Raw genomic sequence first — 72,089 nt, forward strand, 5'->3', positions numbered from 1 at the left:
TCTCAGGAACACGTTTGTGTCCTTCACTATGGCAGGTGCTTGTTTCAATAAAGGTCTCAACAGCCAGTCCAAGTACTTAGACAACTGTTCAGACAATGACCCTATGGACGACACTAGTGAGCGCCCGAGGGTTGGTAGTATGTTTTTATGCAATTTTGGAATATTGTACCAGATAGGGTTTTCTACATATTCTGGTATTCGTTAATTGGCTCTAGTCTGTGACAATATCCCTTTTTCAACATATTTTCTTAACCCCTTAAGGACAGAGCCAATTTCCATTTTTGCGCTTTCGTTTTTTCCTCCTTGTGCTTAAAAGGCCATAGCAGTTGCAGTTTTTCACCTAGAGACCCACATGAGCCCTTATTTTTTGCGCCACTAATTGTACTTTGCAATGACAGGTTTAATTTTTGCATAAAGTATGCTGCGAAACCAGAAAAAATTAAATGTGTCATAAAATTAAAAAAAAATATATTTTTTTTTATTTGGGGAGGTTTCGTGTTTCGCCCTAGGGTAAAAATGACTTGTTATACATGTTCCTCAAGTTAGTATGATTACAACGATATGTAACTCGTGTAACTTTTATTTTATTTGATAGCTTTTAAAAAATTAAAACCTTTTTAACCCCTTAACGACATCGGGCGTAAGTATACGCCCCCGCAGGGTGGGCTTTAACGCAAACGGGCGCATACTTACGCCCGATGTTTCACTGATCGCTGTGTGTTCACACACAGCTGTCGGGGAAGATGGCCTGCTATAATGTATAGCAGGCCATCTCTGCTCGTCGGCACGGGGGGTGATTAACCCCTCCCGTGCCGACGATCGCTGCTATATGCTGATCAATACAGATCAGCATATAGCAGCTAAAAACAGCTTTCCGGGTCATCGGTGACCCGGTGACCCGGAAAGCAATGGCGATTGATGCTGTCCGAGATAGCACCAATCGCCATTAGTGTACTGGGGAAAGATGGTGCCGATGCCACCCCCACAATCGCCGTGATAGGCCGGCCAGTACCTGCCGGCCCATCATGGCGATCAAACTGTAAAAAAACTGTTTTGTCGGATTCTACACCCCTCAGCTAGGTAGCTGAGGGGTGCAGAACAGGTGTGTGTGGTGCAGGTGTACCATACTCACCTGATCTGGGCGTCCGGAGCGAAGATCTGCAGTCCGCGCCGTCCTCGCGTCTTTTTCGCTTCACTTCCGGGTTCGGTCGTCCAGCGTCGGAAATCTTCGGAAACGTTCAGGTCCTCGGGTTCGGCGGGTCTCGGCAATCTCCGGCAGCGTCGCTCTACTGCCCCCTAGCGGCTGATCAGTGAATATCATTCACTGATCAGTTGCTTTGGGTTAAAAAGATTTTTTTTTTTTTTCCCCATTTTGTTTTTTCTTTTTTTGCGCCCTAACGCCGCTGAGTGCTGATCACCATCGCACGTAAGTGCGCCGCTGATCAGCAACTCCTCCTTTTTGGCGTAGGGGCGTTTTTCCCTGCTATATCCTACCGCCACTGTCTGCTGATAAGTGCCGCACATAAGTGCGGCATTTATCAGCAGCTCCTTTCTTGGCGTAGGGATATTTTTTCTTACTGTCAAAAAAAAACGTAAAAAACACTACACTACACCACACTACATGGAATAAAGTTTTACACTACACTACATTACACATTTACATACCCCATATACTAATCCCCGTATAAAGATGGCCCCCAGGGTGTTTTTGGCGTTGGACGCATACGCTATTATTGCCTCCAACACCGAAACAGCCAGTGAGGATGAATGGGGGGATCCTTCTTTCCTCCATTCATCCTCATCATCCTCATCATCCAGTGACGTGTCTGGGGGGTAGCGTAGCGTACGCTGCCCCCCAGACACATCTTTTCCGCCAGTACCGTCCCAATAAGAGATACCTCAGGGTACACTTACAGATCCAGGGTACGTGCACACTGCGGAATGGCAAAGGATAACCCTTTGTGCATTCCGCAGCTGGCACCCGCCGGCGGACTGATGCAGGTGCGTGTCTCCACCCGTGTCATAGACTCCATTCTATGCACGGGCAGATTCCGTCGTCCATCCAAAGAATGAACACGTTCATTCTTTTGACAGAGGGCGGAATCCGCCCGTGCATATAATGGAGTGTGACACGAGCGGAGACGCGCGCCTCCATCAGTCCGCCGGCGGGTGCCAGCTGCGGAATGCACAAAGGGTTATCCTTCGCCATTCCGCAGTGTGCACGTACCCTTAGAGTATATGAAGGAAGGGACACCCGAATCCAGCCCCCAGATGCCCCCCCCCATCCTCCGAGTTAGTGGGGAGATTGTTCGGGAACTAATCTTCCGTCTGCTGGATAAAGGTTACCACCCGTACGGGGATAACTTTTATACCAGCACCCCCTCTTCCGGTCCCTCGCTGCCCGAGCTACTGTAGCTTGCGGCACGATCCGAAAATATCAGAAGCAGTAATAAAGCCCTAATATTTAGCAGCCATGGAGCAGACTTAGCGCTTCTGGATATGAAGGACCCCGTATCGCACCAGGACAACATTTTCCAGGTGACGTCCCCCCAGAAGAAGTGCAGAGTGTGGCGTAACAGGGGGATCAGGAAGGACACCATTTTCCAGTGTGACACCTGTCCTGATCCCCCCGACCTCTGCATACTGGATCGCTTCAAGGCGCACCACACGTCATCGGAGTTCTACATTATCTAAATTCTGTCCCTATTCCTATTCCTATTCCTATTTCAGGGGTCACGTTGATCCGGGGATTATTCTAATTGCCATTATGGAGTCAGGAAGGAATTTTTTCCCTGTGATGAGGCTACTGTCGTCTGCCTCACAAGGGTTTTTTGCCTTCCTCTGGATCAACACAGGTTGAATTTGATGGACACCTGTCATTTTCAACCTTATAAACTAATAATTGGCCTAATACCCCCAAATAAATTAATAATTGTCCCTTTTCCCCAGCTAAATAGGTATGGCCGCCATTCCCATTAGAGGATACCATGATGCAATTACAAAGCCTCTGTGCGGCCAGGACAGTAGAAACCCCCCACAAGTGACCCCATTCTGGAAACTACACCCCATAAGGAATCTAACGAGGGGGCAGTGGGGATATGGCCCCTTGGTGACGGCCACATTTGGGCCGTGAAAATGAAAAAATTTTATTTTTTATTTTCATGGCACATGTTCCACTTATGTGCCCGTCACCAGTGGGGTCCATATGCTCACTGTACCCCTTTTTGGATTCCTTATGGGGTGTAGTTTCCATAATGGGGTCACTTGTGGGGGGTTTCTACTGTCCCGGCAGCACAGGAGCTTTTTAATTGCGACATGGCCTCCATCCTCCATTCCAGCCCCTAAATGGCGCTCTGTCCCTTTGGTGGCTTGCCCTCTGGGCATATGGCACATTATATCCACATGTGGGGTATTTTCGTACTCGTACCCTACACGTTTTGTGTTCACTTTCTTTTTTAACCCCTTGTGGAAAAGGAAAAAATCAAGGCTAGACCAACATTTAGTGTAAAAAATGTTTAATTTTTACACTAAATCATTGATCTTGTCTTATTTTTTTAATTTTCACAAGGGGTTAAAAGATGAAAAAAACACTAAATGGGTAGAGCAATTTCCCCTTAGTACGGAAATACCCCACATGTGGACATAAAGCGCCATGCGGTTGAAGGGTAAGCCTCCAAAGGGAAGGAGCGCCATTTGGCTTTTTGAGGCTGGATTTGGCTGGAATGGATTTCAAGGGGCCATGTTGCATTTAAAAGGCCCCTGTGTTGCCAAGACAGTTGAACCCTCCACAAGTGACCCCATTATGGAAACTACACCCCTCAGGGAATGTAACTCCATAAATACCCCACATGTGGACATAAAGCGCCATGTGGGCGCAGGGCAAGCCTCCGAAGGGAAAGAGCGCCATTTGGATTTTGCAGGCTGGATTTGGCCAGAATGGATGATGAACGCCGTGTCGCATTTACAAAGCCCTCGTGCTGCCAAAACACTGGAAACCCCCCACAAGTGACCCCATTCTGGAAACTACACCCCTCAAGGAATCTAACAAGGGGTGCAGTGAGGATATGGACCCCTTGATGACGGCCACATTTGTGCCGTGAAAGTGAAAAAATGAAATTTTTCCCTTTCACGTCACATTGTTCCACATTTGTGCCCGTCACCAGTGGGGTCCATATGCTTACTGAACCCCTTGTTAGATTCCTTGAGGGGTGTAGTTTCCAGAATGGGGTCACTTGTGGGGGGTTTCCAGTGTTTTGGCAGCACGAGGGCTCTGTAAATGCGACATGACCCTTGAAATCCATTCCAGTAAAATCCAGCTTGCAATCCAGCAAGGCCAATTGGCGCTCCTTCCCTTTGGAGGCTCGTCCTGCGCCCGCTTGGCACTTTATGTCCATGTGTGGGGTATTTCTGTACTTGGGAGAAACTGCGCTACATGTTTTGTGTTTTTTTTTTTTTTATTTTTTATCCCCTTGTAAATAATGAAAATGAAGGCTAGAACAACATTTTAGTGTAAAAAATAGAATTTTTCCTTTTTTACACCACATTGTTCTGAAAATCTGTGAAGCACCTGTGGGGTCCAAATGCTCACCGCACTCCTTGTTACATTCCTTGAGGGGTGCAGTTTTCTAAATGGTGTCACTTTAGGGGTGTTTTTTAGGTTTTGGCACCCCAGAGCCTCTGCCAACCTGAAGTGGTACGGTCAAAAATCACCAAATATAACGGAGGCGTTGAAATTCACTAGGCGCTCCCTTATATCTGAGGCTTGTGGTTGCGTCAAATTATTTTCTATAAACTGCAGAAACGGGACAATAATTATTGGGGTGCATTTCTCTGGTAATAGGTTTATCATTATGAAAGATATTCGATTACAATAAAATCTCTGCAAATTTAAATTTTAAAATTTCTTACACACTTCGCTTTTATTTCTGTGACTCCCCTAAAGGGTTAAAAAACTTTCTGGATGTGCTTTTGCAGAGTTTGGGGGGTGCAGTTTCTGAAATGGGGTGCTTTGTGGGGCTTTCTAACATACAGGCCCCTCAAATACACTTTGAACCTGAACAGGTCCCTAAAAATATCTGATTTTGAAATTTTACAGAAAATTTGGAAAATTGCTGCTAATGTTTTAAGCTTCCTATTGTCTAAAAAAAAATGAAACATAGTTTAATAAATACATAACATAAAGTAGATATAATATAATTTATGTGGCATAACCATTTTCTGTATAAGCAGAAAGGTTTCAAAGTTGGAAAAATGCATTTTTTCACAATTTTTCACGTTATTTTGGTGTTTTTCATAAAGATTTGTTATGAGTATCGACTCCATTTTACCAGAAATGTAAAGTACAATATGTCACGAGAAAACAGTCTCAGAATCAGCCGGATAGGTAAAAGCATCCCGAAGTTATTAATGAATAAAGTGACACTGGTCATATTCATAAAATTTGTCTCCGTCCTTAAGGCTCTGTCCTTAAGGGGTTAAAAATTAAATCTTCTTTAAAATGACTCTATTACCAGGCTTATAGCGCTTTTACCCTTTGGTCTATGAGGCCGTGTGAGGTGTCATTTTTTTGTGCCATGATCTGATCTTTATATCGGTACCTTGTTTGCATATATCTGACTTTTTGATCATTTTTTATTACAATTTTTCTGGATTTGATGCGACCGAAAATGCACAATTTGGCACTTTGGAATTTTTTTGGTGCTTACGTCGTTTACCGCGCGAGATCAGGAATGAAATAAATTAATAGCTCGGGTGATTACACATGCAGAGATATCAAATATGTTTATTTATTTATTTTTATTTATAAAATGGGGAAAGGGGATGATTCAGACTTATTAGGGGAGGGGATTTTTTAGTAATATAAATTTTTTTTTTTTTTTTTTTACACACATACTAGAAGCCCTCCTGGGGGACTTCTAGTGTCACTACTCTGATCTCTCATTGAGATCTATGCAGTTGAAGATGTGAGGCAAATGATTTTATTGTATTTATTGTATGATAATAGATCAATGAGATAGGCATTCATAGATCAATGAGATAGGCATTCATAGATCAATGAGATAGGCATTCTTTTGCTTTCGGCTGTATTATAATAGATCAATAAGATATTCATTCAGCTGCTGCAGCTGAGGGCAATAGAATGCCGAGCCGGGATAAGCGCCATTACGGTGCACACCCCGGCCCGGACCAGATGCGGAGATCATTTCATGGGGGGGGGGGTGATCCCCCCACTAGACCACCATGGGGGGGTGATCCCCCCACTAGAACACCATGGACCACAAAAAGAAAACTTTTAAATGCAGCTGCATTTAGAAGGTTAATTAGCGGGCACGGAGATCGGACCATGCCCACTAATTACCACGGTTCCAGGCTACAGATAGCACCCGGGATGGCGGCATTTCATAGGGGGGTCGCCGTGCACCCCGCCTCTTCACACCCTTAATGACGCCACATACATTTACGCCCTGTGTTGTTAAGGGGTTAATTATGAAATTTAATTTTAATTTTCATAATAGGGTTATTTTTTGGTAGGTTTTAGTGTTATTAAAGGACAAGTGCCATGAAAACCTTTTTCCCAGTAATTGAAGCACATTACAAAGTTATATAACTCTGTAATGTGCTTCAATCACCTATCTGCCTCCCTTCCCTGTCTTTTCCCCCCTCCACCCCCCACCAGGAAGTGTCCTGACTCACACAGACCTAATTACTGTTGTCACCAGGCAGCTCCTTCTTGTGAGGATGAGTCATCAGCAGGAGGGCTGCTCTAGGTCCTGTTACACAAGCCTCCCCCTCCCCAGTCCAAGTGATGGCTTGCAGTTGTTCAGCCAATGGGAGCTGAGCAAGCTGAGTCACCTGACAAGGCAGGGTAAGGGGGGGGGGGGGGCTGCTGTAACAGGTGACGCTGACTACAGTAATTAGGTCTGTGTGAGTTAGAACACTTCCTGGTGGGGGGTGGAGGGGGGAAAAGACAGGGAAGGGAGGCAGATAGATGATTGAAGCACATTATGGTGTGTTTACACGAAACGATAATTGACTTGATCGTACAATTAACAATGTTGGTGTAACCATTTTTTTTTCATAACGATCAGCGTTTATACGGTACGATATATCGTACGGAAAATTCGTTTTGCGATCGTTTTGCGATCCTTAAGCCTATCTCACACATTGGTTAAATCGGCAAACGACTGTTCACACGGAACGATCTGCAAATTTTTTGCGAACGACGAATGTCGATTTGATAACATGTTGAAAGATCAAAATGAACGATTTCTCGTTCGTCGTTACACGTACAATTATCGTTCGAATTTGATCGTTATCGCGCAAATTCGCACGATAATCGTTACGTGTAAACGCACCATTACAGAGTTATATAACTTTGTAATGTGCTTCAATTACTAGGAAAAAGTTTTTCATGGCACTTATTCCCCCCATCGACTCTTGTTATAATAAGATCCTTTCTGGATTCCAGCCACGCCAAAGCTTTTTTCTCCCTCTCTGTTAAATTGAACTGTGCTGTCGGATACAAAAGAGCTTTTGCATCTTTTAAGATTTCTTTCTTAAAAACATCTGTACCGCTGGTGAAAAAGTGGATTTACCACCTCCTGTGAATATGTTCCGACTTTCCTTGTCTACAACTTCAATGTGAGGACAGAAGCAATTTCTGCACTGTTTTCAGCCCCTGCAAGAAAGAAAACTAGTTTTTCAGGAACCGCAGGTGTGTCACCTTCCAGAGGGTTCAGAATCCGATTCTGTAGTCCAGAAGTTGGTAGAATGTTTCTTTTTGCCTTGTTTATTTTGATAATATTTTAAACCTGTTTCCTTTCTTTGGAATTTTTTATGGTAATTATTTGTGTAGGAAAAAGCTTTTCCTGTTTCATAGTCCTGTTTATCTCTTAAAAATTTGCTTTTTTTAATAGTCCTTTACTTCATTCTGCAGTCTTCTTAAAGGGGTTGGCCATTTTATAGTAAAATTGCTCAGTGTTCAGTATTAGTAACTGTACTCACGGTATATACTGACAGCAGCTCCCTGTGTACCTCATAGAGCTAATATCAGACTCCCCTCCTCCAGGCTGAGCTGCACTGCTCTGTCGTGTTTTGGTCCATAAGATTGCTTACATGGAGAAGCATGTGACCATGCCCCGCCCCCCCAGTATGCACCACTGAGCCTGTATATGTCTATGGAGGACACAGGGGACAGGACATGGTCACATGCTCCTCCATGGCGGCCATTTTATGGACAGAAACAAAACAGAGCAGGGAAGCCCAGCCTGGAGGAGGGGAGTCTGATTATAGCTCTATGAGGTACACAGGGAGCTGCTGTCAGTATATACAGTGTGTACACTTACTAATACTTTGTACTGACCTATTTTACTATAAAGTGGCCAACCCCTTTAATTTATTGTCAAGTTTCTTTTGGATTTTATAAAACTGCTGTTCCGTCATCCTTGTACGCAGTTCAGTTTTGGATTTACAGAGTTCCTCATACTTGAGTTTGTTTTGTTTAAGTATCAGATCAATTAACCCCTTAAGGACAGAGCCTGAAATGGCCTTAATGACAGAGACAAATTTTATGAATATGACCAGTGTCACTTTATTCATTAATAACTTCGGGATGCTTTTACCTATCCGGCTGATTCTGAGATTGTTTTCTCGTGACATATTGTACTTTACATTTCTGGTAAATTGGAGTCGATACTCATAACGAATCTTTATGAAAAAACCCCAAATAATGTGAAAAAATGTGAAAAACTGCATTTTTCCAACTTTGAAACTTTTTTGCGTATACAGAAAATGGTTATACCACATAAATTATATATTAAAAAGCATTAGCAACATGTCTACTTTATGTTGGCGGCATTTATTAAACGATCTTTCATTTTTTTTAGACAATAGGAAGCTTAAAACATTAGCAGCAAATTTCCAAATTTTCAGTAAAATTTCAAAATCAGATATTTTTAGGGACCTGTTCAGGTTTAAAGTGTATTTGAGGGGCCTGTATGTTAGAAAGCCCCACAAAGCACCCCATTTCAGAAACTGCACCCCCCACACTCTGCAAAAGCATATCCAGAAAGTGTTTTAACCCTTTAGGGGAGTCACAGAAATAAAAGCTAAGTGTGTAAGAAATTTGAAAATTTTTATTTTCTGTGCAGAGATTTTATTGTAATCCAATATTTTTCATAATTATAAACCTATTACCAGAGAAATGCACCCCAATAATTATTGCCCCGTTTCTGCAGTTTATAGAAATACCCCATATGTGGCCCTATTGCGCTATTTGACGCAACCACAAGCCTCAGATACAAAGGTGCGCCTAGTGAATTTCAACGCCTCCGTTATATTTGGTCATTTCTGACTGTACCACTTCAGGTTGGCAGAGGCTCTGGGGTGCCAAAACCTAAAAAACACCCCTAAAGGGACACCATTTAGAAAACTACACCCCTCAAGGAATGTAACAAGGGGTGCGGTGAGCATCTGGACCCCACAGGTGCTTCACAGATTTTCCGAACAATATGGCGTGAAAAAAGAAAAATTTATTTTTTACACTAAAACGTTGTTCTAGCCTTTAATTTTTCATTTTCTTAAAGGGATAAGAGGAAAAAAAGACACAAAATGTGTAGCACAGTTTCTCCCGAGTACGGAAATACCCCACATGTGGTGATAAAGTGCCAAGGGGGCGCAGGACGAGCCTCCAAAGGGAAGGAGCGCCAATTGGCTTTTGGAAGCTGAATTTCACTGGAAAGGATTTCAAGGGCCATGTCGCATTTACAGAGCCCTCGTGCTGCCAAGACACTGGAAACCCCCCACAAGTGACCACATTCTGGAAACTACACCCCGCAAGGAATCTAACAAGGGGCACAGTGAGCATATGGAACCCACTGGTGACGGGCACAAATGTGGAACAATGTGACATAAAAGTAAAAAATTTCATTTTTTCACTTTCATGGCACAAATGTGCCCGTCATCAAGGGGTCCATATCCTCACTGCACCCCTTGTTAGATTCCTTGAGGGGTGCAGTTTCCAAAATGGGGTCACTTGTGGGGGGTTTCCAGTGTTTTGGCAGCACGAGGGCTCTGTAACCCCCCACATGGCGCTTTATGTCCACATGTGGGGTATTTACGGACTCGGGGGAAATTGCTCTACACATAGTGTTTTTTTCTCTTTTAACCCCTTGTGAAAATGATAAATTCAAGGCTAAACCAACATTATAGTGTAAAAAAGGTAATATTTCATTTTCACGCCACATTGTTCCACATTTGTGCCCGTTACCAGTGGGGTCCATATGCTCACTACACCCCTTGTTACATTCCTTGAGGGGTGTAGTTTCCATAATGGGGTCACTTGTGGGGGGGTTCAACTGTCTTGGCAACACAGGGGCCTTTTAAATGCAACATGGCCCCTCGAAATCCATTCCATCCAAATCCAGCCTTCAAAAACCAAATGGCGCTCCTTCCCTTTGGAGGCTTACCCTGCACCCGCATGGCGCTTTATGTCCACATATGGGGTATTTCCGTACTCAGGGGAAATTGCTCTACACATTTATTGTTTTTTTTTTATCTTTTAACCCCTTGTGAAAATGAAAAAATCATGACAAGATTAATGATTTAGAGTAAAAATTTTTACAAAAATTACACTAAATGTTGGTCTAGCCTTGATTTTTTCCATTTCCACAAGGGGTTAAAAAAGAAAATGAACACAAAACGTGTAGGGTAGTTTCCTCTGAGTACGAAAATACCCCACATGTGGGTATAATGTGCCATATGGGTACAGGGCAAGCCACCAAAGGGACAGAGCGCCATTTAGAGGCTGGAATGGAGGATGGAGGCCATGTCGCAATTACAAAGCTCCCGTGCTGCCAGGTCAGTAGAAGCCCCCCACAAGTGACCCCATTATGGAAACTACACCCCATAAGGAATCTAACAAGGGGTGCAGTGAGCATATGGACCCCACTGGTGACAGTCACTTACGTAGAACATGTGCCGAGAAAATAAAAAATACAATTTTTTTCATTTTCACGTCCTAAATGTGGCCGTCACCAGGGGGCCATATCCCCGCTTCCCCCCCTGGTTAGATTCCTTATCGGGTGTAGTTTCCAGAATGGGGTCACTTGTGGGGGTTTTCTTCTGTCCCGGCAGCACAGAGGCTCTGTAATTGCATCATGGCATCCTCTAATGGGAATGGCGGCCATACCTACTTAGCTGGGAAAAGGGACAATTCTAATTTATTTGGGGGTATTAGGCCAATTATTAGTTTATAAGGTTGGAAATGACAGGTGTCCATCAAATTCAACCTGTGTTGATCCAAAGAAAGGCAAAAAACCCTCGTGAGGCAGACGACAGTAGCCTCATCACAGGGGAAAAATTCCTTCCCGACTCCATAATGGCGATCAGAATAATCCCTGGATCAATGTGACCCCTGAAATAGGAATAAGGGACAGAATTTAGAAAATGTAGAACCCCAATGACGTGTGGTGCGCCTTGAAGCGATCCAGTATGCAGAGGTCGGGGGGATCAGGACAGGCATCACACTGGAAAATGGTGTCCTTCCTGATCCCCCTGTTACCCCACACTCTGCACTTCTTCTGGGGTCTCCCTTTCTCCAGTGTGGGGGACGTCACCTGGAAAATGTTGTCCTGGTGCAATACGGGGTCCTTCATATCCAGAAGCGCTGGGTCCGCTCCATGGCTGCTAAATATTAGGGCTTTATTACTGCTTCTAATATGTTCGTATCGTGCCGCAAGCTACAGTAGCTCGGGCAGCGAGGGACCAGAAGAGGGGGTGCTGGTATAAAAGTTATCCCCGTACAGGTGGTAACCTTTATCCAGCAGTGGGAAGATCAGTTCCCGGACGATCTTTCCACTTGTTCCGAGGATGGGGGGGGGGGGGGGCATCTGGGGGCTGGATTCGGGTGTCCCTTCCTACATACACTCTAAGGGTACGTGCACACTGCGGAATCGCGACAGATAACCCTTCGTGCATTCCGCAGTTGGCATCCGCCGGCTGACTGATGCAGGCGCGCGTCTCCGTCCGTGTCATAGACTCCATTCTATGCACGGGCGGATTCCGCTCTCCGTCCAACGTGTTCATTCTTTGGATGGACAACGGAATCCGCCCGTGCATAGAATGGAGTCTATGACACGGGTAGCGACATGCACCCGCATCAGTCCGCCGGCGGGTGCCAGCTGCGGAATGCACAAAGGGTTATCCTTCGCCATTCCGCAGTGTGCACGTACCCTATATCTGTAAGAGTACCCTGAGGTACGCTCACACAGTTTGTAGAATTTCACACCATACCGTGATCTCTTATTGGGACGGTACTGGCGGAAAAGACGTGTCTGGGGGGCAGCGTACGCTACGCTACCCCCAGACACGTCACTGGATGATGAGGATGAAGATGAATGGAGGAAAGAAGGATCCCCCCATTCATCCTCACTGGCTGTTTCGGTGTTGGAGGCAATAATAACGTATCCCTCTGACGCCGAAAACACCCTGGGGGCCATCTTTATACGGGGATTGGTATATGGGGTATGTAGTGGTGTAGTGTCAAACTTTATTCAATGTAGTGTGGTGTAATGTAGTGTTTTTTACGTGTTTTTTTGACAGTAAGTATAAAAAAAAAAACTACGCCAACAAAGGAGTTGCTGATAAATGCCGCACTTATGTGCGGCACTTATAAGCAGACCGTGGCAGTAGAATATAGAAAAAAAACACTCTACGCCAAAAAGGAGGAGTTGCTGATTAGCAGCGCACTTTCGGTGATAGGGTGCGGAAAATAGAAAAAAAAAAAATTGGAAAAAAGAAAAACTTTTTCTACATTCTGAACATCCCTGTAGCTGCTGATAAGTGTATTACACATATCAGCCGCTAGGGGGCAGCAGAGCGCATAATCCGGAAAATGACGAGGCTGGAGCCGAAAATAGCCGAAAGAAGACGACGGGGACCGCCGTAAAGATCCGAAGACGCGCCGGAAAGACGGAGGACGCCGCGAACCCGGAAGACGCCGATCAGGACCCCGGGACAGGTGAGTAATGTACAAATACCTGCTCTGGACCCCTCGGCTACCTAGCTGAGGGGTCCAGGGCAGGTATTTTTTATTTTGTGGGACTCTGATCTCCGTGCCACCGGCCCGATCGCCGTGAACGGCCGGCCGCCCGTTCACGGTGATCGAGCCGGTGGCACGGTGACCACCATTACTTTTTACAGTAATGGCGGTCAGTGCCGTCCTCGGACAGCACCGACCGCCATTTTTTTTTCGGGTCATCGGGTCACTGATGACCCGGAAAGGTTCCGATCGCCGCTATTGGCTGATCTGAATTGATCAGCCTATAGTGGCGATCGTAAGCACGGGGGGTGTTAACCACCCCCCGTGCCGAGAAGCTAAGATGGCCTGCTATGATTTATAGCAGGCCATCTTCCCCGATCGCTGTGTGCGAACACACAGCGATCGGGGAAACATCGGGCGTAAATTTACGCCCTGATGCGCCAAGTACCAGGGCGCGAGGGCGTAAATGTTCGCCCAATGTCGTTAAGGGGTTAAATCCATAGAATGGCGTTGGTGCAGATCAATCTACTGCTTCATAAAATCGCCACTTTCTGTGACTTGTGCTGCTTCCTTGAAGCTTCTCAAACCTCTAGGAGTGCGGTTACATTGTGCATATGATTTCAATGAATTAATTGTCCAAAACATCTTTAATTCTTTATCCGCCTAAGTATGGATTTTATATTCTAAACTTTTTGTACTAAGTGCTTGTACAGTATCTTGTTTGTTGCAATGTATACAAAAGGTACTGGCGTCTACTCGCACTTCATTTAAAGCGACTCTGTACCCACAATTTGACCCCCCAAACCACTTGTAGCTGCTTCGGATAGCTGCTTTTAATTCAAGATCTGTCCCGCGGTCCGTTCGGCAGGTGATGCAGTTATTGTCCTAAAAAACTACTTTATAACTGGCAGCCCTGTTCCCAACAGCTGTGGCCTAGATTGTGTATACATTACGCTGGCACAACCTCTCTGTCCCTCCTCCCCACCCTCATCATCCTTAGGAATGCTCCAGGCAGATTGTCTCCTATTCTTCAGCTGTGTAAGCATGGCACATGGGCTGGATTGTTAAGGCACCTGTGCAATGTTCAGGGGGGGCGGCCGGGGCTGCGGGGGGGCGATCGGGCGGCCGGGGCTGCGGGCGGCTGGCTGGAGCATATACTTCACCTGGTCCCCGCTCCGGCTTGCTGAAGACATCGGGAACCGCCGGAGCCGGGATCAGGTGAAGTATCAGCTCCGGCGGCCGGGGGGTTAATGGGGAGGGCTGCAGACAAACTCGCAGCAGGGATGTACATCCCTGCTGCGTGTTTGTCTGCCATTAAAAGCATAGGGCCGGGATCTGCAGCGAGTCTTGCTGCAAAAACGCAGCATGGAGACTCGCTGCAGACCCGCCAAGTGGGTTTGTAACCTTAAACTCTCCTGTGAAAATTTTAACTCGCATGTAAAAATCGCACCAAACACGCATCAAAATTGCACCAAACACGCAGCGAGAATACTCATACATTGACCTTATAGCAATCAGTATCACTGTGGATTTATGTGCGAGAAACTCACAGCGATAAATACGGTACATGTGAAGGCACCCTAAAAGTTTTTTTTTTAGGACGATAACTGCATCACCTGCCAAACGGGGGGTGGGGGGGTGGGGGGGTCAGATTGTGGGTACAGAGTCGCTTTAAAGTGTCACTGAAATTTTAACTTTCAAATTCTAAATCAACAGTGGATGTGATATAAAGCAAGTTTGCAATATACATTCATTATTTTTGTGGTTGTTTTTTTGTTGTTATCATGCTGTAAATCAAAGCAGATCTTTACAAAAAAACTGACTAAACACAGGAATTCCGGCCAGTACAGAGAGTCACCGTGCAATGTGTCCATCTGTGAGTGGTTAGATGACCTAGGAAACACAGGACTTCCTTCTTCTGACTTTTTAAATAAAAACTGTCATAAAACAGGAAGTGCTGTGTTTTCCATGATAACTAAAAAAAACAAAACAAAAAAAAAACTTGCTTTATATCACATCTACTGTTGATTTATATCTTGAAAGTTATAACGACAGTGACACTTTAATGCAAACTCTGTTCTTTCCTCCTGTATTGGAGGTAAGTCTGTTAATTTTATGGGTCTCAGGAGCTCCGAAGCAGAATGTGAAATGTGGTAACTGTACTGGGTGTTTCCTTCTGGTTCCTTCCTGCCCGGCAAATCCATAGTTTTGGGAGGGACCACCTACAACATAAAAGAATTCATCTGTTGTCCCACACGTAATGTAGTGTATACAGTCACATGAGAATGTGGTGGCTACTACATAGGAAAAACTATCCATCCACTGAACAGACGTTTTTATGAACATATCTAGAACTGAAGAAGGAGCTCCAAGACTGATTGCCCATGTTAATAACACTGAAGAAACACCGGTGTTCGAAAATTTATAGGACTGAAGAAAATAAAGAAAAGTTCTGAGAGTAACACTAATTTCCTAGTTTACTGCAGGAAGAAGCCAAATGAAACCTCGCTACTAACGCCCATTATTGACTCTTTTTATTTAGTTGAAGATTATGAGGCAAATGATTTTATTGTATTTATTGTATTATAATAATTGTGTTCATGTCTTCCGCATGTGTGGCCGCAACGTGGATATTTAGCTTCGGACATGCATGCGTTAACAGCATCTGTAGATGTGCGCTGACGTGTGCAAAACAGCTGTCACGCTGCCTCGAGGTACTGGAAATGGCGCTTTCAGAACTTTCAATAAAGGATAGAGTTTTATGGTGAGTGCCCTCTAGGTTTTTTCTATTTTTCAACGCTTGAAGATATATACATTACTTAAAGGAGAAGTGAGCACCCCGTGTCAATTTTCATTACTAACGCCTATTCCAAAAAGTCATGGAAAAGAGACACTTGAGTTAAAATATCAGTAGTGCCGATCACTGTATCTTTTTATGAGTTATGAGTTATACGGAATAGTGATACTGGTATACAGCTAGTAATAGTCAGTATTCCAGTCCTCTCCTGTGCTTGGCTTCAATACTGTGTGTATGACTTTGGTCTAGATTAGGGCCACCCCCTCCTGTTTTATTATGGTGATGTCACTACCCGACTCCCAGAGCTGTGTGGGCTGTGGCTGCTGGAGAGGATGATGGCGGAGGGATGCTCAGTGTCCCTCCATTGCCCCTCAGTGTCCCTCAGTGTCCCCCTGCCATCATCCTCTCCAGCAGCCAAAGCCTGCACAGCTCTGGGAGTCGGGTCGTGACATCACCTTGTTATCCAGGAAGTGAAGCCTTGATGCAGTAATAAGTGCAGGGAAAAAAGCACTTTAAAAGCATTTCCCGTAATAAGTCTATATTGGTGATTTGTATAATTTTTGGGGGGCAACACAATACTTTAATAAAAATTTGATGGCCTGTAAAAAATTCAAACCATTGAATATTCATACAAACCATTCAAACCATACAAATATATGTTTGTTAAAATCACTCCATTCCCAGGCTTATAACGCTTTTATACTTTGGTCTATGGGGCGGTGTTAGGTGTCATTTTTTGCGCCATGATGTGTTCTTTCTATCGGTACCTTGATTGCACATATACGACTTTTTGATCGCTTTTTATTACATTTTTTCAGGATTTGATGCGACCAAAAATGCGCAATTTTGCACTTTGGGATTTTTTGTGCTTACGCCATTTACCGTGCGAGATCAGTAATGTGATTAATTAATAGTTCGGGCAATTACGCACAGGGCGATACCAAACATGTTTATTTATTTACTTTTATTAAAAACATGGCAAAAGGGGGGTGATTCTGACTTTTATTAGGGGAGGGGGCTTTTTACTAATAATAACATTTTTTTTTTTTTTTTAAATTTCTAGAAGCCCCCCTGGGGGACTTCTAGTAAATATACTTTGATCTCTCATTGAGATCTTTGCTGTATAGTTATACAGCAAAGATCAATAAGATTGGCACTCAGATGCTTTCAGCTGCTGCAGCCGAAAAAATCCGAGTGCCGAGCCGGGATCAGCGCCATTTTGGCAGAGACCCCCGCTGGCACCAGTCACAGAGCGATCTCTGCCACTAGACACCAGGGAAGTGCTGCGTCCCATAATCGGATGCAGCTGTCATCTTTGACAGCTGCATCTGATTGCTGTATTAGCGGGTACGGCGATCGGACAGTGCCCACTAATACCCGCGGTCCTGGACTACAAGCGGCACCCGGGACCGCAGCGGTTCAGATCGGGGTCGCCACGCGGCCCCGCTCTGAACACCTCTTGCGGGCACATGACGTACGGGTACGTCATGCGTCCTTAAGAGGTTAAACCAAGGTACCACTGTATATATACAAAAAGGATAGTGGAGCACTGCATCAGTCAGTGTTATAGTGCCAGCAGATTGCCCTCTTGCACCCGGGCCCAAGCGACATTAGCTGCGCCCCTGGTTGTAGGAGTAATGCCAGGAGATGTTGAATGAGTAATGCCAGGAGGTGCTGCAGGAGTAATACAAGGAGGTGTTGCAGGAGTATTGCCAGGAAGTGTTTAGGAGTATAAACATTAGTGATGAGGGAGCATGCTAGTCCAAGCTTGGTACTCGATCGAGTAATAGGGTACTCAATGGTACTCGTTACTCGGACGAGCATCTTGCGATACTCGAGAAAATCTCATCATCCGTTTCCTGTAAGTTTGGGCGCAATTTCTCAGCAAATAAACATGTAGGAGACTCTTTGGTGCATCCTACGATCACATAGGACTCATACATGTCGATAACAGCGATTGGTTGGCCAGATCAGATGACCCAGCCGGCAGTACTCACTTCAGCTGTGTGCTGGAAGAGATTAGGGACAGAGCTGCTGCTTCTCAGGGAGAGTGTCAGTGTAGGATTTAGCGTTCCAGTAGGCAGGGAATACTAGCAATACAAATAAACAAACAGCCCTTTTCAGGGCTTCAAATAGTTTTTTTAATAGTATTACTACAGACTGCTGGCTGGGACTTGCAGTGCTGCTACCACGATTTTAGCAGCACACTGTGGTGATCGGCTGCTGGCAGAAAGAGGACATTAAGTGTTGCATACAGACCCCTAAGAAGTGCTCAGTGTACTCTTTTGATTTTGTGTCTGGTGGTCTTGCTGTACTACATTTTATTGCTGGGATTTGTAGTACACCTGCATAGAACTTCACTGCTCATTGGACGGGGTGTCAGAGAGTGTGTATAGGTCCATCCACTACCAGATTGTATAGCACAGCCCTCCAAAACTAGTGGGTACTACATTGTATTGCTGGGATTTGTAGTACACCTGCATAGAACTTCACTGCTCATTGTAAGGGGGTGTATAGGTGCAGCCACTACTGGATTGTATCCCACAGACCCCCAAAACTAGTGGGACCCCAAGTATTTTTCCTGATTTCTGTATTTCATACACAAGGTCTATCTAAGTTCACAACTGCTTGCACAGAGTAAAGGTGGTGTCACGGAGTGTGTATAGGTGCAGCCACTACTGGATTGTATCCCACAGACTTACGGGGTCTAATGGTAGACCGATATTGAAACCGCAGCAGTGTGAACAGGTGATCACGTGGATAGCGGATAATGTGTCCAGTAACTTATCCACCACCCAGTCTTTCATGCAGTCCACCCACGTTACCCAAGGGAGTGGAACCCTTGCTCTATTAGCTCAGCCTCCTTCCCCACAGCCTGGCCCCTCCCAGGAAAAGAAGGGATACAGATCCACCACCACCACCATCATGCTCCCAGGAACTCTTTTCTGGGCCCTTCCCTGAGTCTGAGCAGATTTATTGCAAATTTATTACAAAATCGTAACAAAGACTGCACAGTGTTTTGCTCATTCTGGAAAGATGAAGCTCAGTGATAAACAACTCTGAAAATTGTCCGAAGGTTCCGGCAATATCTTTCTCCTTAAGGCTGGGTTCACACTACGTATATTTCAGTCAGTATTGTGGTCCTCATATAGCAACCAAAACCAGGAGTGGATTAAAAACACAGAAAGGCTCTGTTCACACAATGTTGAAATTGAGTGGATGGCCGCCATATAACAGTAAATAACGGCCATTATTTCAATATAACAGCCGTTGTTCTAAAATAACAGCAAATATTTGCCATTAAATGGCAGCCATCCACTCAATTTCAACATTGTGTGAACAGAGCCTTTCTGTGTTTTAATCCACTCCTGGTTTTGGTTGCAATATGAGGACCACAATACTGACTGAAATATACTGACTGAAATATACATATACTGACTGAAATATACGTAGTGTGAACGCAGCCTAAGAGTGGATTATTGGTTTTGTCTGCCCATTCCCTGCCACAGGGGCCTGCAGATCCTCGCACTGTAAGGAGATACATACTCCTCTGGCTGTGAAGGGGCAGAACATGGCAGAAAATTGCCTTTCAAAAACAGGGGAAATAAAATGAAGGAAGATGACCCATCTTTCCAAGTGAAATACGAGAAAGATCTTCAAAAATGCACAAACGTGTTTCTTTTATTACCAAATAGTGCTACAATGAATATTGCAAACTTTGCTGTCTAATGCTGTGTTTGTTTCTCTCACTCTTTTAAGAATTTCTTACAATTTTTAAATCGAGTGGTATACTTTGTCAGTATTCTGTTCTTAAAGTGACACTGTCACCCCCTTTGTGCATTCTGACATCTCTACACAGGTTTAAAGGGTAAATTTAGCGTTTTTCATACCTCATTTCATATTTTATCAACTGCAGACTGTATTTAGTGGGCGTGGCCTCGTGGCATTAGCACCACTTAGCACCGTTGCCCCACCCCCTTGACGCCCATTGGTTGGCCGACGTAAAGGGGGTGGAGTCTAGACCTTTCGGCCAGCCTGTTTCAATGGCTGTCGAGGGGGCGGGGCCAGCTGTGGTGTTGTGGGCGGAGCTAAGTGGCGCTAATGCTGCGAGGCCCCACCCAATTAACACAGTCTGCAGTTGATAAAAGATGACTTTTTACTTGAACAAGCACCATGACGTATGATATAAAATAAGGTATGAAAACCGCTAAATATATCCTTTACACCTGTGTAGAGATGTCAGAATGCAAAAAGGAGGTGAGAGTGTCACTTTAAGTGTGTGTCTGTATACAGACCTGTGTGTGTCTGCTGGCATGAAATGATAACAAAACAAAAGAGGAAAAAGGAAAAAAAAATCTGACCCTGCTCAAACTAAAGAAACAAATAACAATTCTAGTTTAGTACGGCAGGACCTCAAGTTATGATCCCTTTGCATAAGACAATTGCCAGATCCTCAAGGAATTAAAACCAGGATGCCAGAGCCACATCACTACAGTTAAAGTCAAATTAAAAATAAAAAAAGCGGTGGGGGGAGAGGTGCAGGGAATGTTACTCCAACTGCTACAGTCAAAATCAAATTGAAAATCAAAACAGCGGTGGGGGGAGTGGTGCAGGGCATGTTACTCCAACTGCTACAGTCAAAGTCAAATTGAAAATCAAAACAGTGGGCCTTCACTGGCATCCATGTTGACTACTGCTGCGCCTGCCCTTGCCTCCATGTTTGCTACTGCTGGGCCTTATCTGGCATCCATGTTGACTACTGCTGGGCCTTAACTGGCATCCATGTTGACTACTGCTGTACCTGCCCTTGTACTTTGTAATGGTGCCTTTTCATCTACCATAAAATGAATGACGTAACCCCCCAAATATCAATAGCCATTTATGGGGTGAAATTGGGGGGAAAGACTGCAATTCCTCAAATTTTGGGGGTTTCCGTGTTTACGTAATGGATGTAGACAAATGAAAAAATGAACAAAGAGGGGCGCTTATGGTGTAGTAAGTTAAGTTGATTGGTATCTATTTACAGAAAGCAAGACAACTCACCTTCTGATGTTGTGCGAGCGATAGGCACAACACTAGCAGAGCTTGAAATTGATATAGAGTCCGCAGCCTGGCATCCAGCATATGGAGGACAGATCCGTCACGATACCATCACTCCCAAATCATAGAGGAGAAGACTGAAAGCAAAACTCGGATAGCCTTGGCGCTGGACACGGACCACACTCTCCAGTTCTTTGTAGATTTACTTTATTTTGAGCAACGCGTTTCGGCGGCGTGCTGCCGCCTTTATCAAGCTCCTACCATATTAACAACAACAGTCCTTTTTATACTGGTGGTTTCTCCTAAACCACGCCCCAAAGAAAGGGGGCGGGGAAGGAGTCCGGTTTCCCTTGCAACAGGTTGGTCGTTACAAAGGCTTTAAACATATAAAATCCATTGCTTCTCGAACATACAGACAAATACAAATGTCAATACAAATAAATTTAGTCCACTTACAAACTCCAATAGTAGCCCTGGGTAACTGGACGCCAGCGATCAATGTGAGCCGCTGCACGCCGCGACGTCACGTCCGCCGACGTCAGAAGACGCGTCACCTGGCTGTTAACCCATCGTGCAGCGGCTCACATTGATCGCTGGCGTCCAGTTACCCAGGGCTACTATTGGAGTTTGTAAGTGGACTAAATTTATTTGTATTGACATTTGTATTTGTCTGTATGTTCGAGAAGCAATGGATTTTATATGTTTAAAGCCTTTGTAACGACCAACCTGTTGCAAGGGAAACCGGACTCCTTCCCCGCCCCCTTTCTTTGGGGCGTGGTTTAGGAGAAACCACCGGTATAAAAAGGACTGTTGTTGTTAATATGGTAGGAGCTTGATAAAGGCGGCAGCACGCCGCCGAAACGCGTTGCTCAAAATAAAGTAAATCTACAAAGAACTGGAGAGTGTGGTCCGTGTCCAGCGCCAAGGCTATCCGAGTTTTGCTTTCAGTCTTCTCCTCCGTGTTTACGTAATGCACTTTATGGTAAAAATGACATTTTAACTAAATACAGCGATATGCAGTTTATATAGCTTTTCTAATGTTTTACGGTTTTTATTAACAGTAAAGCTTATTTTTTGCAAATAGGTGTATGTAAAACGGTCCTATTGTGACTCTTCTAACGCTTTTATATTTTCACCTACGGGGCTGAATGGGCCATCATTTTTTGCGCCACAATCTCTTGTTTTTATTACTATCTCATTTGTTTCGATGGGATGTATTGATCACTTTTTATAAATTTTTTTAATATATAAAATGTAATAAAAAATCTGCAGTCCTGGCATTTTTTGTTCACGCTTATTTTTATAGATTGGACGATTACGCACATTACAATATATTATATGTTTGTTTATTTTATTATTTTTATGTGTATTATTTACAAAATGGGAAAGGGGGGGGTGATATTAACTTTTATTGGGGGAGGGGCTATGGTGTGTTTTTAAAAATATTTATTCATTTTTTTTTACACTTTTGATGCATTTAATTACTTACACTGATCCCTGCTATGCCATAGCATAGCAAGGATCAGCGTTATCGAGTGAAGACCTGACTGCAAGGAGGTAAGCTACAGCCACGCTGCGAGGGTCCCGATCGGTAAGTGACAGGAGCTGCTCCTGTAACTTACACTTAAACGAGCGGTTGCGGTGCAATTGCGGTGTTTAAGGGGTTAATGGCAGGCTGCTGATGATTGCAGACGGTCCATACCTGCCAGGAAGCGCACCCCCCCCCGCCCCGACAGAGTGTACTTTTATGCCCTTTTGAGTTAAGGCCCATGCTGCCGGGGACCTAAACGTACACCCCTGGGCATTAAGGGGTTAATGTAGGAACAGAAAATATTTATTTTGACAAGTCCTACAAGTATACTAGAAATATCACTTTAAGCATCAACTTCCTAGATTCCTAGCCTAAATTTAATAAGACCACAACTGCACCTGGCATTAAGCAACGTGTTAAATCTCTAAAGTTTCGTTTTTGCAGTATTATATATCATTGTGTCACTTACTTCGCAGTGTGCAAGCGGAAAGACTGATTTTTGGAACTGGAACACAGCTTTATGTCCTGCCAAGTAAGTGAAAATTTCAGTTATTTGTATTCATCATTTGCATTCAATTCATTTTCAATTTATATTTTTTTTTAGCCACGTGCAACAAATAAAGTGATGTTTAGCCGCTAATACTGCAGCATCGGTTGGGTGAACATGTCAGACACAGACGGCCGATGTTCATACACTGTGTGAACATGACCTAAGATAGTAAAATAGGTATAAAAAAACAGCTGTACAGTGGTACCTTGGTTTAAGAGTAACTTGGTTTAAGAGTGTTTTGGTTTAAGAGCTCACAGTTTTTTCAAAATTGTGACTTGGTTTAAGAGCATTGCTTTGGTTTAGGAGCTCCCTGTACTGGGTGGGAGCGCGAGTGGAGGAGGGGCATGGTCTGTATAGTGTGGTCTACAGCCCTGTACTCTGACCCAGGAAGTCTCCCTCACCTTCCAAATCATAGCAGATCCACTTCAGGCTGGGGCTTACATCAGGGGACAGGACTGTGGAGGTAATCTCTCCATAGCTGTAACCCTTCTCTCCCTGGACAGAGAGTGCTGCATGTATGTGCCCACATCTGCCCTGCTCATTCCTTCATGCTCCCTGCAGTCTCTGTCCGCCCTTGTGTTTCCCATCCTCTCCATTCCTGTACAGTAACTTATAATATCACATATTCTGCTGTTTCTGAATGTTTGTTTTATCTGTTTTACATGTTATTCAGAATAATATATTATTATTTTTGGGGTGTGGAACCAATTGTCTGCATTTCTATGATTTCTTATGGGAAAATTTGCTTTGGTATAAAAGTGGATTTGGATTACAAGCGCGGTCCGGGAACTAATTATGCTCGTAATCCAAGGCACCAGTGTATTTGTAATCTAATAATATGCATGTGTGTAAAGTATATAGACAAAAGCTTTCTATAAAGACCTCTGAAAATAATTGTCATGACGTAATGAATCTTACTCAATGATTGTCAGGCAGCAATTTGATGTCTGTCTCAAAAGACGTCCGTTATTCAATACACTGTGTGCAAATTACCTTTGTTAATCCATAGACTAAATGCTCCTACAACTTTTTTCTTTTAAAGGACAGACGCCTTTTTTTTTTTTTTTAACTTAGTGTGAACATAGCCAATGACATTTAAAATAGCCAATGACATTTAAAATAGCACCTGATTAGATTCCAAATACAGTTGTGTTTTTTACTTTTGCATTTTGCTGTGTGTGAACGTATCCCTACAATAAAAAAAAATGGAAAAACAGAACAAGATAAAGGCTATGTTCTCACTGGGGTATGTGCCATCCTGTATCAAGGACAGGAGGCAGCCATCTATTGATAATGACGGCCGCTAATTACGATCATGATCATTATTGACGGCCATCAATATTAAAAGACGGCTGCCTTTTCCCGCTATGATCCCGTAGTGGGAACACAGCCAAAGGGAAGTATACATACTTTTCATTAGAGGTTCTGTTTCATTAGAGTTACTGTTCTCATACTGTAAAATAAAAGCAAAATGTAAACGTAAAATTAGTAAAATAAAAAGCATCTTTAATTTTAGGCTATGTTCACACACAGTATTTCAGCCAGTATTTTGGTCAGTATTTTTTCAACCAAAACCAGAAGGTTAAAAACGCACAAACTGTACATATCTTTCCATTAAAATGTTACCCTCTCAACTCTACTCCTGGTTTTGAAATACTGACCGAAATATAACATAGCCTCAATGTGCTACAATAAAGTCTATGGAAAAATGTTAGTCTGTGTTCACATTTTAACAAATTTCTTTTTTTACAATGTGTGCAGATACACACCCAGCATTTTTATTAAAACAAAACAAAAAAAAGCCCAAAAAGAACATACTGGCTATGTTCACACAAGGTCAAAAAAACAGAAGAGGCGGCCCCCTTTGCTATTTAAAAAGACGTCCGTTTTTGCCGCAATTTAATTGACTTCAATGCAATGCATTTAAGTCAATGGGATGACGGACGTCATCCCATTGATGCACACAATGTTTTAAATAATGGACGTTGACTTCTCGGAAGTCAAAATAATGATCATGACAATTATTTTCAGACATCTTTTGCAAACAGCAGACGTTATTTTTTAGTTGTTCACTCACAGTTTTTCTTTTTTCACCGTCCTTTCTCTGTTTTTACTATTAAATTCAATGGACTTTTCAATCCAAAGGGCAATAAGTAACCCAAACGAGAATACTATACCAACAGCCGCAGAGGGGCGGCCAGACAGCTAAATGACATTCGTGATTTTAGACTCAAAATGACGAACGTCATATTAAATAGAGTGGAAAAAGCGTTGTGTGAAGATAGCCACTCACTTCATTGCATATGTTTACCATTTGGGGCATTTTTTATCCCTTTAGGCTATGTTCACACAGTGTTCTTTTTGAGTAAAGAGCAGATGCTGATTGCAATGGAATCAGCGTCCGTTCTTTACTGCAGGGGTGGCATTGCATTAAAGTCAATGTAATGCCGCCCGCAGTGTTTTTACACATCGTGTCCGTGGTATAGCAGTGGCATAGTAGGAACTAGAGATTAGCGAAGTCGAGCATGCTCGAGTCCATCCGAACCCGAACTTTCGGCATTTGATTAGCGGTGGCTGCTGAAGTTGGATAAAGCCCTAAGGATATGTGGAAAACATGGATATAGTCATTGGCTGTATCCATGTTTTCCAGACAACCTTAGAGCTTTATCCAACTTCAGCAGCCGCCACTAATCAAAACCCGAACCCGGTTCGTTCATCTCTAGTAGGGACAGGACATTGGAGGCTTCAGTAAGGCCTCTGGTGTCCATGGCAACCATCCAGACTTTAGCAAAGTTTGAGCAAAAATTATGAAACGTCATCGACGCCACTTCTGCAATGAACCTAGCAGCTGCAGACAAATCTATGAATTATTGAATTTGATCTAGGCACAATGGGTCAGAATTATTAACTGCGCCTCCTTGGCTTACACCACACAAGAAAGCTGCAGATTTTTGTGCAAACCACCTGGCGTAAGCCCGCTTGCCTGATGGACACGTCTGACATCAGCCAGCCAGTTGGTCTGTTTCTTCAGCTGGCTCCAGTAATATAAATGCTGGAATGTAAACTTTTAAAAAGTTTGGTTAGGCTGGTTTGTGAAATTTCAGATCGAAGATTCAGTTTGGCCCAATTAAATTCTAAACTAACCAGTGTTTTACAATTCAATATCCCCGCAACACACGTTTAGGTAGTTAAATACTGTTTCTAAGTACTCTGGAGCTCTTTTTGAGCAAAAGTTTATATGGCATTGAAAAAATGTAGGGGATATGTTGGTTTTGAAGAGAACTTGGAGGCCAGGTGTTGAGAGGACATCAGAGGCGGAGTAGGGGGAGGAGCCTAGCAGCTGCGCTGCTGAAGAAGAGCCAAGACGACCTAAGGGGGTGGGGCATAACATCATCTGTCAAATGGGCCAGGGGTTGGCCTGCTGCAAGAGGGGCAAACTCAGGTGGTGGTGTAATTCTATGAGGAGAAAAACAGACCTGCTAGTGGCTGTGCCCGATTCTGTCTTTTCCGGCAATATTTATTTACCTCCCCAGTGGTTCAAAACACGGCACGCTGCTGCATTTGTAACCATCACAATAAGGCCAAGTGGGAAGCTGTAAATAACCAAACACCATTTTTTTTGGAAAGGAAAACCATTCCAGCTGTCATGTCAGGGAGGTATAGTAACCGGTAACTGAGCCTGGTCCTCTGTCCCTGCCTACATGATGTACTGCCCTAGGAACAGACCGCAACTGGGGAACGGTCCCTACATTGCTATGTGCTGGGGCTGTCGGGGGAGAATAGTCCTCATCAGCAACAACTGGGAATGGAGTCACAGATTAGATTGAAAAGAGACATCAGATACAAACCAAAGGTCAAAACCAAGGGAGCAATATAATACAAAATCAGACCCAATAGACAGAATGGTATAAACAAGCCAAGGTCAGAAACACAGACAGGAGCAGAGTATCGCATCAAGAGACAAGCCGAGGAAATAGAAGCAGGGGGTCAGGTACACAGATATAGCAGATAACAGGGAACACTAGGGTACAACAGTAGTGTAAAACGGACAAACTATCACAGGCATCTACTGACTGCAGGTGCCTGTTTAAATATTCCGGCGTATTTTGGCTAACCCTCCCCCGTGATCGGCTGAACTGATCTGCCCCCGGCTGCTGATTGGCTTCCTGACTGCAGTGTCAGCAAACCAGGCAGGACTAGGAGACCTGCCCTGTCACCACAGCAAGAAAGTCATGGTCACCGCTGAAACACAGGCAGGTAAGTTCCTGACATCTGCTCTGTACGATTACGTGGAAGCGAATGTGTCAAGGTACACAGTAAGGTGCAGTGCCATGGCTGACATGCAGAGTAGCAACTACTGGCAGGGTCAATATATGAGTTTTACGACCCACTGTTCGGCCTTGCGACGATAGGCCGTCATGGAGAAGAAGAGCCGCAACTTGACCGGAAACCTTGACCTCCTAGCACATCTGTGCATGATATTTCTTGCCCTTTATGGGTTAGCTCCTAGGGAGGTTCTATTGCTGAATGGTCTACTTTGACTGTTTAATCTGATGTTTATTATTTTTCTGTCCCAGTAGGAAAAGAGGAAACTGATAACCCTTTGTGTGTTGCTGAAGGGACGCTATTGGAAAAGTAAGATTCCTTGGGTGATGATAGCTTTAAGGCTGTTCACTCAATGAGTCTAAAATAATGTTGTTTAGCATAGTTTGGCATTCCAATGGTGGCCGTTGGTTCATTATTTAAATTCAGGTTACAGATCGCTGCTTTTTAACACCCTTTTGGTTGTGGCTGTTTTTTGAAAAAGTTAAATTTAATTTTGCTTAAAAGGCATTGAAATGAAGGCCTGAAAATAAAACAGTGATTGAACAAGTCAAAATATTGGCTGCTGCACTCAAAATAACGGCCATGACTAATTGTCCTGAACATTGGGGTGGGGGTGGGTGGATTGTGTTTACGCCGTTCACCCTATTGTAAAACTGACTTTTTATCTATGTTCCTCAAGTTGGTGCAATTACAGCAATATGAAACTTGCATTAATTTTATTTTATTTGACGGCTTTTAAAAAATTCAAATCTTTTAAAAAAAACTAAAATTGCTTATAAAGCTTTTATTCTTTGGCCTATGGGGCTGTACTTTCTACCTTGCTTGCAAATATGCGACTTTTTGATCACTTTTTATTATAATTTTTCTGGATTTGATGCAACCACAAATACGCAATTTTTATATTTTTTTATTTATTTATTAAATCGGAAAAAGGAAGTGATTCAAACTTTTATTGGGGGAGGGGATTTTTTTTTAAATTAATATATACATTTTTTTAACATTCACGTTAATAAGAAGTCCCCTTCTAATACAACTACACTGATCCCTCATAGAGATCAGTGAAGCGCACTGATCCATTAGAGTCATTAGATCCATTAGATCAGTGCTCTATTACTCTGATCTGCAGCGGACCAGAGTAATCGATTTCCAAGCCAGGATCAGCGTTATTCCAGTGCTGAGTCCCGGCCTGGCCAGAACAACGGATGCCCCCTTCGCATCATGGGTGGGGTGATCCCTCGACTAGACCACTGCGGAGGTGCACTGAGGGGCATTTAAATGCAGCAGTCATATCTGACCGCTGCATTGAAATGTTATTAGCGGGCATGGCGATTACCCGCACCCACTTATAGCAGTGGTCCCGGGCTGCAGAAAGCAGTCGGGATTGCAGCGGTTCAGAGCGGGGTCGCGGCCCCTTTTTGAACTCCCCTTACGGCGCCATGACATACGAGGTATTTCATGGGTCGTTAAGTGGTTAAACAGACTGCAAAAACCCAGTGTGAACCCAGCCTAAAACCTTTTGGTGTATTTGTACCCCTGTCGCTTGTTTTTATTGTAAAATATGTCTCAAATTCCTCAAAAAACGGTGGCGTCTAAATGCTTATTGCACCTCTAGATAGAATCTTTCAGAGGTCCAGTTTCCCAAATGAGGTCACATCTGGGAAGGGGGGGGGGGGGTCCTCTCTACTAGTACAATGGGGGGCGCTGCAAACGCACATAGTCCCCAAAAATAGTTCCAACAAAATCTGTGGTAAATATAACAAAGGGCATCCTTTGTGCCCTGCTGTGAGCTGTGATGCTTTGTGATCCCTCCCTTCCCTCCCTGTGCTGTGTGATCTTCCTCCCAGCCCATCCCATGCTGCCAGGGGTCAGCGGTTCTTATCTGCCACCATGATGCACGCAAACTGGCAGCAGAGGGAGAGAGGGAGATCGCAAAGTACGGGGCAGCAGACAGATCACAGAGCACGGGGAAGAATGGAGGGAAGGAGAACGTAATGATTCCACTACATAGACTTCTACATATGCCCCTGCAGTTTTTCTAGAGAAATTGAAGACTGCCTGATCTACTAAATTGAAGGAAATAGCACTACATATTTGTGCTGTCAGTTGTCCTGTTTACACATTAAGATGTGCGGCCGATAAATTTTAAAGTTTGCTCAAAAGACACAATCAGCCGAGGATAAACGGCCCATGTAAAAAGCCCTTGCGTATCATTTCTGAATAGATCTTTTGCTTTTGTGTTTTTCTAGAAGAGAGACCGATCACAGCTCCTCAAGTATTTGGGATGAAGACCAAAGGAGACGTCTCCGCCATCGCCTGCCTGGCAAAAGATTTCTATCCTAAGGATGTGGAAATTTATCTGAGTAACATAAAACAAGAAAATGTTAGTACATTCTTGTCTAAGGAGGGATTGTACAGTGCGGTCAGTGTTCAGAACGTGGAGACAAATGATTTTACATGTGAAGTCAAGCATAAGCAGAGCAGGATTACAACTTCCAAAGGTGAAAAAAAATATATAATTTCTGATTTTCCAAAATAACTTATTGTTGTATTAATTCCTGTTCTGATAAACACTAGAGGAAGTTCAGGCCTAGTCAACATTTCAGCTTTAGGCTATGTTCACACAACGTCTTTCTATGCAAAACAATGGCCATTTTTTAAAAATTATAGCCGTTATTTTACAATGACGGTCATCAATAGTGTTCATGATCATTATTTACGGCTGCCATGATCAAACAATGGCTATTATTTTGCCTAAAAAAGACATTGGGTGAGATTTATCAAACATGGTGTAAAGTGAAACTGGCCCAGTTGCCCTAGCACCCAATCAGATTCCACCTTTCATTCCTCACAGACTCTTTGGAAAATGAAAAGTGGAATCTGGTTGGTTGCTAGGGGCAACTGAGACAGTTTCACTTTACACCATGTTTGATAAATCTCCCACTATGTTCTCAAACAGTAAAATAACAGCAAAATACATCAGTAAAACAGGTATAAAATGGGTCGTGTTTCGAATCGAATGTGCTACATCAATGTCTAAGGAAAAATGTCTGTTTACACATTGTAAAAAAAAAATAAAATTCCATAGATCAATTATCTAAATAGGAAACATCCGAACATTGATTAGCATTTCCATCGGCATTTGATTAGCGGTGGCTGCTGAAGTTGGATAATGCCCTAAGGCTAAGTGGGAAACATGGATATAGTCATTGGCTGTATCCATGTTTTCCAGACAACCTTAGAGCTTTATCCAAGTTCAGCAGCCCCAGCTAATCAAATGCCGAACGATCGGGTTTGGATGGACTCAAACCCGAACCCGGTTCGCTCATCTCTAGTTACAACCAACACTCTATCCCATCTGTCAAACAGTAGGAAGGTCTTGCTGCTCACTTGCGGTTCCACTTATTCCACTTCAGTGGTGCTCAGCATATACTGGTGGTATATGGTGGTATACTGGTGCTCAACTGTCCTCTAGTCTCCATTCCGTGACTGAGCTGATGAAATAAAGTTTTTTGGAATTGGAACTCAGTGAGTGGTGCATCTTTACACACTACATGTGTTTTTCCATAGATTTGACCTATTTTACAGTTGTATTTAGCTTTTATCTTACTGTGTGTGAACATAGCCCTAATGTTAACAACCATGTAAAGATGAGATATTATGCCACAATTCACATGTTGGAAAATAGAATGGGCACAAGAATAGGCCAAGTGCCCTGGAAACCTGAGGTGCAGTATCTGCTTTAACAGTTTTTACCAATTTGTTTTAAAATCAGCTGAAGAGGAAGAAGAATCTACAGACGACCAATGTGTGAGGACAGACAACACCGGAGGTCAGTGATTCATTATACATGGTAACAGGGCCGATTCTGGGGTTTCTGCCGCCTGAGGCAAACCTCAGGTGGCCGCCCCGAGTGATGGCCGGCATGCCGAGTGATGGCCGGGCACTCACCACAGCCTGGAGGTCCGTGACAGCTGCAGGGTGACATCGCGGGACCTGACGGGATGTGGAGAGCGCGGGCGACGGGACAGGTGAGCGGCCGCTGTCATTTTTGTTAAGTGATACTTAACAAAAATGACAGCAGGGGGGACATAGTGCCGCCCCTCTGCCGGACCGCAAAATCTGCCGCTTAAGGCGGAAGGCTCATTCCGCCTCATGACAGAAGCGGGCCTGCGTGGTAAGCTTAGTAAATAAAGCTGCCAAATTTTACTATTAAAGTACATACTAAATAGTCTAGCAGTTCTAACAGCCTGATGTTCTGACTGACGTCCTGCCTGACATTCTTACCTTCATCTCTTGCTAAAATCTGTTAAAGTGGAATGAAGTCATCAGGACGCCACAGATTCCACTTGGTAAAGCTTCACACATAGTATTTCTGTCAGTCTTTTTTTCAACCAATACCAGGAGAGGAACTGACAGGGCAAAATTATAATGGAAAGATTTGCACATTTTCTCTGTTTTCAACCCACTCCTGGTTTTGATTAAAGAAAAAAGTGCTGTTAATTCTATTTCTAGTATATTATGACAGGTACATTCGATATACAATATACAGCACAAAGTTTAACCAAGCAACAATAGCATACACAAAGCAAATACAGAACAAACCAATTTCAGCTTGAGGCTATGTTCCCACAACAAAAATGGCTGTTGTTTGATAATGACAGCCAATATTATTAATCATGATAATTATGTACGGCCATTATTTTACCTAAAAAGACGTAGTGGGAAGACAGGGTTTTCTGTGGCCGCTATTCATTGAATAGCGGCCACAGAAAACTGACATGTCAGTTTCTCGTGGCGCTGCTAGGGAACCCATCCGGAGTGTATACTATGTGTATACACTCTGGCCGGGATAACCTCAGCCTGCAGCACAACGTTAGTTCCGTTGTCATCACGGCTGTTGCAACAACGGCCCTGATTACCTCGGAACTTACGCTGTGTGAACATGGCCTTAGGCTTAGTATTTTGCAACCAAAACCAGAAGTGGATTGAAAACACAGAAAGGCTATGTTCACATACTGTTGAAATTGAGTCGATTGTCGTCATTTAATGGCAAATAAGTCATTGTTTTAAAATAACAGCAATTATTTACCGTTAAATGACGGCCATCGACTCAATTTCAACAGTGTGTGAACAGTGCCTTTCTGTGTTTTCAATCCATTCCTGGTTTTGGTTGCATAATACTGACCAAAATACTGACTGAAATACTGAGCAAAAATACTGTGTGTGAATACAGCCTAAACATAAAAATGAACATCTAAACTAAAAAGGTAACTTACTCCACTTTTTAACAAAGTAATGCCAGGTTTATATTGATCCTTCACAGTTCTTAAATTGTTCTTATATTCACTAAACACTTTTCTGTCTTTCAGCTCAGAGCACTGAACATATCAATCTGCTCTCTTTAAGTGTGCTGGGCATGAGGGCATTGTTTGCCAAAACCCTGGCATTCAACCTTCTGCTGAGTGCAAAGCTCTTCATAACGTAAGGTGAGAACCCCGTCATATGAGTAACAAACCATTTACATCAAGAAACAAACAGCAGTCCATGACCAGTTGCAGCAACTAGAGCAGTTTTATAAATGAGACGTGAAAAAAGTAGTAAAGTATCTAGAAAAATCTCTTATAGAAGACATATCAGAGTTTAAAAAATTGATGGCTTATCCAGCTCTGGGGCATAGACAATGAATGCCAGAAGAAGTTGTCTCCCTTCATTGTGTAATGTTGGTGCTGGGTTACTACCGCATTGCTTCTAATATGCAGTAAATGGATTTGAGCCACCCTTTGCCCCATCATCTCTAACAATAAGGACCCATTCTGGGTTGTGGATGACTAGTTGTTTAATTTTTTTTTTTACTTTAGCATCGTTCACATGCCATCTCAGAGGCCACACTGTCACGGGTGATAAACCAGATCATGGCTATATTACTTATAATTCATTTTATTATTTTGGGCATTTTGTGGAAACAGAACTGACTATAAAAATAGTTATCACTGTAATAACTAAACAATTATAATAAAAAACAATACCCGGGTCAGAAATATAGTAAATGGCAAATGTGATATCATTTGTAATTTCTATGTTATGTCCATGTAATATCAGATCACTGATTACTAAGGCACCTTTCACACTGTGTCTCATGTGTATATTCACATTTGTACTACGAAAGCACTATAGGCTCATAGGTTACCTCAATATAGTGCATACTGTATTCAGTATGTTCCGTTTCTACATCAGCCAAGACATATAAAGACATTATTGTCAAGCTGTTGTGGTGTCCCACGACGGGTGTTGCTAGTGTATAAACCCCTCGCAAAAGCCTGTACTCCAAGTAAAAGTGGTAATGAAGTAGTACCTAAGTTTTGCCACTAGATGTTGCTAGTATGTATGTCTTGTACCTATGTATTGCACAGCTGTAGTACTCAAGGGGTTATTGTTTTGTGATCTGTGCACCAATGAGAGCTCTTTTCTCTTCTTCACCTATCTCCATTCTCCTTCTTCGTCTTCTTCTGCACTCTCTTCTCCACCACTCACAGCAGGTATTACATACCCTGTAAGAGGTTGTCACATGGGGAGAGGAAGTGTAGTCAAACACTTAGTCTGGTTCCCGTGAGTCCAGTGTAGTCTAGTCTACAGACACACATGGGAAGCACAGACACTATTTTCTTGAAAGCAGCACTTCTACACACTGTGCAGTGCTAAACACTCTGAGAGAGGACAAAGTCAGTGATCATCCCAGCACACACTGTGAACAAGTCTAAAGGTGCAAGATAGTATTCTAAAGCAAGAGGAACTGATCTGGATAGAGGTGTAATCAGAAAACTCTAACCACTCTGCTCAACCCAGGTAACAGAGTCTGGGGCTTGTGTCACCCTCATAGGACGGGTCACCCGACACTAGGGGCAATAGGTGGTGCAAAGAACATGGGCACAAGTATTCTCTCTACTCTCAAGTATTTTACTTATTCTTATTCTAAAGTTTCGGCAGAGCACATTACTACTTTGGCTGGGACTCTCACAACATCCTCCTCTCTACTCCTCTGCACTTACTCTACTTCTAAGCACACAACCAAGCCAGCACGGCTATACTACTTTTTAAGCTCTCAGCACAAGTCTTGTCAGTCAAGTCCAAAGTATTTTGGACAAGTCACAAGTCTACTGTATACTACTGTATCAAGTCTTTCTAAAGTAAAGAGAAGTTTATTCATGGTAACAGGACTGAGTGATTATTACTTGAACACTGACACAGTAGTTACACCTTCTTTGGGTCATCTCCCCTTTCTGTGGGTGGAGGTAACAATAGTCTGGGTGGGTCACAACTCCACTCCAGACCACTTTGATAAGTACCCAAGGGACCTCCTCACAGCCCGGCAGGTCACAGACCACAGGGGAAAGGGTATAGCTCGCCACTTTGAAAGCAGGTGTGCCTCCCTACATGTGTGCCTACCTGGCACTGGCGTCACAACAGTACAACATTTGGCTGAGCTATACTTTGACCAACCACCACAGTAGTGGCGTCACACAGTACCACCTAGCAAGTGACCGGTTAAGCCTCACAGCGGTGCGCCACACTGGTACCATCCTGGATAATTTGGGAGCCCTATGCTCTTTTGATGGGTTCCTTTTATGCGTTTTATGTGGACGGACCACCATTCAACACCAAAAGACAGCCGTCTTTTCATAATTACAACAGCAAATAATGATCACGATCATTATTGGTGGCCATCTTTTGGTATTACATGATGGCTGTCCAAAAAATATCCGTCATTTCGACATTGTGAGAACATAGCCTTAAATAGAAATATAGATGTGCTATATATAACCTATAGGATACAACTTGAGAGTTTTGAGAATGCAGTTGTTGCGTTCACCATACTTTACATGATTTTCTCTTCTTACAGAAAGCAGCATGGCAAGTGGAGATTTATTGTACCTGGGCTGTAATCTCCATTACTATAACCATCTTCATTTTTGAGCTAACGGAGAAACAAAATAATCGGCTTCTTCTGGACTCTACTGAATGTTAAAAGCAGCTCCTCCTATATATTATATCTAGAATGATATTCAATGTGTCATTTATTTTGCTTAGGCCAAATTCACACACACCAGATCCACAGCGGATTTCACGCTGCAAATTCGCAGTAAAATTCACTGCGGATCCCTTGCCTGTCATTTTCAATGAGAATACATACTTGCAGCAGGATTGACATCCCTCTGCGAGTATGTAAGTGACAGTGCCCTTAACCCCCAAAGGCTGGAGCATACTGTATTTGCTCCATGCTCCAGCCTGCTTTAGGGGCTCCCGGCATCTGGACGTCCCGCTCAGCTAATCGGAACCCCCGAAACAAGCCGGGGAGTGGAGGTTAAGGGGGCTTTTAGTTACATACATTGACATCCCGCTGCGAGTATGGAATTACATTGAAAATTACAGGTAAGCGAACCGCAAATTTGCAGCGTGAAATCCGCAGTGGATCCAGCGTGTGTGAATCTAGCCTCATAATAAGAAATATACTATATTACTCTTTCTTCATTGGAACGATTTATCAGAACTAACAGGAAAACTTATCTTGATTTTAGACACCAATAAGAGCTCAGCTTTCATTGCTTAGGCTATGTACACAAGTAAAGCAACAACGGCCGTTCCCCTGTGATCAGCTGCTGTTTAACGCTACCTATGTATGTAGCGCTATACAATTCTGCCCGTTGGTAGCGTTAAATAATGGCCATTTACAGGGAATAACCATTGCTTATACAGCCTGTGAACATGGCCTTAAACTAAACTGGAAAAATGGAAGCTGCACAGTGGTCACTAGTGGTCACTGAGTTTTTCAGGTGTCGGTATACAGTACTGTCAAGCAGGGCTTACCATTAATTGCCATGTTTCATCTATACTTGCTTTGAAACTACAGCAAATAGCGGTAAACTGTGAACAGAATGCAACACATACAAGCACAATACTATAGTCCCACTATAGGATGATAGCGAGGAAAAGCGACGGACGCAAATAATGTTCATGATCATTACTATGATCCCGTAGTGAGAACACAGCCTTAGGGTATGTTCACACGTTTTTTTTAGCCAAAAATATGGCCATATTTTGATCATTACGGTAATAATAATAATTATTATTATTATTTCCCTGCTTATATACTTATCATTGTGAGAACATACCCTTAATCATTTTGATAAATAATATCCATTTAGAATCAACTTCATGTATTTCTTCTAAGATTGTATTACAAATGTATAAAGCTGCAGAGCAATCTCTTCATTACAGTTTGTTCTGCAATGCTTATAATACATGATAGTCAGGATTTAAAAATCTAAAATGGATTTAAAACAAAAAAATAAAAGGGAAGAAATAAAGAATGATTATTCAGTTGACTTCATACAGTTTCTGGCTATGTTAATACAATGTCTCTTTTAGGTGTGCATAGCGGAGTTTAAGGGATTAATGACAGGCAGCTGCGTGAAGAGCTTAAAGTGTCACTGTCGTTTAATTTGTGTGTTTTTTTGCAGAAATCAATAGTACAGGCGATTTTAAGAAACTTTGTGATTGGGTTCATAAGCGGAAAAATACATTTTTATCATGAAAAAGCAGTTTAAAGCTCTCCCCCCTGTCTTCATGGTTCTCTTATGGAGAGGGGAGGGGTTGAGGGAGATGAGGCACCAAAACAGGACAAAAAATAGTTAATTTACAGCTGCATCACCGGGCTATCTCTTCTGAAGTCAGCACTGAGCTCTCTGATATCTGAATTCTGGCCTTCACACAGCTCCGCTATGTAATCCTTTGTTCTCTGCTCTCTGCTGCCGACTAATCTCCCTCCTCCCCCCTCCCCTCTCCCCTCTCCATAGGTTACACAGGGTCAGACTGATGTAAAATAGTCCAGATTTCCTGATAATGAGTAGTAGATAAGGGGGGGGGAACCTGGGGAAAGGCTTTTTGAATGTAGATAATGGCATATTTGCCTAATAAACCCAATACCAAAGTTTCTTATAATCGCCTCTACTATTGATTTCTGCAAAACAAACAAACAAAAAAAACAACACTGACACTTTAACCCCTTAACGACAAAGGAGGGGCACGTGGTGTGCACATCTTCTCCCCACATACACGGTTAGTGGGTATAGGTCACTTATATAATGTAATATTGTATGTGATTTTATATTCTGTATTTCAAATATAGATTTCTATCCAACATGTTTTTTTTTGGTATATGTTGCTCCCCTGTGGTCACTGTCTGAGGATAAATTCGTTTTTCCTTTACCTTTTTGTGTAATGGAGTTTTATATTCTCTGTACATTGTTTAAAAAAAAAAAAATTGAAAAAAAAAAATGGTCAGAATAAGGGCTACCCATAGAATATATGGGCTGGCTTTCTCCAATAAAAAGCATACCGATGCTCTTAATCTAGAAAAAGCAGATGGCAAGAAGGGCATACATGTATCAAAGTTGTCGGTGTTTCAGAGGCTCCATTATTAAACAGAATCCCAGCAAATCCTTGTCCCAGATATTGCCTTGCATATCCCCTCCTAGATTGTACCACCACCTGCAGAAGAGGAGCCAACATGATGAGCCGCTGCTGGACCAGAGGTAAATTCCACACTACCGGCGGAAGTCCAGGTGTCCATGAGGATAAAAACACATGAGACTTTAATGCGCATAACCCCCATTCTGGTCCAGTACTCTCCACTATACCATTAGACCTGAGGACTCTTAAGTGGGTTGTCCATAAGGCTGAGAAGGCAAGAATTATTTGATTGATCTCCACTGTGGGTGAATTCTCCCTAAGTTATGTTCCCTCAGTCCCTAAATGTGTGTCTCAGATGTGAATACGAGCGCTCTGAGAACCAATGACACAGAACACACAGGGTGCTGTATCAGAAGGATTCCGCTTTATTGGTGTGCAAACAAGTTTTATAACACAGCACTCATGACGCTCATGATGGCTTTATGTCAGATAATCAGGGTTCGATACATGATCAGAGAAGCAGGATGTGACTATTAGCTCTTCTGACAAGCCGCGGATGTCTCTTTTTGATCAAAATCAACTGCTACTCCTCCCTGGCCTGATGCAAAGATCATGTCACGAAAACCCAGAAGCATCTCACAAAAACAACTTATTAGAAATATTCTGAAAACAAGATGGAGGTTATGGTTACATACATAAAATGGAGTCTGTACGTCCACACTGCAAACACTATAATGTTAAAATTAAAGGAGAAGTCCGGCGAAAATTATTTTTTTATATGTTATTACTTATGGAAAGTTATACAATTTTCTAATGTACATTAATTATGGGAAATGCTCATATACTGCTATTTCCCTTAATTTAGTGTATCAGGAAGTGTTAGAATTATCTCTGAAGCAGTGACGTCACGACCAACGGTGTAATTCCTATGGAGTGTCCAGCAGGGGGCGCTCTATATATAGAAGTCAATGAGTACCATTGACTTCTATATATAGTGCGCCCCTGCTGGACACTCCATAGGAATTACAGTGTATGTAATGTAATGTAATGCACTGTACTGTTGTGACTTTATGAATACATTTATGGAATACTTTGGGGAGCAAGTGTCCTTGCTCCCCAAAGTATCCCATAAATGTATTCAATGAATACATTTGCAGGGCACCGAGCAGGGAGGGAGAGAGGTGCCATCTACCTCCCCCCTCCCTGCTCGGTGCTGGGAACATATACAAAGCACTACTCCCCCATTATCTGCAGATAATGGGGGAGTAGTACCTTTTGCTATCCCTATCACCGCCCGCGCCGCCGCTCACACAGGGGCTGCTATTCATGCCCCCCGCCGCTCCCCCTCCTCCTCCTCCTCCTCCTCCCGGCATCAAACTTACGATCGCGCTGCTGATTCCCCGCCGCCCGCGCCGCTCCTCACTACCCGCCTGCTCGCTCGCCCGCCCCGTTCCTGGCCACCGCTCTCTGCTCATGCCGGCTGCGTCAGCCCGCCCCCACCCCGGCCGGGAGTACGGCGCTTCCTGGTGTCCCCGGCCGGGGTGGGGGCGGGCTGACGCGGCCGGCATGAGCATTTCCCATAATTAATGTACATTAGAAAATTGTATAACTTTCCATAAGTAATAACATATAAAAAAATAATTTTCGCCGGACTTCTCCTTTAATTAAATTCTCCAGGTGGAAATAAGATCTATTAAAATAAATGTATAGTTTTTTTTTATAGCCACCTATGTTGGTTGGCAGCAGTAAGGGGTGACACAGGCCCCGCTGCCACCAAAGTCTGTGTTAGGAACTGCAACTACAGAGTAATCTATATCATAAAAATGAAAGTCTGTCTGTCCGTCTGTCCCCTATAGACTTCCAAATGCCTGAACCATTTGACCCCAAATTTGGCCCACAGATACATTGGGTGCCCGGGAAGGTTAGAGCGAAGGTCCCGTCCCCTCCAGATGTACAGGAGGGGAGGGGTAAGAGCAACCCATAGAGATAAATGGGAAAATCTCCACACTGCACACACAGGTGATATAATTAGTGCTGAAGCTGACCAGCAGAAACGTCAGTTGAAAGCCTTAGCAACCAATAGGATTACTACTTTCATTTTCAAAGGGAGCTGGAATCTGATTGGTTGCTAGGGCAGCTGCCTCACAACATCCACAGAAATAAATACAGTAAGGGCGCCTTCACACCTACCGAATTCACAGCGAAATCCACTGCAGATCCAGTGTCATTCAACCCTATGATACTACATACTCACAGCGAGATTGACATCCTGCTGCGAGTATGTAAATTAACCCTCTTGGCGGCCGGAGCGTAACTTACACTGACAGAGGCGCCCATCATCCCGCCCGTACAGGCCGCTGTTAGATCGTGCAGGCTCCCTCCAGTGTGCTGAGCGCTGTGCTGCTGCTGCTGCCGGGCACAACTCTCTCCTCACGGCTCTCTCCTCACGGCTCTGGACGCTGCACACACCGCTCCAGCTTGCTTCAGGGGGGACGTCCAGAGCCGTGAGGAGAGAGCCATGCCCAGCAGCAGCACAGCGCTGAACACACTGGAGGGGAGACTGCACCATCTAACAGCGGCCTGTGTGGACGGGATGATGGATGCCTTTGTCACTGTAAGTTACGCTCCGGCTGCCGAGGGGGTTAATTTACATATTCGCACCGGGATGTCAATGGAATGACACTGGATCCTCAGTGGATTTCGTTCTGAATTCGCAGCGTGAAATCCGCTGCGGATTGGTAGGTGTGAAGGTACCCTAACAGTGTACAGTGTATATACATTGTATACAGTAAGGGGCTTACCTGTTGGGTGGAGGTGTTGGGGAATGTATACAGTAAGGGGGTGTTAGGGAATGTATACATCATGAGGGCTACCTGGGAGGGGGGTATACAGCATGGGGGCTACTTGAAGGGGGGGAGTGTATACAGCATGGGGGGCTACCTGAAGGGGGAGTGTATACAGAATGGTGGCAACCTGCAGGGGGGGGGGGTGTATACAGCATGGGGGATACCTGCAGGGGCAGGGCCGTCTTAACAGCATTATGGGCCCCTGGGCAGAGGTGCGAATTGCCCCCCCCCAACCGCCGCCATCAAATCCCCCACATCTTTGTATATAGTGCCCCCCATAGTAGCCAATCCCCCCATATAGTGCCCCCCATAGTAGCCAGTGCCCCCATAGTAGCCAATCCCCCCATAGTAGCCAGTGCCCCATAGTAGCTAGTGCCCCCCATAGTAGCCAGTGCCCCCATAGTAGCCAGTGCCCCCCATAGTAGCCAGTGCCCCCATAGTAGCCAGTGCCCCCCATAGTAGCCAGTGCCCCCCATAGTAGCCAGTTCCCCCCATAGTAGCCAGTACCCCCATAGTAGACAGTGCCCCCCATAGTAGACAGTGCCCCCCATAGTAGACAGTGCCCCCCATAGTAGCCAGTACCCCTATAGTAGCCGCTTAGCTGAGCCGATCAGAAGCCCAGGAAAGTGCTGCTCATTGCACTTTCCTGGGCTTCTGATCAGCTCAGCTAAGAGGCGATAGAAGGGGCGGGAGGAGGGGGTCGCTCAGGGCCGCTCACTATACATATGCATAGTGAGCGGCAATACAGGGGGCGGGCGGGACGGCTTCCTTGCGGTGCTCAGCACTGCTTGGGAGCCGCCTTCGCTTTATAGGACGCACTTAGTTTTATAAGTGCGTCTTATAAAGCAAAAAATACAGGTATATCCCAGAGGGTAGGGGCCCCCTAGGACGCAAGGGCCCCCGGGCAGCCGCCTACCCTGCCCAATGGGTAAGACGGCCCTGTGCAGGGGGGAGTGTATACAGCATGGGGGCTACATGCAGAGGGGAGTTTGTACAGCATGGGGGCTACCTGAAGGGGGGAGTGTATACGGTATGGGTGCTATCTGCAAGGGGGGCAGTGTATACAACAGTGCTTCCCAACCTTTTCCCTCTCGGGGCACCCCTTGGGAAAAAAAATTAGCTCGGGACACCCCTACTAAATAATGTTCTACAAAATAAGCAAACTGTCACAGGTGACGTCTTCTTTGATCTGAGGCGTCCCTTTTTCTTTCCATCCAGTCCAGTCCTCCATGATGATTTCTTCCAGCTACGTTTCATCTTTTCAGAACCTGCGACACAAACAATTTAGGTTCTGCAAATTTCTAGCAACTTCCTTTCCTTTCTCCCTCCTGTAGGCTCCAAAAGTAACTGTGCTGTTTGGTGTTATGTGCAGTAAAGTGAGTAGGAATGTGGGATGTCCCCTGTATGTAGGATCCCCTCCTGTGCCCCCATGAGCTAATAATGCCACCAGAGGTTCCCCCATGAACTAATAATGCCCTCAGAGGTGCCCCCATGAGCTAATAATGCCCCCTGAGGTGCCCCTATGAGCTAATAATGCCCCCAGAGGTTCCCCCATGAACTAATAATGACCCCAGAGGTGCCCCCATGAACTAATAATGCCCCCAGAGGTGACCCCATGAGCTAATAATGCCCCCAGAGGTGCCCCCATGATCTAATAATGCCCCCCAGAGGTGCCCCCATGAGCTAATAATGCCCCCAGAGGTTCCCCCATTAACTAATAATGCCCTCATGAGCTAATAATTCCCCCAGAGGTGCCCCCATGAGCTAATAATGCCCCCAGAGGTGCCCCCATGAACTAATAATGCCCCCAGAGGTGCCCCCATGAACTAATCCACGCTGTGTGGCTGCAGGAAGCAGCTCTCCTCTTCTTCTGGCCCCATCTTGCAAGCCGCAGGGACGGGACCTCCGGCAGGGGTGATGACGTCACATCATCACGCCTGCCGGAGAGGTCACGTCCCAGCGTCCCATAGGCTGCTGGTATGAAGTGCAGGGGGGTTACCTGCAGGGGGGGGTGTATACAGTACGGGGGCTACTTGCAGGGGGGGAGTGTATACAGTATGGGGGCAACCTACAAGAAGAGGGGAAGTGTATACAGTACGGGGGCTACCTGCAAGGGGGGGGAGTGTATACAGTATGGGGGCTACCTGTGGGGGTGGAGTGTATACAGTATAGAGACTACCTGCAAAGGGGGGGGGGTGTATTGTGTATGGGGCTACCTGCAAGTGGGGGAATGTATACAGTACGGGGGCTACCTGCAGGGGGGGGGTGTATACAGTATTAGAAACTTTGAAACCTCTTCTGTGTTGTCCTCACCAAGGATGAAAGGTAGTGCCGAAGAGGGCCAGATTATGATGATGTAGGATTGTGTATGCACTTATTATAAGCTGCAGGTTTTCTGCACACACACCTTACTTATCGTCTGCAGTCGGTGGGGGGGACCCTGAACTACACATTACAGGTATGCAGGACCTCCACCAACTATACACTACAGATATACAGGACCTCCACCCATTATATACTACAGGTATACAGGACCTCTACTAATACTGTCAATGTTGTATATAACCAGGCTCAGCATAACACTACCAATGTTGTATATAACACTGCTGATGTTGTATATAACCAGGCTGTATATAACACTGCCAATGTTGTATATAACCAGGCTCAGTATAACACTGTTAATGTTATATACTAGGCTGTATATTGTATAACACTGCCAATGTTGCGTATAACCAGGCTGTCTATTACACAGACAATGTTGCATATAATCAGGCTGTATATAACACTAACAATGTTGTATATAACCAGGCTCTGTATATAAAACTGACAATGTTGTATATAATCAGGCTCTGTATACAGTCTGATCACATGATGACATCTCAGTTTGGCTATTAGGTATTTAGGATGTTTAGTTTATTTCTAACCTACAATTTACATAAACAGTGCAGAACTGTCGGGGTATATAGTGTATGGAGGGGTATATAGGGCTCCTGGCAATTTCCCCTTAAACAAAAAAACACAAGGGCATAGTTTTGCCTCCTGGGCGACCTTGGAACAAATCTAATTAACACACTGACACTTTATACCTGGGCAACGCCGGGTACATTTTCTAGTATAACTTTATTGACCACTTTTTGCACAATGACGTAGAATTGCGTCATGGTGATGGTAAGGGGGTATGGAAGGGTGGTCACAACATGATCGCTCTGACCCCCCCAGCTGCTATCAGTAGCTTGGGCCATTGATAGTAGCCGTCAAAGAGTGATCCTCCATGATGGTTACTTAACCATTTAAATAGTGTTCAAATGCCTTAATTGGTGGTCCAGTGGGGTTATCAGCTCACAGTGATGCAATTGGGGCGAGCCGTTCTGTTATACTTTCTAAAAGTGGCCTCTTTTTTTTTTTTGTCCCAGTGTATTCCTTTGTTCGGCAATTGCTTTAGATTGCCATTAGCTGTCTAAAGCAATCGAGTGCAGATTCCATGGATCAGTGCAGTACATTTGCACTTCCTATCTCTAACTGTCCCTTCCTACCACTTTTTCTTTCCTTTCCTTTTACCCCTATCCATTAGTTAGGTCTCCCCTTTGAAGACATTTATGTTCTCCTCTTTGTAATAAACTCTTGAAAGCTCCTCAATCGATTATTGGGTTACTCCATAACCAGATTCTACAGACCTCAAACAGTGGGAATGATGGTGAGCATGATGGAGGAATGATCTGGAACGTAAACTGAAATGAGAAGAAAGCCTTGCTAGTCACTATGAATGAGAGAGGAGAGCCATGCTGGGAAATGAGATAGCCAAGGTGAGGAAGACTGAGAGGGGAGTCATAATGGTAACTAGGAATGAGCGATATTGGGAACGATTAATACCGATTTAATAGTTAAAAAAGAGGTTTGGGGATGACATTGTATGATAGTAATGAGAAGGAAGCCATTCTGGGGACTAAGAATCAGAGAAGAGACATGGTGAGGAATGAGCTAGAGAGAGCCATGTTATCTGGGAATTACAACCCCATTCTGTGCAAATTTGCAGGCCTGACTGACAGGATCCACTATATTATATATATATATATATATATATATATATATATATATATATATATATATATATATACTCTCACACACATACACATGGGTAAAGTCAGTTATGAGATGACTGTTGCATTGAGGCTTTTAGTTAGAGGAAACCAGATGGCTAGATAGCAGTGGAGGAATCACCACATACACCAAAGATTATAATGTATAAAAGACGTTATTACATGGTTTCCGCTGATCGAATATCATAACTGAGTTGTGGTTCAGAAGTGCTGTGTGAATATGAGAAATACTGGTCTACAACAACGTGTGGTAGCTGGTTACTTAAAGAACTACACTTTAGGGAAATATTGCTAATCTTACCACTGCAGAACATTGGGGGAGATTTATCAAACTGGTTGTAGGGTGCATTCACACCTACCGGATCCGCAGCGGATGTCACGCTGCAGATTTGCAGCAAGATCCGCTGCGGATCCAGTCCCATTCATTCCTATAGAGCACATACTCGCAGCTGGATTGACATGCCACTGTGTGTATGTGCTTTAACCCCCCCCCCTGCCCGCAGCCCGCCGTTGAGAGCTGAGAGTACGGCAGCACTGGTTGGCTGAGCGGGACCGGAGCCAGGCGCCTCATATGCAGCCGCGTCGCCAGAGCAGGTAATGTATGCTCTCTGTGGCAGGCTGCGGGGGGTTAAAGCACATACAGCGGGATGTCAATCCCGCTGCGAGTATGTGCTCTATAGGAATGAATGGGACTGAATCCGCAGCAGATTTTGCTGCGAATCCGCAGCATGAAATTCGTTGTGGATCCGGTAGGTGTTAACGCACCCGTAAAGTATAATTGTTTTAGTTTGTCTTAGCAACCAATCAGATTCCACTTTTCATTCCTCACAGACTCTTTGAAAAATGAAAGGTGATTGGTTGCTAGGAGCAACTAAGACAATTCTACTTTACACTAGTTTGATAAATCTCCCCTATAGTTTTTTATGGACTACACAATACTTTAAAGTCAAAGCTATAGCCTGAGAGTTGTTATGAGACTGTTTGTATTGTTATGGAGCAGTTGTGACTTCTTAAAGGGAATCTGTCAGGTACCAGGTACAAAGCTGCAGACACTTAGGCAGATAAAACAAATGATGCCCTGGCCTTTACTGGTAGCCATTTGCAAACTTATAAAATTGCATTTTCCCTTGGAAGCTGAATAACCACAGAAATAAATCTCAACTACCACATGCATTCATCTTCCAGCCACAGCACACACACGCCCTGTCATGACTGAAAGTTGGGGGAGGGGGAGGTATGCATGCTGCAGCTCAGCATCACTGCTGTGCCACTTCAGCTTCTCCAGTCTGGAGAGCAAAAGGGTATTTTTATGACGATTTGCTACTGCTCTTGACAGTTTCTGTCATGGACAGAGGTGGCAGCAGAGAGCAGTGTGTCAGACTGGTAAGAATACACCACTTCCTGCAGGACATACAGCCAGTGGCGGATTAAATGTACTCTGGGCCCCGGGCTGTCCACCCAACCTGGGCCCCCCCCCCAGTCAATTCGCCCACATTATAATCTGCTACTGCGTCCCCCCCCCCCCCCCACTGTCCCCAATAAACACTGCCTGCCTCCCCTCCCTGCTGGCCCCAATAAACATAATGTTTGGTCCCTTGCTGCTACCCCCAGTAAGCATTGCCCACCCCACCTCCACTGCCCCCAATAAACATATCGCCACCTCACCTGGTCCCCTGATGTTGCCCCCCCCAAGGTCACAGCAGCACAGAGGATGTCAGGAGAGGAGGGTGCTGATCTTATAGGAGAGGTCCAAGCAGCACAGAGGATGTCAGGAGAAGAGGGTGCTGATCTTATAGGAGAGGACCGAGCAGCACAATGGATGTCAGGAGAGGAGGGTGTTGATCTATAGGGGAGGTCCCAGCAGCACAGAGGATGTCAGGAGAGAAGGGTGCTAATCCTATAGGAGATAGTCCCCCTTTATAGATGGTCTCCCTCTTTCCCCCTCTATAGATGGTCCCCCCTCTTTCCCCCCTTATAGATGGTCCCCCTCTTTCCCCCCTTATAGATGGTCCCCCTCTTTCCCCCTCTATAGATGGTCCCCCTCTTTCCCCCTTTATAGATGGTCCCCCTCTTTCCCTCTTTATAGATGGTCCCCCTCTTTCCCTCTTTATAGCTGGTCCCCCTCTTTCCCCCCTTATAGATGGTCCCCCTCTTCTCCCCCCTTATAGATGGTCCCCCTCTTTCCCCCTCTATAGATGGTCCCCCTCTTTCCCCCCTTATAGATGGTCCCCCTCTTTCCCCCTCTATAGATGGTCCCCCTCTTTCCCCCTTTATAGATAAACCCCCTCTTTCCCTCTTTATAGCTGGTCCCCCTCTTTCCCCCTCTATAGATGGTCCCCCTCTTTCCCCCTCTATAGATGGTCCCCCTCTTTCCCCCCTTATAGATGGTCCCCCTCTTTCCCCCTCTATAGATGGTCCCCCTCTTTCCCCCTTTATAGATAAACCCCCTCTTTCCCTCTTTATAGCTGGTCCCCCTCTTTCCCCCTCTATAGATGGTCCCCCTCTTTCACCCTCTATAGATGGTCCCCCTCTTTCACCCCTTATAGATGGTCCCCCTCTTCCCTCTCCCCCCTTATAGCTGGTCCTCTTTTCCCCCCTTATAGCTGGTCCCCCTCTTCCCTCTTTCCCCCCTTATAGCTGGTCCTCCTTTCCCCCCTTATAGCTGGTCCCCCTCTTCCCTCTCCCCCCTTATAGCTGGTCCTCCTTTCCCGCCTTATAGATGGTCCCCCTCTCCCTCCTCCCTTATAGATGGTCCCCCTCTCCCCCCTTATAGATAGTCCCCCTCTCCCCCCTCCCTTATAGATGGTCCCCCTCTCCCCTCTCCCCCCTCCCTTTATAGATGGTCCCCCTCTTCCCCCCCTTTATAGCTGCCCCCCCTTTCCCCCCCTTTATAGATGCCCCCCCAGTGAGTAAATAACACAAAAATAACAAAATACAACTCACCTGCCGTCCGTTTCCCCGTCGATCTTCTCTCCTTCTGCAGTCTCCTTCTGATGCGCGGCTGCCGGGGGTGTCCCGTCCTCTCCCCGGCAGCGCGCGCATCACACAGCTCCTAGTGCCGCCTGGGCCCTGACTTCCGGTACGTGCGCTCCCAGTACCGGAAGTCAGGGCCCCAGTCGGCACTAGGAGCTGTGTGATGCGCGCGCTGCCGGGGAGAGGACGGGACACCCCCGGCAGCCGCGCATCAGACGGAGGCAGCCGGAGACTCTTGTGACCGCAAGCGAAACAATGCTTGCGGTCACAAGAGTGCAGTGGCGGGGGGAAGGGGGCCTCCCGGGCGGCATTATAATGTGGGCTGCAAGGCATGGGCCCCCCCGGAGCCTCGGGCCCCGGGCGGCCGCCCAAACCGCCTACATTATAATCCACCATTGCATACAGCAGCTAATAAGTACTGGAATACTTGAGATTTTTTATAGAAGTAAATTACAGATCTCTGCCACTTTCTGGCACCAGTTGATTTGAAAAAAAATAATAAAAAAAAAAAAAAATATATATATATATATATATATATATATATATATATATATATATATATATATATTTTTTTTTTTTTTTTTTTTTTTTTTTTTTTTTTGCTGAACTACCCCTTTAAAGGGACAGTGTCATGTTTTTGAAATTTTTTAAATGAATAGTACTAAGAACAAATAAGTGTTGGATTTTTTTTATTTTTTTTAACATAGTGCTTGAGTAGTATTCATAACATTTAGTTTTGCACAGGGGGCTGCCATGTTTATAGTGTCTGTGTGTGACGTCATTTCACGACACACACACAGACACTATACGGCACCTCCAGATCATTGAAGTGAACCGACGGAGTCCGTCTGGTTCACTTGCACTGGAGGCTCCGTCACTGTGTGCTGCGCATGCGCACAGGCATGCTCAGCACATAGCATCCTGAAACTGTGGGAGGGCTGCATGCCATGTTTGTGAAGCCCGCACCTTTATGAAAGTAAAGTGTGCGGGCTTCAACATCACAAGCCAAACACCAGCTCCCCCTCCCTCCTCCTCCTTCCCGCGCGCCGCAGATAAGACCCTTCACACATGAATAGTGACCGCCCCCTCCCCCGTGCAGCCCTAGCTGGGAGAAGATCTGTCAGTGAAGGTCCTTACCTCCCAGCCGGCAGGAAGATCGTCAGGAGGAGAATGAGAGGCAGGAGAGAGACACTGAGCTCCACAGGAGAGGATGTAAGGAGCTGACAGGGCTCTCCGCCCCTCCCCCACACTGTGCCTTACGATGTTACTGCTCCTAGTCCTACTACTACTACTACACCCATCCCCCCTACCCCCTACTGCTACCACTACACTACACTACTTCATCCAGCCTCCTACTGCTACCACTACTACTCCCAGCCTCCTACTGTTACCACTACTACTACTACACCCAGCCTCCCACCCCCTACTGCTACCACTACACCCAGCCTCCTACTGCTACCACTACTACACCCAGCCTCCTACTGCTACCACTACTACTACTACACCCATCCTCCCACCCCCTACTGCTACCACTACACCCAGCCTCCTACTGCTACCACTACTACACCCAGCCTCCTACTGCTACCACTACTACACCCAGCCTCCTACTGCTACCACTACTACACCCAGCCTCCCACCCCCTACTGCTACCACTACACCCAGCCTCCTACTGCTACCACTACTACTACTACACCCAGCCTCCCACCCCCTACTGCTACCACTACACCCAGCCTCCTACTGCTACCACTACTACACCCAGCCTCCCACCCCCTACTGCTACCACTACACCCAGCCTCCTACTGCTACCACTACTACTACTACACCCAGCCTCCCACCCCCTACTGCTACCACTACACCCAGCCTCCTACTGCTACCACTATTACACCCAGCCTCTCACCCCCTACTGCTACCACTACACCCAGCCTCCTACTGCTACCACTACTACACCCAGCCTCCTACTGCTACCACTACTACTACTACACCCAGCCTCCCACCCCCTACTGCTACCACTACACCCAGCCTCCTACTGCTACCACTACTACACCCAGCCTCCTACTGCTACCACTACTACTACTACACCCAGCCTCCCACCCCCTACTGCTACCACTACACCCAGCCTCCTACTGCTACCACTACTACACCCAGCCTCCCACCCCCTACTGCTACCACTACACCCAGCCTCCTACTGCTACCACTACTACACCCAGCCTCCTACTGCTACCACTACTACACCCAGCCTCCTACTGTTACTACTACTACACCCAGCCTCCTACTGCTACCACTACTACACCCAGCCTCCTACTGTTACTACTACTACACCCAGCCTCCTACTGCTACCACTACTACTACACCCAGCCTCCTACTGCTACCACTACTACTACTACACCCATCCTCCCACCCCCTACTGCTACCACTCTACCCAGCCTCCTACTGCTACCACTACTACACCCAACCTCCTACTGCTGCTACTACACCCAGCCCCCTACTGCTACCACTACTACTCCCAGCCTCCTACTGCTACCACTACTACTACTACTACACCCATCCTCCCACCCCCTACTGCTACCACTACACCCAGCCTCCTACTGCTACCACTACTACACCCAGCCTCCTACTGCTACCACTACTACTACTACACCCAGCCTCCTACTGCTACCACTACTATTACTACACCCAGCCTCCCACCCCCTACTGCTACCACTACACCCAGCCTCCTACTGCTACCACTACTACACCCAGCCTCCTACTGTTACTACTACTACACCCAGCCTCCTACTGCTACCACTACACCCAGCCTCCTACTGCTACCACTACTACTACTACACCCATCCTCCCACCCCCTACTGCTACCACTACACCCAGCCTCCTACTGCTACCACTACTACACCCAGCCCCCTACTGCTGCCACTACACCCAGCCCCCTACTGCTATTACTACACCCAGCCCCCTACTGCTGCCACTACACCTAGCCCCCTACTGCTACTACTACACCCAGCCCCCTACTGCTACTACTACACCCAGCCCCCTACTGCTACTACTACACCTAGCCCCCTACTGCTACTACTACACCCATCCTCCTACTGCTACTACTTCACCCAGCCTCCTACTGCTACCACTACTACACCCAGCCTCCTACTACTACCACTACACCCAGCCCCCTGCTGCTACCATTACACCCAGCCCCCTACTGCTACCACTACTACACCCAGCCTCCTACTGCTACCACTACTACACCCAGCCCCCTACTGCTACCACTACTACACCCAGCCTCCTACTGCTACCACTACTACACCCAGCCTCCTACTACTACCACTACACCCAGCCCCCTACTGCTACCACTACTACACCCAGCCTCCTACTGCTACCACTACTACACCCAGCCTCCTACTACTACCACTACACCCAGCCCCCTGCTGCTACCACTACACCCAGCCCCCTACTGCTACCACTACACCCAGCCCCCTACTACTACTAATGTATGAGAGTGCATGTACGAGCTGCCTGTGTGAGAGTGCATGTACGAGCTGCCTGTGTGAGAGTGCATGTACGAGCTGCCTGTGTGAGAGTGCATGTACTAGCTGCCTGTGTGAGAGTGCATGTACGAGCTGCCTGTATGAGTGTACATTAAGGATGACCAAATGTACAGCAGTAGCGAAACCCTTCGCTATGCTCGGCCGTCAGCCGGCTGCATTTGAGCTCCGCTCCAGGTGTTTGGAAAAGCTGGATACAGTCCTGGGAGAAGTTCTCCAGAGCTGTAACCAGATTTTCCAGACACTTGGAGCGGAGCTCAAATGCAGCCGGCTGACGGCCGAGCATAGCGAAGGGTTTCGCTACTGCTGTACATTTGCTGATCCCAAGTGTACAGGCATGAGCTGTCTGTATGAGTGTAACAACAATACTATGTGCATGTGGGGGATGGGCGGTGAGAAGTGCGGGAGGAGAGTGTGGGCAGGCGACCTGTATGTGGTTCTGCAGCAGATTGAGGTGTATTATGAAAGGCTAGGGACATACTTGTATCTTTCCTGCTGTGCAGACAACAACAAAATGGCGCTGCCCAACAGTACACATAATATCACCTTTCCCCTCTTTGTTTGCCTGTGAAAAGAGGAGGGAGGTGCTGATGTCACAGCAGTTGAGCAGGGACTGCCTCTTTTTTTCAGCAGCCGGCTTTCAGGCTGCTTTTACCAGCAGTTTCCTGGTGGAGCTCCCCCTGATGGCCATCACTGGGAAATATGGAAAATTAGATTGTTAATTTTTCATATTTCCTTACATGAAAAAAAAAAAAGAAAAACATATAAATTAACAAAAAAAATAACAAATTCAGTTTTAACACTTTCAATTTTTTTTTTTTACTTTGCGACACATTCCCTTTAAGTCCATGCCCCATTTCTTCCCTAATAGTACGGCAACATACGTCCCGGCAATATTGCACTGCTATTAATGGAGAAATTGGGGCAAAGTTTCAACCAGGTTCAGAATATATTCCGAATGCTAAGATGGAGACAGAGCAGAATTGTGTAATAGGAACCACACAGAGCCAGAGAAAGACTTTCTGGCCATTTAGTTACCACAATTGCCTATCTAGACTAGAAGTGATTCTTTTAGAAGTAATTCTATGGGAAATCTGGGCTGTCATACTACATACCAAAAAACCCACAACAAACACTAGAAATAGGGCAGGCTGCGGTTATCAAAAGGCATAGCATGTTGTAAAAATAGAAAAGCAAATGTGAACAACATCTTATGTAAGACACCAGCTTTAATAAAGGAATTCCCTAGTTAGAATAGTCTTCATGAATCCCCCTATAGTCATTATAGTCATACCTACAAATGCTTGTGAACATATAAATATATATATTGTAGGGATCTTCCCGGGGGATGGTGTGTTTGGACACAGTTCAGACAGCAAACTTGGACTTATAAAAACAGCTGGGTGTTTATTAGCTGCATAAACAGTCCTCAACAGAAATGTAGCAATACCATGCTTTTCAGAACAAAACAAAACAAAAAGGTCCTTGCCCGTCTGGGCACTTACTAACACAGGTCTCCTATCTGACTCTTCAGTAGGCAGTATCACCGGGTATGAATAGGCCCCAGCGGCGGCAGTATTCGTTGCTCCCAGGAGATACAGCATGCAAGCTGTTCACCCCTGGCTGAGAGCAATCCCTTTCAGACTGACCAGAGCTTTTGCCTTCTCAGGCTGATTGGGATCAGAGCTCACCTGATCCCAAAACCCACACTGGATCGAGGGGGAGGGAATGGCAGGTCCCACTACCAACCTACCCACCATTCCAGTAAATCCGGCCCGGAAAATTTAAAGAACAACTCAGCAGCATATCACTGCTGAGTGACAGGTCTCTTCCAGATTTACCATCTCCCCATAAGCAGTAGTCTGGGTGAGATGTACCTCCCCTCGAGCACTTCTCCTGTGACATGTCCACATATCCCCCCCCTCTTTTTCAGACCGGAGGGCTGAGCATTCTGTCCCCACAGACAGTGTACCCTTGATAGGGCGTCAGCATTTGCCTGTAACTTTCCTGGCCTGTGTTCCACTGTAAAATTAAAGTTTTGGAGGGATAGAAACCATCTAGTCACCCTCGCATTTTTCTCCTTGTTCAGCTTCATCCATGTTAGGGGGGCATGGTCTGTAACTAACTTGAATTTTCTACCCAGCAAGTAGTACCTTAGGAACTCTAGGGCCCATTTCACTGCCAGACATTCTCGCTCAACAATGGCGTAGTTTTTTTCGGCCGGGGATAGCTTCCTGCTTAAGTACATCACCGGGTGTTCCTCGCCATTCACGACCTGCGAGAGGACGGCACCTAACCCTTTATTAGAGGCATCTGTCTGGACCAGAAATTCTTGCCTAAAGTCAGGGGTAACTAGCACAGGTTGTTGACACAAGGCAGATTTAAGGCTTTGAAAAGCCTTCTCGGCCTCTGGAGTCCATGTCACCATTGCGGACTTCGCACCCTTTGTCAGGTCAGTTAGTGGGGCTGCAACTGTGGCAAAGTTTGGCACAAACCTACGGTAATAGCCCGTAATACCCAGGAAAGCTCTGACCTGTTTCTTTGTGAGGGGTTTGGGCCAATTCTGTATTGCCTCAATTTTATTTAGTTGTGGTTTCACTAACCCCCTCCCAATAATGTATCCCAGGTATTTGGCCTCCTCTAAGGCTAGTGCACACTTCTCTGCATTGATGGTTAACCCCGCACCACTTATGGCCTCTAACACCGCCTGGACCTTACAGAGGTGACTTTCCCAATCAGGGCTAAAAATGACCACATCATCGAGGTAGGCAGCAGAGTAATCCCGATGTGGTCGCAGGATCAAGTCCATCAACCCACTGAAAAGTGGCAGGGGCTCCATGTAACCCGAATGGCATCACTACGTATTGGAAGAGCCCATCAGGGGTGGAGAATGCAGTCTTCTCTCTAGCCTCAGGAGTGAGGGGGATCTGCCAGTAGCCCTTTGTGAGATCGAGGGTGGTTATGTACCTGGCACTACCCATTCTCTCAATCAACTCATCCACCCTGGGCATGGGGTACGCATCGAACTTGGAGATCTCATTTAACTTTCTAAAGTCATTACAGAACCTCCAAGTTCCATTGGGCTTTGGGATTAACACAATCGGGCTGGACCACTCGCTCTGGGACACCTCAATGACTCCTAGGTCAAGCATACGTTTTACCTCGGCTGACACCGCCTCCCTCCGTGCTTCTGGTATCCTATAGGGCTTAAGGTTTACTCTGCTTCTAGGCTCAGTTTCAATGTGATGGTGAATGAGATGCGTACGCCCTGGAAGGTCAGAAAACTTGTCTTTATTTTTCTGCAAAAACTCTTTAGTCTCCTGCTTCTGTGACACTGATAGAGTATCACCAATCTTGACCGGAGGGATTGGTTGTGACAAATGATTAACAAAGTTTGTCGCCACCAAGGATTCCCTGTCTTTCCAGGGTTTGATCAAGTTTATGTGATAAACTTGAAAAGGCTTCCTTCTACCTGGTTGGTGCACCTTGTAGTTTACCTCACTGACCTTCTCTACAATTTCATAGGGACCCTGCCACTTTGCTAAGAATTTACTTTCTACAGTGGGAACAAGAATGAGTACCCGGTCACCTGTGCTAAATGTCCTGATTCTTGCAGAACGATTGTAAATTCTGCTTTGGCTCTCTTGCGCCTTCTGGAGGTGTTCCCTTACTAGGGGCATTACAGTGGCTATACGGTCCTGCATTTGTGCTACATGCTCTATAACACTCTTGTATGGGGTGGACTCACTTTCCCATGTCTTTTTCGCTATATCCAACAAACCCCTAGGGTGACGACCATAGACCAACTCGAAGGGAGAGAACCCTGTGGATGCTTGGGGCACTTCCCTAATAGCAAACATCAGGTAAGGTAGTAAGTGATCCCAATCCCGACCATCTTTTTCCACTACTTTCTTTAACATATGTTTTAGGGTTTTATTAAACCTCTCCACTAATCCATCTGTCTGGGGATGATATACAGAGGTACGAAGGTGTGAGATTTTAAACAGTTTGCATACATCCTGCATCACCTTTGACATAAACGGAGTACCTTGGTCTGTCAAGATTTCTTTGGGGATCCCCACCCTGGAAAACATATAAAACAACTCACGGGCAATTGTTTTAGAGGCAGTGTTTCTTAGGGGTACAGCCTCAGGATAGCGGGTTGCGTAGTCTAAGACCACCAAAATGTACTTTTGTCCCCTTGCCGACTTTACAATGGGACCCACCAAGTCCATTGCAATGCGGTCAAAAGGTACCTCTATGATGGGGAGCGAAACCAAAGGACTGCGGAATTGCGACACTGGGGCGCTAAGCTGACATGTGGGGCACGACTCACAGTATTTTTTTATGTCAGCATAAATCGCAGGCCAATAAAACCTCTGGAAGACTCTCTCCTGTGTTTTATCTGTCCCCAAGTGGCCCCCAAGGACATGATTATGGGCCATGTCGAGTACCTGACGCCGGTACGACTTAGGCACCAGAAGCTGTTCCACAACCTCATCATTAATCTTAGTGACTCTATAGAAGAGATCATTAGTCATAGAAAAATGTGGAAACTTTTTCTCAGCTTCTGGTTCCTGAGGTACCCCATTCATAACAGTGACCTGCTCTCTCGCATTTTTGAGAGTGGGGTCCTGTAATTGTGCAGTACCAAAATTATCCCTAGACACCTCTAAGTCTGGAACATTCTGCTCAGTGGGAGGAGACTCTTCCTCACCAGCCAGGACCTGCAAAGGAAAAGCATCATATTCCTCCTGTACATTTTTATCATTTACCGTGGGTAATGCAATAGACTTAGGGGTCTCCTAACTCCTTTCAGGGGATTGTTGTTTTCCCCATAGAGCCCAGAACAATGGAAAATCACGCCCCAATATCACATTATGCATAAGGTTTTTAACCACACCCACTTCATATTGTACAGTGCCTAGTTCAGTCCCGACATTAGCCAGTACTATAGGGTAAACCTTTGTATCACCATGTATGCACACAACGCTCATATGTCTTTTTGGCACAAAGTCCCCAGCCACCAGGCTGGCATGCACCAAGGTGACAAGGCTTCCTGAGTCCAACAACGCCTTAACAGGGAAGTCATTGACCGTAATGTTGCAGACTTGTGGTTCAGTCTCTAGTCCCGTGACTGCAACAAAAGACGGCTCTGCAAATAGCGACTGACGCCGGCTAGCGTCACACTCCATGGGCTCAGTGGTAAGAGGGCAATGGGCAGACATATGTCCCGTCTCATGGCATCTCCAGCACTGGATAGGGCCTGGTCTCCTTGGCAGGGAGTCCTTTTTAGGGCCACTTAGCCACCTGGGACCACCACCAGTCTTTTGCCCCTGAGACGCCTCCTGAGCGCTCTTCCCTCTATCAGCACCCCTCCACACTCCCCCAATAGATGGAAGTCTCTTACCAGCTGACGGCACAGATCTGGCACTCCGGGGAGGTGATGGTGCTGCAGGAACATCACGGAGGTAGTCCTCGGTCGCCTGGAACCTCTCCACAAGGCTGACGAGTTCGTCGGCACTCCTAGGGTCGCCTTGTCCTACCCAGCGTTGTAGATCAGCAGGAAGGGCACGGAGGTAGCGGTCCATCACGACCCTCTCTAGGATCTGGGCAGGAGTAGAGGTGTCTGGCTCCAACCACTTTCTTGCCAAATGGATCAGGTCGTACATCTGGGACCTCGCTGATTTGTCCAGACTGTAGCTCCAGTTGCGGACCCTCCGGGCACGGACAGCAGCAGTAACTCCTAGTCGGGCAAGTATCTCCGCTCTTAGCCGAGGATAGTCTTTGACCTCTTGCTCACTGAGGTCATAATAGGCCTTTTGAGGTTCGCCTGTTAAATAGGGCGCAATCACTTCTGCCCACTCAGTGGAGGGTAACTTCTCTCGCTCAGCCACCCGCTCAAAGACAGTTAAGTAGGCCTCAACATCGTCATCAGCAGTCATCTTTTGCAGCGCTCGCTGCACGGCTCTTTTCACAGACAAGGTCTCTGGCGCGGCTGCGGCCACCAGCTGGGGATTAGCACCTGCAGACGCCTCCTGCTTTGCGATTAGGTGCTCAATAAGTTTCTGTTGTTGAGCCATCGCTTGCTGATGTGCAGCCATTGTCTGTTCATGGCGCAGGTTAGCGGCTGCCTGATCCTGTTTAGCGGCTGCCTGAGCCTGTTGTTGTGCGGCCAATGCCTGTTGTTGCTGCAAACTCACTTGTATTAACTGCTTCATCATCTCCTCCATGTTGCTTGGCTGCTTTTGGAGTGAAGCAGCAGCCTTCACCCAGGACATACGCAGCTGTAGCCAAGTTGATGCACACCGTTGCCCCTAGCAACCGTTTTGCCCGCTCCACAGCACCAATTGTAGGGATCTTCCCGGGGGATGGTGTGTTTGGACACAGTTCAGACAGCAAACTTGGACTTATAAAAACAGCTGGGTGTTTATTAGCTGCATAAACAGTCCTCAACAGAAATGTAGCAATACCATGCTTTTCAGAACAAAACAAAACAAAAAGGTCCTTGCCCGTCTGGGCACTTACTAACACAGGTCTCCTATCTGACTCTTCAGTAGGCAGTATCACAAGGTATGAATAGGCCCCAGCGGCGGCAGTATTCGTTGCTCCCAGGAGATACAGCATGCAAGCTGTTCACCCCTGGCTGAGAGCAATCCCTTTCAGACTGACCAGAGCTTTTGCCTTCTCAGGCTGATTGGGATCAGAGCTCACCTGATCCCAAAACCCACACTGGATCGAGGGGGAGGGAATGGCAGGTCCCACTACCAACCTACCCACCATTCCAGTAAATCCGGCCCGGAAAATTTAAAGAACAACTCAGCAGCATATCACTGCTGAGTGACAGGTCTCTTCCAGATTTACCATCTCCCCATAAGCAGTAGTCTGGGTGAGATGTACCTCCCCTCGAGCACTTCTCCTGTGACATGTCCACAATATATATATATATATATATATATATATATATATATATATAAAAAGAATATATTATATTATATAGGAAATACGGCCGTTGTTATTACAGCGTGTGAACATAGCCAAAAAATAAACATAAAGGTGGAAATTTATCAAGGGCTTTGTGCTTATTTCTAGGTGAATAATTGGATTTGTTTCCCATTTTTGATCATAGATCTCAGTGTTCGTCGGGTGAATATTTTTTTTAGATGCAACTTTTTTGAATATTTACCCAAAAGCACATATAATCTTGGATTAGCGCCCAATTTATCATATGGGACTTTTTAAAAAGTCGCACAAAAAGGTGCAGGCCTACCTCTGGTCAGTACCAGGTGACTATGCTTGCGCAATGTTTGCGACTTTTTCGGCAACTTTTTACTTATATGCATTCACTACAGTGCTACATTTTAATAAATCAGTCACAAGATATTGGAACAAAATATACCCCAATCCTCACTAGAATAGTCACACACATTAGAATCCTTAGTAAATGTCCCCCAAAGTATATATAATAGAGTAGGAAATGTTTGGTGGAAATAGATGCAATATATTACTTTTAGAGATGAGCGAACCGGTATTCGCTCGGCATTTGATGATCGGCATTTGATTAGCTGGGGCTGCTGAACTTGGATAAAGCTCTAAGGTTGTCTGGAAAACATGGATACAGCCAATGACTATATCCATGATTTCCACATAGCCTTAGGGCTTTATCCAACTTCAGCAGCCACCGCTAATCAAATGCCGAACGTTCGGGTTCGGATTGACCCGAGCATGCTCGAGGTTCGCTCATCTCTAATTACTTTATTTGTATTCCAGCACCCCCTGCTGGCAAGTATTGGCACAACTAGAAAAAGTATTTAAAATAGAGTAAGAAATAATTGGTGGAAATCAATGCAATATATTACTTTATTTGTATTCCAGCACCCCCTGCTGGCAAGTATTGGCACAACTATAAAAAGTAGAAAAGGACCACATTTTTAAAAGGGTAAAGGGTCATTAAAGGGGTATTCCACAAAAAACATCTTTGCATCATTCAATAGAAATAAACTAGCATTATATACTAGCAGTAGGATGTAATTACAGCCTCTGTGTTCCCTATAAAGTATATGTAGCAGTGTTAGAACATGGACCTTGATCAGATGCATTTACAAATTCTGACACTAGATGTCAGCCAAGTAGACAGTTCCCTGTATTCCCTTATGTCCAGCACATAGATTACATTACAAATAACAGAAGAGGATAAATCTAATGAAACAGTAAAAGTGAATCACCGTTACCGTTTAACACTACAAACAGCGCCCGGATGACGAGCTAAAGCGCTGCCTTATCATGTGTTCTGTGTCTTCTATAGTAACGTTAGCTGCTGAAACTAAGACTTTTATTCCGACGCGTGAGACAGGCAGGGAGGTGGGAAGTCATCTAGGCCGTGACTAGTCACGGCTCTCTACCTGTCAGCGCAGTCTGCAGGATGAGTGACAGGTAAAGGGGCCAGTTAGAAGCAGGAGCGGAGAGACATGGGGGACCAGAATCTGCTGGCAAAGCTCTGGAACCGCACAGAGGACGTGATTACATCCTACTGCTAGTATATAAAGCTACTTTATTGCTATTGAATGATGCAAAGACATTTTTCAGCGGAATACCCCTTTAAAAAGATTTAGTTTTTTTCTACTTTTTATAGTTGTACCAATACTTTCCAGCAGGGGGTGCTGGGATACAAATAAACTAATACAATGCATCTATTTTACCAAACATTGCTTACCCTATTATATATACATTGGGGGAGATTTATCAAACATGGTGTAAAGTGAAACTGGCTCAGTTGCCCCTAGCAACCAATCAGATTCCACCTTTGATTCCTCACAGACTCTTTGAAAAATGAAAGGTGGAATCTGATTGGTTGCTAGGGGCAACTGAGCCAGTTTCACTTTACACCATGTTTGATAAATCTCCCTCATTATGTTTATTTTTAGGCTATGTTCATACGCTGTAATAACAACGGCTGTATCTCCTATATACTATTATATATACACCTATATATGAAAGTTCACAAGCATTTGCAGTTATGACTATAATGACTAAAGTGGAATCCATGAAGACTATTCTAACTAGGGAATTCCTTTATAAAAACTGGTGTCTTACCTAAGATGTTTACATTTTCTTTTCTATTTTTACAACATGCTATGCCTTAAAACTTTAAAACCACAGCCTGGCCTATTTCTAGTGTTTGTTGTGGGTTTTTAGTATGTAGTATGACAGTCGAGGTTTCCCATAGAATCACTTCTAAAAGAATGTTCCTAGGATAGGATAGAAAAAGGCAATTGTGGCAACTAAATGGCCAGAAAGTCTTTTTCTGTCTCTGTGTGGTTCCTATTACACAACCCCGCTGCATTTCCATCTTGGCATTCGGAATACGTTCTGAACAGAGCGGGGCCATGCGGGTGCAGGGTGTGTGTGTGTGTGTGTGGGTTGTTGGGTTAGGGGGATATAATACCTGTCCCCATGGCCTCGCAGCGCTGCCTCACTTCTCAAGGACCCCCACCAGTCATGCAGTGTCCCATGTCCACTGCTGCTGAATGTATGTGTAGGGCGGCACACACTAACTTTTATCCCAGTTCACAAGAGGGTTTGATCTGTTGACAAGGTGTAACACCTGGAACTGCTGGGTTATTACACAGACATAGGCAGATACTGTAGGTATTAAAACAAATTACGCTTTTATCTTTGCTGATAACCATTTGCAGAGATTTCAAACGCCATTTTTCCTTAGAAGCTGAAGTGGCTCAGGAATGATGCTGAGCGGCAGCATGCATACCTCCTCCCCCACCTCTAAGTCAAGACAGGGAGTGTGTGTTGTGGCTGGAAGAGTCATGCATGTCTTAGCTGAGCCTTATTTCTGTGGTACTTCAGCTTCAGCAAGGGAAAATGCAACTTTATAACATTGCAAATGGCCACCAGCAAAGACAAAGGCATCATTAGTTTTATATCCCTAAGTGTCTGCAGCTGATTGGACCTGACAGGTTCCTTTTAACCTCTCGCCTCTGCAGCCTGTTTTGTCTTTAATTCCCAGGGCCTATTTTTCAAATCTGACCTCTCTCTCTCTCTTTATGTAGTAAAAGCGATGCTTTTAACTATCGTGGTTATTCTGAGATTCTGTTTTTTTCATGACATATTCCTCTTTATGTTTGTAGTATACTTTGGTTTATACACTCAGTATTTTTTGTAAACAACACAACATTTACGCGAAAATTTTATAAATTTACGTTTCTTTATAAAATTCAAAAATCTCTTTTCCTAAAAAACATAGTCACGCCACATGACCTAATTATTACTGCAACATCTACAACATGTCTGCTTTATGGTACGTCATTTGGTAAACGTTCTTAGTTACCCCCATAAATCTCTCCACTGTACAAAACTGCACCCCTCAAAGTATTTAAAGTAGCATTTTATAAGTTTATAAACCTTTTAGGTATTTCACAGAAATTTAAGCAAGTTGAAAGGAAATTTAATATTTAAATTTTTTTTTTGTCAGATATTCCATTTTAATCGATTTTTTTCCTCTAACACAGCAATTACTAACTGAGAAATGGAACACCATATTTATTCCCCTTATTCCAGTGTTTCTAGAAATCCCCCATATGTGGCCGCAGTGCGTCACCTGACTCATGACAGAAAACTGGTGAATTTTGGGGCCTTTTTTTATTTCATTTGTTTTAGCCTATTCTGTTTCACAGAGGCCTTGCGGTGCCAGAATATTTGTGTAAGACAAGTTGACATTTCCATCTGTACCATTCTGGGGGACATGTGACACCCTGATCATTTCTTATTTAATTTTTAATGAAATGGTACGAATAAAAATCACTATTTAGCAGCTGCTTTTCATAATTTTTTTGTACGCCGTTTACTATACTTTACATACATTTTATCTTTTTTCGTCAGGTCAGTACGATTACAGTGATATCCATTTTGTATAGCTTTTGTTATAGTTTATGGTATTTATACTATAAATACTGTTTGTGTCTTGCACATTGTAAAAGCAGTATTACAGTGGTACCTTGGTTTAAGAGTAACTTGGATTAAGAGCGTTTTGCAAGAAGTTTTTCAAAATTGTAACTTGGTTTAAGAGCAATGCTATGGTTTAAGAGCTCCCTGTACTTGTTGGGAGGGGAGTGGGGGAGGGCCATGGCCTGCACAGAGTGGTCTACAGCCCTGTACTCTGACCTGCTGAACACACACCCCTTCCCCATTGCTGTCATGTGACCACACAGACCTCTGGCAGCAGCCCTGCTTCTCTATTCTAGCCTGTTGTACTACGCTACTGCATTATCCACAAACTGTGTGTCAGGAACCGGACGGCAGGGACAAGACAGTGAGCCCTGACGCTGAACCCACCAACTGTCCCTACCTACTTGCTTCAAACGGCCCTAGACAGCTGTGGAAGACCACTAAGACATTCCCTATACTAGTATAGGTGCACACAGAACAAGACAGACAAACAAACACAATAAAGAATAGTAAACAGTCCATAACAATCAGGCAGCAAAAGTACAAAATCAGAATACAATAGGCGAAGTCAAAGTCCAGGCAATATGGTTAGGGGCAGGTGGCAAGCAAGGGAGGTCAGAGATACAAGGCAAAGTTTAGGAGATGCAAAAAACAGAAGACACAAGCAGGCAGAGACTAATGGTACTTTTACACGGAGCGATAATTCGCCCGATCGCACGATTAACGATTCCGAATAAACAATGTGTTTTTCATAACGATCAGTGTTTAGACGGAACGATATATATTGTACGGAAAAATCGTTTTGCAATCGGTTTGTGATCGTTTAAGCCTCTCTCACACATAGCTTAAATCGGTGAAAGACTGTTTACATGGAATGAGCTGCAAATTTTTTGCGAACGACCAACGATGATTTGAGCACTTGTTGAAAGATCAAAATGAACGATTTCTCGCTCGTCGCTTGATTGTTTGCTGTGTCTACACGGAATGATTATCGCTCAAATGCGATCGTTATCGTGCAAATTCGATCGATAATTACCGTTCCGTGTAAAACCACCATTAGTCAATAACCAGCAATGAAAACACAGACTGGGGTTAGTTATATAGGAGGCCAGGGTTCTAGTCCAGAACATAATTGGACCATCCCCCTGATCTCCAAGCACAGACCTGAGAACAAACACATCCACTGGCACTTTTTGGGGGTGTGGAACCAATTGTCTGGTTTCTTGTGGGAAAATTTGCTTTCGTTTAAGAGTGGATTTGGATTACAAGCTCGGTCCCAGAACGAATTATGCTCATAATCCAAGGCACCACTGTATTTTCATTTTTAACCAATGGAGTTATGTGAGAGCTTTTTTTTTTTGCGGCATAAGCTTACGTTTTTAGTGGTACACCTTTTGGTTACATTTGATAGCTTTTTTCTATATTTTATGGGGGGCGGGATTAACAAAAGAAATTTTATTTTGGTTAGTACTTTATATTTTTTTTTTTTATGGTGTTCATCAGGCAAGATAATTAATGTACCGGGTTAATAGACGGGGTCATTACAGACGCAGCAATACCACATATATGTATCTTATTTATAGAGGATCAATTATAAAGGGGGAAATTTATTTATTTATATAACATATTTATTGATTTATTGATTGATTGTATTGTATTTGTGTGTGCTTTAACTTACTTTTGCAGGTGTATATATAATACATTACAGCACATAATCTGTGCTGTAATGTAATATAGAGTGAATGAGCTGTAGGTACACTGACAGTGCAGGGGCCTGATTGCTATAACTAGAGCAGCCCAGACACACTAGGCAGCATCTGGGTTGCTATGGTTACCACCTCACAGCTGTGTGATCGCTCGCGCAGCTCCGGGGGGGTCGGAGGGAGCAGATCTCCCTCCGGATTCCCCATAGACGCGGCACTCCCCCCCCCCCCCCCGGGCAGTGCCAGTGGGAGGAGTCTGTGTGAGACAGCCTCTTCCCACTGCCTGATTGCCATGAGGGACAGCGGGGGAAGGCAGGGACAACATGATGTTCCTGGAATATCATTTTGCGGCAAGGGGTTAAGAAGTCACAACTACTCCATAACAATACAAACAGTTTCATAACAACTCTCAGGCTATAGCTTTGACTTTACTGTGTAGTTTATTAAAACTATGTTCTGCAGTTTTAAGCAATATTTCTCTGGAGTGTAATTCTTTAGGTAACCAGTTACCCACACGTTGTTGTAGACCAGTATTTCTCATATTCACACGGCACTTCCTAACCACAACTCAGATATGATATTTGATCAGCGGAAACCATGTAATAACGTCTTTTATACATTATAATCTTTGGTGTATGTGGTGATTCCTTCACTGCTATCTAGCCATCTGGTTTCCTCTAACTAAAAGCCTCAATGCAACAGTCATCTCATAACTGACTTTACCCATGGGTATGTGTGAGTATATATATACATATGGAATCCTGGATTATCCTGGATTATCCTGGAATATATATATATATATATATATATATATATATATATATGGAATCCTGTCAGTCAAACCTGCAAATTTGCACAGAATGGGGTTGTAATTCCCAGACAACATGGCTCTCTGTCTCATTCCTCACCATGTCTCTTCTCTAATTCTTAGTCCCCAGAATGGCTTACTTCTCTTTTCTATCATACAATGTCATCCCCAAACATGAATCTTTTTTGACTATTAAATCGGTATTAATAGTTCCTAATATCGCTCCCCTTTCATTTATAGTTCCCATTATGACTCCCCTCTCAGTCTTCCTCCCCTTAGCTATCTCGTTTCCCAGCATGGCTCTCCTCTCTCATTCATAGTGACTGACAAGGCTTTTATCCCAGATTATTCCTCCATCATCCTCACTATCATCCCCCATTTGAGGTCTGTAGAATCTGGTTTTTGGGTAACCTAATAAATGGTTGAGGATAACTGGAGTTTTCAAGAGTTTATTACTAATTGTGCGTTTACACAGAAAGATTTATCTGACAGATTTTGGAAGCCAAAGCCAGGAACAGACTATAAACAGGGACCAAGTGTAACCGGATGGGGTCATTTCAGAAAATTAAAGTGTCTTATTGATGTAATGAGAAGGAATGTATTATTTTAATGTCTTGTGTGTGTATATATATATATATATATATATATATATATATATATATATATTCGTATGGCTATGTGTGTAGAAGTCATTGTAGTTGTGTGTGTGTGTGTATGTATGTATACTGTCACACCTATGTCAACTGTCCAGCCATATACCTTCACAATAGTGTAAACATTGGAGGATACAGTTGTTTGTTGCTATTGTTGTATGGCTGAAAGAACCTTATAGCTGTAATTGTAAAACTGGGTCCCCATTGTGCTTGGTAAATATGTACAAGGCCGGAGAAACATCAGATAACTTCCATTCATGGTCATCAGTGGTCTACATAGACATACAAGCACATCACCCCCACCCAAACTTACTATAAAGGTCGGGGGTATGTAGCTTGTAGTCAGCCTCAGCTGGGACCATGGATGGAAGGTGCCCAGCACCCTGGAGGTCATCGAGGGAAATGGGCGTATATTAGACCATAATATACACTGGGGCTCCCCATTTCATTGTGGATAAAACAACTATGCATCTGTACCATCTGTAACTACAGCTAAGTATTGTTCTTTGTATTAAATACCTTATTTTTCTATTAATCTGTGTGGTTATAGCCTTCTCCGACTATTATCAAAAGCAACGGGTTACATAATGGTGTCAGAAGTGGGAGGTCATAAAGGAAAGACTGAGATTTATCCTCTTTTCAAATCCATTCCTGACTTTGGCTTCCAAAATCTGTCAGATAAATCTTTCTGTGTAAATGCAGAGGAGATCATAAATATCTTCACAGGGAAGACCTATTACACCAACAGATCATCTGGCAGATTTTTACAGGCAAGGCCAGAAATGGATTTAAAAAGAGGAGAAATCTCAGTCTTTCCTTTAAGTGTGAACAGCATTTAAGGGAACTCTCAGCATTCCGCTCATCCCAGGTAACAAGGTCTAGGCCCTGTGTCGCCCATTAGGAAGGTTCAGCCAAGTCTAGTGGGCATAAGGTGGTGTGAAGACTAACTCAAAGTCAATACACAGGCACAGGTGTTCTTCTTCTTCTTCTTCTTCTAAGTATTCTACCTCATCCTCCAACCTCCCAGCAGAGCACAGTACTACATGGGTTGAGACTCTCACGGCATCCTCCTCTCTGCTACTCTGTTTCTACGTATCACTCAGTATTACTCAGTCAACACGACTATATACTACACTGCACTTTCACTACAGATCTGGTCGTTGTATTGTCAAGTATTTATTTGGAACTATTGTCAAGTGTGTTTTCAAGTGCTTTATCCAGAGAAACGTCATAGTGTTAATCCTGTATTACCTGCTGCACATTTGCAAATAGTAAACCAGCTTAACTATACTCAAGAGACTCTGTGGTTTATCGTAGTCCACCTACACAGCACACACCACAACCTTGGGACACTTACCCTTTTCTGTGGGTGGCAATTCCGAAAGTCCGGGAAGGTCACTACACCACTCTGGCCATCCGTGATCACCTTATCCCAAGGGACTCAGTAGCAACCCGGCAGGACACTGACCACATGTGAAAAGGGTACAACCGGCCTCATAATAATAATAATAATAATAATAATAATAATAATATTTATTTGTATGGCGCCAACAGATTCTGCAGCGCTTATAAAATAAAAGCAGTCATGCCATCACAACTGTTTGCCCACCAGGCACTGGTGTCAAGAGTTAACATCTCAAGGTCTGGCTGTATCTCGGCCAACCACCAAAGAAGTGTCGTCATACCTCACCAACTAGCAAGTGACCGGCCTATCCTCCGATATAACACCACACTGGGGGTATACCACACAATGCCTGAAGTAAAGAACAGACACTGATTCAATTGCAAACAGCGCCCATTCTTTACATAAAAAGAATGTAGTATGAAGAGTGCCATATACTGTATCCATGTTTCCAGGCAGCCTCAAGGCTGCATCCAACTTCAGCAGCCATCTCTAATTAAATGTCACATGCTTGAAGTTGCTCAGCTCTATATTATAGAAGGAAGCTGCTGAGAATAAGCTTCATGTCTTCTGTCACTGCACAATGTTTCCTCTAAATATAGAGGTCATGACTGTACAGGGTCACATGACCGTAATCATGCTTGTTTACTGACTTGCATATAAATCAACATACATATTTCACAGATGTTCACTGGGACATTGAGAAGGCAAGGCGAATCATCGTTTTAGGTAAAGATGCTACTATGTTCCTTGTTTTAAGTTAAAGATCTGTGTAAGGCTATGTTCACACAACGTTTCATTCTTGCCCGTTTATAATTTTTTAAAATCAGGTCAATTAAAATGTGGTAATAACTGACGTCATTTTAAAAGGAAAAAGCAATCTCCTTTTTACTTTTTTTTTTACTTAGGCTATGTTCACACGATGTTTTTTCAGTTTAAAATGACATTTGTTATTTTGAGGATTGGCCGCAAATCAGTGCAATGACGGCTGTTGGTAAATTATTCTAGTTTGGGTTTACTAATTGGCCTTTGGTTGTGTCTTTAAAAAGAAAAACTTTGCGTGAACAACTAAAAAATAACGTCCGCTGTTTGCAAAAGACTTGAAAATAATTAAAATGATCACTATTATGACGTCCGTGCAGATACGTCTGTCGTATAATAAACTGTGTTCATTGGACGTCTGTCATCCCGTTGACTTTAATGCATTGCATTGGAGTTTGTTAAATTGCGGCAATTACAGACGTCTTTTTAAATAGAAAAAGTGGCCGCCTATTCAGACTCCTTTTTATGTCTGTAACCATAACCTCCATCTTGTTTTTAGAATATTTCTAAGGGTACAAACACAGATGACGGATTCGCAGCGGAATTATTGAACAATGTGCAGAGAACAAAACTCCTTTATGGTGCGTTCACACCTACAGGATCTGCAGCTGATTTTCTGCAGCAGATTTCATTTAAATAACTGAACACAGCATCAAATCTGCTGCAAATCTGCTGCAGATCTGCTGCAGATCCTGTAGGTGTGAACGCACCCTAGTGGTGCGTTCACACCTACAGGATCTGCAGCTGATTTTCTGCAGCAGATTTCATTTAAATAACTGAACACAGCATCAAATCTGCTGCAGATCTGCTGCAGATCCTGTAGGTGTGAACGCACCCTTACATAAAAAAGAAATACAGATTGACCTCTCGAGACCGAGGTCAACTCAGGAGGGGCGTGCAAAAAACAAAAAATATGTTGCATGGAAATGAATATTCCAAATAAAGAAAACATAATTACATATAATGTCATGTTATTCATTCTGAGCAACCTGGGGCTAATTTAGTGGCCAGGCTGTCAAGAACAGAGTCCCTAAGTAACCTATACCCATGTACCAAATTTATTAGGATGGCCTCTTTTTTATACACTGTTTTTATTGGGGACTATATTCTTCCAAGGTCCATCCAGCGGAGGGTTATTGCCTTCCTTGGGAGAAACATTTTTGGGAGTCCATATTTCCTCAGTGAGGATACCTAATAGACATATAAAGGGGTATGCCATCATGGTGAGACTAGCAATTCATTCCATACTTATTGTTATCTATTTTGTCTCCTTTCCCCAGCTCTAAGCTGCTGCTTTCTGCTGAAGACACAAAAATCTATGTGTGAGCTTTTCTCTGTCTCCCCTTCGTCCCCTCTCCCTTCTGAGACAGTTGATGTAAACAAGTCACTGGCAGGCTGTATCTGCAACACTGTAGCTTCTTTGTTATGCTAGGAGGGTTATTCTGAGGTCAAGGGAAGGAGACTAAAAAGATAATAACAAGTATGCAATGAATTGTTAGTCCTACTTTGGGCAGCAACATATCAAAAGTTATGTTTTAGTGGAGTACCCTTTTAAGTGTAGCATGTTACTGTCCAGGTACAATAGTTTTTGGACGCTTATGCAAACAGTGGCCTGTAGACTGATATAATTTGGTTTTAGGCTGTGTTCACACAACATTTTAAAGGGGAACTCAAGGTAGAGGTTAAAAGAAATGAAACTTCTGCAGAAGCATATAGCATTGCTTACCTGTCTATCCCAGTTTTGAAACTGTTCTTTATTGTGTTTCTGTCCTCCCTGGTTGAGCAGTTCCCAGAATGCAATGTTTTCCCTCAGCTGATCATCACAGCCCCCCACCCATCACATTCAGTAAAATTAGTGCTGCACCTGCTTCTGGACGGTCAGAGATGGTGAATCACTCAGGGCATTGGGTTATCCAGTCAAGTCTCCTTTGACATCACGCCCTGCCCCCTGTCTGCATCATCAGCCTGTGCTCAGCAAACACACACAATGGGAGACAGAGGCATGGAATATTTGTCTCCTAAGGTGGGAGAGCAGTGGGAGCAGGAGAAAATGTGAGTTGGCACAGAGGCCATTTTTCTTCACTTCCTGGGTTTCTATCAGCTACTAGTGTGGCAGAACCGGACAGATATGATAATACATTGTATAGACACATCTATATAACGTTTAATGTCCTTTTAATAGAAATCAAGTTTTTCTTATCCGGAGTTCCCCTTTAATCTCCATACATTGTAGCTATACGTTGAAATAAAAATGCAACATTTTTGATCTATGTTCCCACTACAGGATCATAGCAAGGAAAGGTGGCTGTCTCATAATATTGACGGTCCCAAAAAATGCCATGTATAAGCACAGCCTTACTATCTACTATACCCTTAAAACCTGTCTGAACTGAATAATGAAACTTTAGTTCTTTAATTTTATTTTTATTTTTTTCTTGACTATAATTTATCGAGGTATAATATTATAAGCATAGCAGAACAAACTGTAATGAAGAGATTGTCCAGCAACTTAATACATCAGCAATAAATTGTTAGAAGCAATATATGAAGTTCAGTCCAAGTGGATATTATTTATCATTCAAAACGATTAAGGGTATGTTCACAGAATGTTTTTTGAGGAGGAAATACGGTCGAGTTTGAAAAAATTAAGGCCATAAGTAATGATCATGATTAGAAATGAGCGTATTGAACCAAGATTCATTTCGAACTTTCGTCCCATTTCGGTCCCAAACCAAACTTTTTGTAAATTTCGGAGCAAGTTCAGAAAATTGGCAAACACATTTCTGAAAAAATATTTTTTCACCTGTCCTCACTCTCCCGGTGTCCTCCTTTGGGTCTCTGGTTCTACCAGCTGCCAAAATCCTGTTCAGCCAGTCACTGTCTCATCTTAGTCAGTCAGTGATTGGCAAAGTGGACCGTCTGGGCACTTACTAACACAGGTCTCCTATCTGACTCTTCAGTAGGCAGTATCACAAGGTATGAATAGGCCCCAGCGGCGGCAGTATTCGTTGCTCCCAGGAGATACAGCATGCAAGCTGTTCACCCCTGGCTGAGAGCAATCCCTTTCAGACTGACCAGAGCTTTTGCCTTCTCAGGCTGATTGGGATCAGAGCTCACCTGATCCCAAAACCCACACTGGATCGAGGGGGAGGGAATGGCAGGTCCCACTACCAACCTACCCACCATTCCAGTAAATCCGGCCCGGAAAATTTAAAGAACAACTCAGCAGCATATCACTGCTGAGTGACAGGTCTCTTCCAGATTTACCATCTCCCCATAAGCAGTAGTCTGGGTGAGATGTACCTCCCCTCGAGCACTTCTCCTGTGACATGTCCACAATATATATATATATATATATATATAAAAAGAATATATTATATTATATAGGAAATACGGCCGTTGTTATTACAGCGTGTGAACATAGCCAAAAAATAAACATAAAGGTGGAAATTTATCAAGGGCTTTGTGCTTATTTCTAGGTGAATAATTGGATTTGTTTCCCATTTTTGATCATAGATCTCAGTGTTCGTCGGGTGAATATTTTTTTTAGATGCAACTTTTTTGAATATTTACCCAAAAGCACATATAATCTTGGATTAGCGCCCAATTTATCATATGGGACTTTTTAAAAAGTCGCACAAAAAGGTGCAGGCCTACCTCTGGTCAGTACCAGGTGACTATGCTTGCGCAATGTTTGCGACTTTTTCGGCAACTTTTTACTTATATGCATTCACTACAGTGCTACATTTTAATAAATCAGTCACAAGATATTGGAACAAAATATACCCCAATCCTCACTAGAATAGTCACACACATTAGAATCCTTAGTAAATGTCCCCCAAAGTATATATAATAGAGTAGGAAATGTTTGGTGGAAATAGATGCAATATATTACTTTTAGAGATGAGCGAACCGGTATTCGCTCGGCATTTGATGATCGGCATTTGATTAGCTGGGGCTGCTGAACTTGGATAAAGCTCTAAGGTTGTCTGGAAAACATGGATACAGCCAATGACTATATCCATGATTTCCACATAGCCTTAGGGCTTTATCCAACTTCAGCAGCCACCGCTAATCAAATGCCGAACGTTCGGGTTCGGATTGACCCGAGCATGCTCGAGGTTCGCTCATCTCTAATTACTTTATTTGTATTCCAGCACCCCCTGCTGGCAAGTATTGGCACAACTAGAAAAAGTATTTAAAATAGAGTAAGAAATAATTGGTGGAAATCAATGCAATATATTACTTTATTTGTATTCCAGCACCCCCTGCTGGCAAGTATTGGCACAACTATAAAAAGTAGAAAAGGACCACATTTTTAAAAGGGTAAAGGGTCATTAAAGGGGTATTCCACAAAAAACATCTTTGCATCATTCAATAGAAATAAACTAGCATTATATACTAGCAGTAGGATGTAATTACAGCCTCTGTGTTCCCTATAAAGTATATGTAGCAGTGTTAGAACATGGACCTTGATCAGATGCATTTACAAATTCTGACACTAGATGTCAGCCAAGTAGACAGTTCCCTGTATTCCCTTATGTCC

General features: G+C 44.4%; 1 gene segment (V, D, J or C); it reads left to right on the forward strand.

The window, feature by feature from the left end:
• Positions 1 to 27,142: 27,142 nt before the first annotated feature.
• LOC138785540 (T cell receptor delta constant-like) lies at positions 27,143 to 37,514 on the forward strand. The segment is given in 5 exon segments: positions 27,143 to 27,214; positions 29,530 to 29,781; positions 31,056 to 31,112; positions 32,653 to 32,769; positions 35,181 to 37,514. Coding segments are annotated over 4 exon segments (450 nt in total).
• Positions 37,515 to 72,089: the final 34,575 nt, after the last annotated feature.

This window comes from Dendropsophus ebraccatus, chromosome 3 (assembly GCF_027789765.1).
Source record: "Dendropsophus ebraccatus isolate aDenEbr1 chromosome 3, aDenEbr1.pat, whole genome shotgun sequence".
NCBI lineage: Eukaryota > Metazoa > Chordata > Amphibia > Anura > Hylidae > Dendropsophus > Dendropsophus ebraccatus.